Genomic DNA, 72,089 nt, shown 5'->3' on the forward strand with positions numbered 1-72,089 from the left:
GGTGGTATTCCCCCAATTATGGAGGAAGGTTTACTCTCTCTCTCTCTCTCTCTCTCTCTCTCTCTCTCTCTCTCTCTCTCTCTCTCCCTCTCTCTCTCTCTTTGTGTTTGTTTCTTGGATTATGTCACTGATTTGATAGCAACAGCGGAACTAGCTATCATCGCTTGGACATAGTACGTGAATCACCCCCGGCCCAGCCGGAGCAGTAGATATTGGTCAGATATATTTAAGTTTTGTGAGGTCATCGGGCGATAAGGATTAGCTTTTGCTAGAAGATATAGGCAGTGGGCCTTTTAGTATAATTATCGATGAGTCTAACGACATCAGTGTTACTAAAATCTTGGGGATAGCAATTCTGTATTTTGGTGTTAAGACTGGAGGACTGACATCCAGATTTCTATCTTTTTCCGAACTACACGGCTGCGATTCTGAACCTATCACCGCTTGTGTGCTGAAAACATTGAGAGATTAACTGTTAAACATAGGCAATTTAAAAGGGATTGGTGTCGATAATGCCTCCGTCATGACCGGCGTCAATAACGGGGTTTATGCCAAATTGCACAAGGAATGTTCAGGGCTTGTAATGATACGTTGCGTATGCTATTCACTGCATTCACTGCATTCGTCGCATTGGGAAGTGTTGCAAAAACTACCAGTTTCCCCCGGAGGTGTTACGTATAGTAGGGACAGCAGTTGCTTATAGGGGTGATCCAGGTGGCACTAAACCTAGTGCTGGTACTTCACAGCAAAGTTCTGCAGAAGCAAGTGAGGAAGATGCTGATTTGGTCCTTCTGTTTCCCGAAAATTCAGACAGTGATCCTGAAGATCCCCTAGAACTTCACTTATAAATCAGGTAATTGTAATACAAATAATTTCGTTAAAATATAACTGAACTTGTGTTATTCCTAGTCTTCAGTGTAGAATTACCAGATTGTAGGTCCTCCCCATATTTTTAGGTCTTTGACCTTAAAATACATCTTGCATTATTTATGATCCCATCTACGTTTTCTAGGAGGAATTAATATCTCGATTTACGGCATTCCAAATTATACAGTACACTGACTTATCAGCAAGTTCTTTAATTTATTGCAAATATTACCTTTAGTTTCCATCACAGAAATGTACTCATTTATAAACATATTCTTTTTAACTTTCCAATATTAAGAATTCCGTTGCTTGGCAAAATGCAATTAATGAATTGAAAATTAGAGGTTCAATAAACGTTAATGCTATACAGTAACTTAAATGGTACTTTGTATTTACATATTCTTAGTCAGACTAGTGATAAACCTTTCACGCAATCGTTGGGTCTGTACTCTGCAAAAAATTGTATAGACTGTCTTCCCCATCTTTTCGTGGAGAGAAGAATAAAAGGAAGATATTTATCTTCCGTTTTTGTTGTTGTTGTTGTCTAAAACCAGTCTGCCAAGACTAGCTCAGTGTACACAATCAAAAGTGCATTATTTACAGTTATAGTAATTTGCTAGTTGAACAGAACAAAGAACAATTTAATTCCCTATCCGGTAACCAGTGCTACAGAAGTTTGACTTATTTTTTAACTTTTTCTAGTTATGATTTAGCTTTTTCTAGCTTATATTGGATGATGGTCTAGCTTATAAAACGAGAATTGTGGTGGCAACACTGGTCCGTGTTGGTATGTTCGACCCCACCTCAAAGAGGTGAAATAGGCCAGGCTCCTGCCTGTAGATATACCGGCGTGTAAAGGAAATCCTCTGGGATAAAATTCTGATACTTTGACTACTCCTGTAACCACAATAATAATAATAATAATAATAATAATAATAATAATAATAATAATAATAATAATAATAATAATAATAATAATAATAATAATAATGTGTCCTTTGCTGAGGAGCCCTAGCGTTTACAGTGCACTATGTCTTCTGGAATGGGCTACAGTATTTTTTTTACATTCATTGATGTGTGTCTATCTTATCCTTGGCTTTGACAATATGAAAGTGACTAAGGCATGAGCGATACTAGTAATGCCATTCTTTATGCAACCAGTCTCTGCTACGAATGATGTGAAACGTTTGCTCATAGTGTTCATGGGCAGAGTGGTATATACAAGTTACTTCTGGCTCAGTGATGAAAGCAACGGGAAACTATATCACTCCTAATTTTCCTACTAGGCCTCTTCAGTGATGCCTAGGTCATCTATGGCCGCTAATGGTGGAGTTGTTGAGCATTCAACCAGCTTTCGTACTGAGGACTGAACATATAAATGTACCTTCAGCCACCGGGAACGAGATTTTTCCAGTTTGACGCCGTCTGGCTGTTTACTCGTCAATGTTAACGTTCCTTTCTATTCTAGGCATGCTAAATCGCAGAATAAACCGAATCTCTTTTGGGAGTTTAATGAATTTATCGGGTAAACACCAAATGTGTCACCAGAGATCTTTTAAATGCCGATATGGAGTGTCGAATAGACTTTATTTCGCCCTTCAAAAATCCGACTACCTCTGCCGGGTTTGAAGCCGCTATTTTGGGAAGCCGACACTCCACCACTTCAGCGTTGCGGTCATGTGGAACAATTGGAATTGGGCGGGTTACCAAGGAGAATACTAGACTTGCACATGAATAGTAAGAAAAGTACACAGATACTATGTCGGGGGTGGTTTAACTCGGTTTTTTTGAATGATTTAAAGGTAAGACTGGCGTTGCGATAGTGCTGATTGCAAACACAAGACATTGAAGGTACTTGTAGAGTGAATGCTGACATGTGTAACAAGCAATATTAATGAACATATATGTACGTATAAACATATGACAATTATTGTAATGATGATAATGCGTACGCAGTGAATTGCAGTAGACAGATGATCGGTTCCAACCTCACCATTGGCAGCTCTGACCAAAGTTTTCCGTGATTTCCTATTTTCATATTCGGGAAATGCTGGGGTAGAAGTTAATAAAATCATGATCATTTCCTTCTCATTCCCAGGCCTTATTATCCCTTCTTCACCACAAGACCTGTCCGAGTGCATGAAACATAAAACATGATGAGATGGTGCCATATGAGGAGTTGATGTTGTACCGGTCGTTTCTAGGAAAAGTTAAATCATCGCTCTGAATTATTGAGGCATTTAGTTCAGGAGTTGAACCAAATAGCAATTTTCGAGTAATGAATCCATCACTTATAGTTTCCCCACAAACAGCCTATGATTTTCGTAACGTCACCTTTCCGAATGCAGGGCTGCGGAATGAATCGTTGACACGTTCTCATAATAATAATAATAATAATAATAATAATAATAATAATAATAATAATAATAATAATAATAATTGTTACGGACTTTTCCGTGGTAGGTAGAGGTGAAAGAAGGTGCGGGTGTGAATGGGTTTCAATCTACGAAATTATAGGGCAATGTAAAATTAATTTAAAATTTAACAAGGTTATATTTTCTTTTCGAAAACAAAGAAATAACAATCATGGCAGGTACAAAGTAGCAATTCAAAAGGGGTTAGTTACAATATTTACAGAATTTGGGCTTCGCGCCCTGACTTCACAATGCTTGGGCAATCAACTCAGTTTTACCCCAAACACAAGTTTTAACAGAGGGGGAGAAAACCCCATTCATACCTAGGAGCCCTTGCTCCAAATTACACTGAAAAACCTCCATGAGGCATACAACCCAGAATTTTCAAAAGAGCCACACGCTCTCAAAATTTAAGCCTCTCCCAGGCCACACCAAACTCCACCTTCAAGTTGTCCTCAACGGACATAAACACAGGGGTAAAATACCCAATCTACTGAGGTCTATTAAAAGAAAAGCAGGTTAATTAAATGACCTCTAAAATAACAATTTGAGAGGAGGCGAACTTGCACTCCTAATACACTTTGATTAAGACCTACTTGGCACTAGGCCGTTAATACAAGGGCTAATCCCATGCTAAAGAGGTGACTTAAGAAAGAACAATTTGTTTTACATTAACGAAAAATAGGTTGAGAAAATAAGTTCACCTCAAGACAATGTGAGTGGGAGCTCGAGAGGGTTAGCACTCTCTATCCCAATATGTCGTTTTAAAAGAGAAAATATGAAAGGAGTAGTTACATTTTAGGAAAAGGTCACATGGCTGAACGCTTAGAACCCGCCCCGAAAGTTAAACTGCTGAGCTAGCAAAGAAAGAAGTTATTAATCGGCCATTACCTTGTGTTGAACGGCTGGAGAAGAAAGAGGCGCTTCCCGCCCCCTGCTATGTACTTAACACACTGAAAGATGGAACAGAAGTGGCCTAGAGACCCAAAAATCAGCAGTTTAAATACTCTCGCGGAAGTTTCTAGGCGTTAGAGGAAAGAAAACACCCTCCCTCAAACTCTTTATTGGATAGGACCCCGCAACAGATTCAAGTTGGGGGAAGATACATCTGATTGGATAGAAATTAATTTAAGAAATTCGGGATTGGTTAGGTTCAACACAAGGGGAAGAAAGGGGTAAATATTGCCAACTTAAACAATGATAGAAAGAAATTTAACAAAGAACAAACTCTTGAAATTAAATTTTCTCCAAAAAAAATAGTTCTTTGACTCCGCACTAGGTTGCACTATTGTAGATCTTCAGTAGTGTCCTCTAGAAGAGAAAGTTCACACTTCTTACTTCAAGCGAAACAAAAACACATCAAAAATGACACAGTTCAAAAACTCAAAATTTTCCACGTGGTGACATCTTCTGAGAAGGTAGAAAATTAATACTGTCAATAAAGTTCAGACTTCCTCCAGCAGAGGAGTTTCAACAGGCGCACATTTTAAATTAGCGGAGTGGAGGTGTACCGCCCGGTACAGACCTCCCCCCCCCCCAAAAGTTCCTCCCGTGGTGACACATGAAATTGTTTGAAAACAAGGTCCCAGTTTTGATGTTGATATTAAAATAAATTGCAGAAGTATTTGAGAAATTCCAAAATTTAGTTGTTGCAGGTGAGGCAAAGTCTTTCTGTTTGTAGTAGTCGAATTCTGAAGATAAACTTTTAATACTTAAAAGTGAAGAAAAATTTCAAAGTCCACCAAATATTGCAGTTGAATTCCCAAGTGTAGTCATTACTTATGGTATCTGTTCATGTAGTAGATGGTGATGAAGTGGGATTGCCAGACCGGCCGTTGCGGCTTGCGTCCAAAGGAGGCTGCTCGGACCCCTCAAGTACCCTGAGATACCGCTCGCCCGCACTTTGAGGGGAGCAGAGGTGTTGAAGTACGCCGCGCCCGCGGTGAACATATACAGGCTGCGGGCAAGTAGCAGGTCGTGCGCCGCACATCAGCCTTGGCCGGGAGGAGAGCTCCGGCTCGCCGTGCACACGTCGTCCTCGCTGGGGCCGAGGGGGCCCGTCCTCAGCTCCAGTTGCTGCACGGCGCCGCGCGGCTGCGGGGGCACTGAAACATTAAAGCTTGGCGGCAGAATTGTGTTGGACCATCATCTTTTTTGAGGGTACAGGCTTGTGGAGAGGTTGAGGGGCCAGCGGCGTGCAAATATCCATAGCATAAGTCAAGCCACTGTGTGTATTGACGCAGGAGACGGGAGCGTGCTAATGGCCGAGGTAAGGACAGGAAGGCAGTTTAACAATCGGGGAGGTTTACAAGAAATGCTTACATATAAAATAAAATAGAAGGAGCAGAATGCCTTAAGGGTGGAACTAAAAAAAAAAAAATATAACCTTCATATTCCTATCAAATTATATGAAGCAAGTTGACACAAAATTTACACTGGTTTCACCTGTGACAGGTGAACCCTAAATATCCTCTCGGTGGCTGGATTGCTTACTAACAAGGTAACCGGCGTAAGAAAATCGAGAATGATGCATGGCCCATGAAATCTGGGGGCAAGCTTGCCCGCGGGAACAAAATTCTTGACCATAACCTGGTCACCTACCTTCAAAGGGGTGGGTCTCTGTCCACGATCATACCTTTCCCTAACCTATTCATGAGACACTTTAAGATTGGCTTTAGCCTTCTTCCAAAGATCTTTAATGTTATCCGGATCTATTGTCTCGGGTAGAATGTCATTCAGAGACCAGAGGTTAGAGAGCGGCGAGTTGGGAACAAACTTGAACATCAAAGAAGCTGGAGTAAACTTGTGAGATTCATGAACCGCCGAATTCAAAGCAAAAGCTATCCAATGCAGGGACGTGTCCCACCTGGAATGATCTTCATGATGATAGGCAATAAGTGCGGACCTGAGATTACATTTAACCCGTTCAGCCAAAGATGGTTGAGGGTAATAAGCAGAAGTAGTTACATGAGAGATTGATAAGTCAAAACAGAATTTACGAAATAAATTAGATGTAAAAGCCTTAGCATTATCAGATACAATATATTGACACGGACCAAAAGAAGCAAAAATAGAATTTAAGCAGGTAATGGTAGACTGAGCGGTAGCCAGCTTAGTCGGAAATAACCAAGAAAATCTGGTAAAACCATCTACGCACACAAAGATGAACTTGTTAGCATTACCCTTTGACTGGGGGAAGGGTCCTACATAATCGATATACAGACGTTCCATGGGGCGCGACGCTTGATGCGAAGACAAAAGGCCTACCTTGGTGGACATGGTGGGTTTACTGAGCAAACAAGATTTACAAGCTTTTACAAGTTCACGGATTTCACCGTCCATACCTTTCCAGATGAACATTTCACGAATCTTTTCACGAGTTTTAAAGATACCCAGATGCCCTCCTAGTGGGGTCTCATGATAATACTTGAAGATCATAGGTACCAGAACAGCTGGAACGACAACTTTCATCATCTTATCATGCCTCGATGGGCAACATAGAACACCATTCCTCAGAACATAAGGGACAACATGTTCCCCAGAAGAAAGGGTTTCCATTATCGGAGCCAGCGTCGGATCTTCACGTTGGTATTTCTCAATATCCCTAAAAAGCATGGGAGCATCTGTTAAGATGGCATTAACACCAGATAGTATGGACTCGGGAGGTGATGAACTGTCGACCGGTTCGTGGGTCTCGACGTCGTTATGAAACATACGGCTGAGTCCATCAGCAACAACATTTTCGGTACCTCTAATATGCCTGACATCAAACTGGAAGGCGGAAATACGAATAGCCCAGCGGGCTATACGACCAGTACGACGCGGCCTACCTAAGACCCAGCTTAATGCTTGATTATCTGTCTCCAGGTCGAATTTGACGTGTTCCAAATAGAGACGGAACTTTTCTAAGGCGAATAAGACTGCCAAACCTTCGAGCTCATAGATGGAATACTTGGCTTCTTGAGCCGACAAGGTCCTAGAGGCATAGGCGATGGGTCGCCTCCCTAGTTCAGTCTCTTGAAGAAGGACTGCAGCTACCGCTGACGACGACGCGTCGGTTTGGACGATGAATTTCTTCGAGAAATCAGGCATAGCAAGTACAGGGGCATTACAGAGAGCTAATTTCAGATCTTCAAAAGCGGCTTGTTGAGAAGGTCCCCACTCGAATTTGATGCCTTTCCTACGAAGAAGGTTTAAGGGCGCCGCTCTATTAGCAAAGTTAGGAATGAACTTCCTGAAGAAATTCACCATACCAATGAACCTGGCGATACCTTTGATGTCCTTGGGAGGTTTAAAATCACGGATGGCCTGTGTTCTAGAATGATCGACTGCTACACCATCGGGTGACACAATATGCCCTAGGAATGACATAGAGGGCTTAGCAAAGGCAACCTTGGACAACTTAACAGTTAACCCAGCCTTACGAAGGCGATCGAGAACTTCTCGCAGATGATCTAGATGCTCTTCAAAAGTCTCCGAAAATACGACGACATCATCTAAATAGTGATATAAGTACTCGAATTTGATGTCGGAGAAGACACTATCTAGTAGCCTAGTGAGCACAGCTGCCCCCGTGGGCAGCCCGAAAGGCACGCGGTTGTATTCATATAAATTCCAGTCCGTGGCAAACGCTGTAAGGTGTTTAGACTCTTCGGCAAGGGGAATTTGACTATAGGCCTGATTCAAGTCCAAGATAGTGAAGAACTTGGCCTTACGAAACCATGAAAAACAAGAATGAAGGTCAGGAAGGGGCACATATTGCAACACCACCTTCCGATTGAGAGCCCTGTAATCAATGACAGGCCTGAAGCCTCCTTGGGGTTTCGGGACTAGAAAAATAGGCGATGAATACGCCGACTTAGAGGGCCTAATAATACCATCCTTCAACATCTGATCGATAATTTCTTTCAGAGCCTTCATTTTAGGTGGAGATAGCCTATAAGGTGGAAAACGGACAGGAATCGAATCCGTGACCTCGATTTTGTATTCAATAAGGTCAGTAACACCAAGAGTATCAGAGAACACCTCTGGAAATGACTGACATAATTTACGAATACTATCAGCCTGCTCCTCAGGTAGATGTCTAAGGTCTAACAACATCTCATCCTGGGTAGGCGAAATAGATGAACATGACACAGAATTACACTTTAATAGTGGTATTTTACAACTAGAAGCAAATTTGAATGTGCACGACCTAGACTGGAGATCGAGCACAAGACCAGTGTGAGAAATAAAGTCAGCTCCCAATATGATGGGGCAAGACCGGTGCTTAGCCACAAACAATTTAATTTTCCAAGTAAACTTAACAATACGAATTTTGACCAGTACGGAACCTAGAATTTCTAATGGAGATGAATTAGCCGAAACATATTGAATAGAAGATGAGACGTAGTCAGGTAGTTTACAAACAGCTTTCAATTTAGAATACCATTCAGCCGAAATAATCGAACAAACACTGCCTGAATCTAAGAGAGCTGTTATAGGCTCGTTATTTAACTCAATCTTAAGAAAAGGAACAGGTGCGGGGGTATCCGCCGCGATCCTAAGGCACTCTTTGGGGCATTCAAAAGATGTATTCGAAGACTTATCGTTCCCTGAATTCTCGACCTTTTTGCCAGGGGCTGAGCCTTGGGAAGCAGAATTAGTTGACTCAGCCGCAGCCACTAGTCACTTTTGATTGTTGTTGGAAGTTACACCAGAAGTTGAGCAGGAGGGGGTGCTATTCGAATTGGGAAAATTCTTTGCGATATGTGAGAAAGCCCCACATTTAAAACAGCCTTGTGATGAACCAGCTCCATTATTTGCCCTACTAGTTTTGATCAGAGGACACTTATTGCGCAGATGGTCAGGCGACCCGCAAGCATAACATTTACGGGGGGTGACTGATCGGCGAGGTGGAGGCCGAGTATTACTAATGGAAGGCGGGGGTTCTTTCGCGACACGCAAAGAATCGGCGTATCTAACTCCTTCCGCTGAGACGGCCAATGCTTCAAGTTCCGAGAAAGTTTGCGGGCACGCCGCGAAACACAAATATGACCTATAGGGAGGTGAAATTCCCTCTACAATAGCCTGTACAATCTGATCTTCAGGAAAATGAAGGGCAAACACCCTAGTATAAAACTTAATGTCCTGTATGAAATCAGCCAAGTTTTCATCCAAGCGCTGTACACGATAATAGTACTTCTGAATAAGGGAGGACCTGGCCCTAGCAGGGATGAAGTTAGCTAGCAAATGGGCATGGAAATCCTCAATAGATGATTGCTCGGCAATGGCTCTTACGATTTTATCAGAGAGAATACCAATAGCATACGGATAGATAATTTGCAAGATTTGACATTGAGAAAGAGAAAAAACAAGGGCATGATCCTGAAATTCCACTAGAAATCTTAAAAATGAAATTACGTCACTGGTGGTATTAACGGAAAACTTAGAGATACCTCTGAGCAACATTGCCAATGGATGAGGCAAGCTGCTAAACCCGGGTGACATAGTAGGTAAAGGTTTCAATGGTAAGGAAGTTAATTCAGAACGGATGTTACTCAATGATGCACGACGTTCGGATTCGTTGTCCAATGGGGCAGGGATAGTTTGAGCAGCAACGGTTATTCTATTAACTTCTCCCTTGGGAGGCGCTTCCTCACTACCTGCATTTACTATGGTGGGTTGATCAGATTTGGGAGGAACTTCCCCAGTTAACAATTGAGTGACCTTACTAGATAATTCGGAAATATTTTCCAGGAGCGTACTAGCTTCCTTCCTCTGAACATCATTCAGTTATAGAGACAACAGATCGTTAACCCTATTCGAAAAATGATATAGCCTGCCTTGCACACGCTTAATTTGATTAGGAGACGGATCATTTTCATCAAAAAAACTAACTACAGAAGCTAGCCCAGTAATATTCTCCGTGATCGCGGAAAGAGAGTCGTCAATTTCTTTCTCTCCCAAATTGGGGATGGAAATGGGCAAATCAAGGGACTCTCTAAGCTTGTTAGTGTCTATTGCAACCGTGCCTCCAGATTGCACATTTCTGATAGTTAATTCATAGATCAACTCCTCCTTGCGCAAATAGTTAAGAAGGAGAATATCGCGAGGGCCGGGCATGATGACAGACCAATTTAGAAAAGGTCAAAAAATTCCAGCAACTGAGAAAATGGTTAGAGTTCGGATCAAAACAATGTGTAGCCGTCAAAAGGGGCTAAATTGAGACCCATTCAACCACGCTCTGCTACCACTTGTTACGGACTTTTCCGTGGTAGGTAGAGGTGAAAGAAGGTGCGGGTGTGAATGGGTTTCAAGCTACGAAATTATAGGGCAATGTAAAATTAATTTAAAATTTAACAAGGTTATATTTTCTTTTCGAAAACAAAGAAATAACAATCATGGCAGGTACAAAGTAGCAATTCAAAAGGGGTTAGTTACAATATTTACAGAATTTGGGCTTCGCGCCCTGACTTCACAATGCTTGGGCAATCAACTCAGTTTTACCCCAAACACAAGTTTTAACAGAGGGGGAGAAAACCCCATTCATACCTAGGAGCCCTTGCTCCAAATTACACTGAAAAACCTCCATGAGGCATACAACCCAGAATTTTCAAAAGAGCCACACGCTCTCAAAATTTAAGCCTCTCCCAGGCCACACCAAACTCCACCTTCAAGTTGTCCTCAACGGACATAAACACAGGGGTAAAATACCCAATCTACTGAGGTCTATTAAAAGAAAAGCAGGTTAATTAAATGACCTCTAAAATAACAATTTGAGAGGAGGCGAACTTGCACTCCTAATACACTTTGATTAAGACCTACTTGGCACTAGGCCGTTAATACAAGGGCTAATCCCATGCTAAAGAGGTGACTTAAGAAAGAACAATTTGTTTTACATTAACGAAAAATAGGTTGAGAAAATAAGTTCACCTCAAGACAATGTGAGTGGGAGCTCGAGAGGGTTAGCACTCTCTATCCCAATATGTCGTTTTAAAAGAGAATATATGAAAGGAGTAGTTACATTTTAGGAAAAGGTCACATGGCTGAACGCTTAGAACCCGCCCCGAAAGTTAAACTGCTGAGCTAGCAAAGAAAGAAGTTATTAATCGGCCATTACCTTGTGTTGAACGGCTGGAGAAGAAAGAGGCGCTTCCCGCCCCCTGCTATGTACTTAACACACTGAAAGATGGAACAGAAGTGGCCTAGAGACCCAAAAATCAGCAGTTTAAATACTCTCGCGGAAGTTTCTAGGCGTTAGGGGAAAGAAAACACCCTCCCACAAACTCTTTATTGGATAGGACCCCGCAACAGATTCAAGTTGGGGGAAGATACATCTGATTGGATAGAAATTAATTTAAGAAATTCGGGATTGGTTAGGTTCAACACAAGGGGAAGAAAGGGGTAAATATTGCCAACTTAAACAATGATAGAAAGAAATTTAACAAAGAACAAACTCTTGAAATTAAATTTTCTCCAAAAAAATAGTTCTTTGACTCCGCACTAGGTTGCACTATTGTAGATCTTCAGTAGTGTCCTCTAGAAGAGAAAGTTCACACTTCTTACTTCAAGCGAAACAAAAACACATCAAAAATGACACAGTTCAAAAACTCAAAATTTTCCACGTGGTGACATCTTCTGAGAAGGTAGAAAATTAATACTGTCAATAAAGTTCAGACTTCCTCCAGCAGAGGAGTTTCAACAGGCGCACATTTTAAATTAGCGGAGTGGAGGTGTACCGCCCGGTACAATAATAATAATAATAATAATAATAATAATAATAATAATAATAATAATAATAATAATAATAATAATAATAATAACCGATTTTTCAAGAGCAAAGCGCAAAGAGGGATCCTCAATGGAGCTGTGATGCTTGGAACCGCGTTTGCTGCTAGAACCAAGATCCCTAAATCGGTTGCAAATTTCGAACCTGTGAATGACAGATTTTCTATACTCACAATTAAATGCGCGAACAAAACCTACGCCATAGTTAACGCAAATGCTCCTACAAACGATAAGAACAAGTCTGATCCAGACGAAGTTGATAATTTCTGGGACCTACTGGATGAAAAATTATACAAAATACCCAAACACCATGTCAAGCTTCTTTTGGGTGACTTCAACGCCCAACTAGGTCGTGAACAGAAGTACAATAGGAAATTACCCTGCACACAAAAGAACCAATCCCAACGGCAAAAGACTGGTGACCATTTGCGAAAATCACAACCTGCAGGTCATGTCGACCCACTTTCGCCATCTACCCAGAAAGCAAATGACTTGGCGTTCTCGCTTCCAAGCTCTCGGAGAGTTACAAATTGATCATGTTGCAATCTCCAGGAGAAACAGCCCTGAGATTGGGAATGTCAAGGTAAAGAAAGGCATCAATGTGGCCTCAGATCATTATATGTCTCTTATCAAATTCAAACCAATTCCCGCAAACACAAGGAAGACAACCAAACAGATCACACGCTTCGACAATGATAAACTTCGGCAAAGGGTCGAGGAGTTCCAGGAGAAGGCTAGACCAAATGACTGTGACTTTAACAACGCCAAAAGTCTCCTTGTTGAGGCCGCCAAAGACGTTGCAGAAATCAAGAGAAGCAAAAAGCATGCCTAGTGGAATAGTACCTGCGAATCAGTCCTCCAAGAAAGACTCAATGCGTGGAAACAGTACAACTCTACGAAATCAGAAAATGATTGGGAAACCTACAAAACCCAACGTGCCCAAGCAGCTAGGGTGTTCAGAACTGAGAAACGTAAATACGAAAAATCTCTCATTGAAAATATAGAACAAAACTTTAGGAAGAATGAAAGCAGAGAGTACTACAGAGCCTTCAAACGCAAACTCACTGGCTATAAGCCACCATCTCTATGCTTTGAGCGAAAGGACGGCACACTGGCGACGTCAAATGAAGAAAATTGCAGCATTCTGGCAGATTACTTAAAGAATTTACTTAATTGCTCTAAACCGCAAAGCGCCATTGAGACCAAGGAACCCTTACTCAGGTACCCAGATTCCAGACCACCCGACAGAGATGAGATCAAGCGCCATATTTCCCGTCTCAAAAATAACAAAGCGCCGGGGGAAGAATCAGTAGTAGCAGAAATATGGAAATATGCCCCAGAGGAATCACTTGATATCTTGCAAAAGCAAATAGAAGAAATTTGGAACAAGGAGACCCTACCCGAAGATTGGAAAATAGCTTTGTTCCATCCATTACACATAAAAGGCAGCATGAAGAACATCAACAACTACAGAGGAATATCTTTGCTACCCGTGACTTACAAAATTCTATCACTTGCCATCCTGGAGCGTTTGGAAGCACAAGTCGAACATCAAATAGGTGAATACCAAGGAGGGTTCAGAAAAGGCCACTCAACAGCTGAACAGATCCAAAATCTCAAAACGATCATCAGATATTGTACACTAAGGTCAAAGCGGTATGTGTCTGTCTTCGTGGACTTTAAGAAAGTGTACGACTCCATTGACCGGGAAGTCCTGCTAAACATCTTAAATGAATTTGGAGTTGATTTGAAACTGCTGGCATTAATTAAAGGGACCCTTACCGATACAAAATCCAAGGTGAAGTTCCACGGATGTCTCTCGCATTCCTTTGACATCAAAACAGGAGTCCGACAAGGTGATGGGCTATCCCCGATACTCTTCAACTGTGTTCTTGAAAAGATCATCAGAACCTGGCGTGTGAGATACAGGAAACCAACTACAGTCCATTGAGAATAGGAACAAAATCCAAGGGGATCGCAACAGACTGCTTAGCATTTGCCGATGATATTGCTGTTCTCTCAAACGACATAGAAACCGCTAGAGCTCAAGTTGAAATTGTAAGGGAAATTGCCGAACAAACTGGTTTGCAGATATCGTTTGAGAAAACAGAAATAATGACTAACATCAAAGAGGCTCCACCAAAAGTCCATACAAAATACGGGGACATCACCCGAGTAGACAAATTCAAATACCTGGGTGAGATCATCATGAAAAATGGACTGGACAAAGAAGCACTTCAGGAGCGAGTACGCAAACTGGAAATAGCCTACCAAACATCCCGCACAATCTACAACAAAAAATGCCTTTCCCAAAACACCAAGCTACGTCACTATGAAACAGTTCTGAAGCCAGTAGTTCTATATGCAGCCGAAACCCTGTCTCTAAATGCCAACAAAGGACTCCTTGAAGAACTGGAGAAAAGAGAACGCAAAATTGTGAGAGGAATCTTGGGATGAAAGTACAGAAATGGAATCCATCAAAAGTGATCCAACAAGGAAGTGTACAGCAAAATAGGGAAAATTACCGACACAATCATAAAAAGACGGGCACGATTTTACGGTCATCTGAAAAGAATGGATGGAAGAAAGTTAACTAAAGAAATCTTTCACTTTTTTGATTCAAACCCCAAAACTACAATTCCCTGCTTTAGAAATACCAAAGAAGACCTGAAAATGCTACATATCTCAGCTGAAGACGCCCTTAACAGAGATCTCTTCCGCAAGAAAATATTGACGAACGGGGTAAACAGAGACGAGCAACCGAAGAGAAGACACGGTGCCCCTTGGACAGAGGAGCGTAAGCAGGCCCACTCACAAAGAATGAGGGAAATTTGGGCTCTAAAGAAGGCCAAGTTCAGTGTCAAATGCAACAAGACTTAACGTGGTCCTTGATGGCCCCAGCGAATTATAAATAAATAATAATAATATCATGTGGTCATGTGGTCAGAACATACAAAAATTATCTATAACAGTACCGAAGAGGAGACTGCAATTTTTTGGACATATTTACAGAATGGGTGACAGTAGACCAACCAAAGAGATCCTCACGTATCTTCGGAGGAATGAGTCACAACCACCTGGATTCAAGAGATCAAAAAAGAGTTGGAAAGAAACCAACATCAGAGAAGAAGAGGTAGTGGAAAGAGAAATTTTCCAGAAGAAAGTTTCAAAGATGGAAGGATTCCAAGGGAGGGAGGCAAAGAAAACCGGCACAAAGTGGTCTGAAGAAAGAAAAAAGAAACAATGAAGGAATATTGGAAGAAAAGGAAGGAACAACAACAACAAAGGATAAGGAATTGAAAATGGAATGTTGTCCCTAGTAGGCTCTAACGCAATAATAATAATAATAATAATAATAATAATAATAATAATAATAATAATAATAATAATAATAATAATAAAATCATACTCGACTAAGCATGCCCATTCTGATGCATGGAAGAAAGCACACTCCGGAAGGATGAAAACCTGGTTATCCCGCAACAAGACAAACAGTTGATATCTCGTGGTCCTAGTGGCCTTTCGATAAATAATAATAATAATAATAATAATAATAATAATAATAATAATAATAATAATAATAATAATAATAATAATAATAATAATAATAATAATAATAATAATAAAATGTTATTATTATTTTATTATTTTTATTTTTATTATTATTTATTTATTATTTATTATTATTTTTTTATTATTATTATTTCAGCGACTTTTTGCTATTTGCTTTACGTCGCACCGACACAGATAGGTCTTATGGGGACGATGGGAGAGGAAAGGCCTAGGAATGGGAAGGTAGAGGATGTGGCCTTAATTAAAGTACAGCCCCAGCATTTGTCCGGTGTGAAAATGAGAAAGCACGCAAAACCACCTTCAGGGATGCCTACAGTAGGGTTCGAACCCACTATCTGCCGGATGCGAGCTCACAGCTGCGCGCTCCTAACCGCACAACCAACTCACCCAATCCAGTGAAAATTAACCTTAAAACTACATGTGGATATTCTGACATTGACCTCCAGAGTTTAAATTAAATCGGACAGATTACGATTTAAAGTCACAATAAAGAGCACGGGAAAACTATACTGCACAGCCGGTTCTTCAATTTAGAGAAGGAAGTAGAAACTGTTTGCAGAATACCATATTTACCTACGTAATGCACACACTGAAATGCAAATAATTTTCTCATTACTCAATATATTTCCAGGAAATGTAGTACCGATAACCCATATATAAATAAATATTACTATGTCCGCTCTCCTCTGTCACTGTGGACGGACTGTGCTGCAATAAGTCAATATTTAACTGAATTTCGTTCACATATTATTAAAGTATTTGCACTAAAGGTGAAATATGTAGAGGGGAATTATTTTAATTTTTAAAATTTTCGTTACGTTTCACCAACACAGATAGGTCTTATAGCAACGATGGGATAGGAATGGGCGAGGAGTGGGAAGGAAGCAACAGTCGCCTTAATTGAGATATAGCCCCAGTATTTTACTGCTGTGGAGATGGGAAACCACGGAAAACAATTTTCAGGGCTGCCAACAGCGGGGTTCGAATCCAATATCTCCAGAATGCAAGGTGATAGCTACGTGATCGAATCCGCTCCACCTTCAGGCTCCAGGTTGCGCGATGAAATCTTAGTACAGGCAGTAGGCATTTTAAAAGTTCTTAAATATCACAGATCTAGGTCAACAGTCGCTTCTTCAAATCTGGAGTAAAAGAAGGGATCTTCAGACTCGTAATAGTATTCCCGTAGTCTCAGCTATCGAGTTGTAGCATTTTTAATTGGCGCTATTTTGTACGTATGCGATCACGTGTAATTCTATCAGATGGCAGAGTTATCAGAGTACTATTGGACGAATTTTTAGTTAATTTTGCCCGATAAACACAAAATGTGTCACCAGAGATCATTCATATGCCAATATGGTAGGACCAGGATTTTTGAAATATAGATTTTATTCTGCCATTTAGAATCCAACTAATAATGCCGCGTTAAAATCCGCAAATTTTGGACTGAGATGTCGGCAGTCTATCGTCGATTCACAAACATAGCTGTAGTTCTCAATGAGAAGATTGACGATATTAAAATTAATCTGAATTTGCTTGTTTTTGTTTCAATTTATTTCATTATTCTTCACTTTCTTATAAAATTAACTTCCAGTATTTGACATCCAAGAATGCGATTGGATTATTATTATTATTATTATTATTATTATTATTATTATTATTATTATTATTATTATTATTATTAAATACACTTCAATTGGCAGGTCTGTCTGTGAAAATGCCTACTCACAGCTATATTGCTGACATTATACAATATATAACTATCCTCCCGTGTGAACCATATGACCTTGCCGCGGTGTGGAGGCTTGCGTGTCCCACCAATGAAGCAGACAGCCGAGCCGCAGGTAGGGCCTACAACCATATCGGATGGTATCTGTCGAGAGACCAGACTAACGAATTGTTAAGCAAGGGGGGGAGGGGGTAGCAGCCTTTCGGATGTTGCATGGGTGGCAGTCTGGATGAGTGATAATGATCAACATGGCTTTGCTGTGTTGATTCTGCTACACGGCTGAAAGGAACGGGAAACTACAGCCGTAACTAACTCGAGAGGACATGCAGCTCTCTCTCTATGAATGTTGTACTGATGATGCCTTCCTTCCGGGTAAAATATTCTGGAGGTAAAATAGTATCCCATTCAGATCTCCGGGTGAGGACTACAAGAGAGGGACAATAATCAGGAAAATGGACATTAACTTTCTGCGAGCTGGACAGTGAAATGTAAGAAGTTTGAATCGTTGTGGTTAGATAATCTGAAAATGGAGATGAATAGACTAAGGTTAAATGTAGTTGCTATGCAGGAGGAGCAGGATGTTTGGTCAGATGACTACAGAATTATCAACAAAATCAAACAGGGGAAAAGCAGGAGTTAGTTTAACAATGAAGATAACTCGCAAATCGCTGCATGTACTTTATTGTGTATTCAAAAGTGAATCTCGTAGCTGTGCAACTTTTGAGTTTAAGGAGCACAACCATGACTTATTAAAATGACAATCAAATATCTCTTTCGTAAGATAAATTGCTCTCAGATTAATATGTGTGGGAGACTTAATATGATTTACAAATATGGGAGCAGTGTTACGAAGTAATGTGATATAGGTAAAGATGACTAGCCGAAGAGTACAGATGTACATGTCAAGTTTTACAAGTTGTAAGGATTCGCTGTAGTTTGCTTACTAGATAAATAGAACGTAATAATCACACTGAATACGAACCTCGGTAGCTCAGGAAGCACCGCTCCGGCCTATCACCTATGGATTCCGTAGTTCATATCCCGGTCACTCCACGTGAAATTTGTGCTGGACAAAGTGGAGGCGGGACATATTTTTCTCCACGTACTCTGGATTCCCGTGTCGTCATTCATTCCAGAAATACTCCCCAATATCACTTCATTTAATCTGTCAGTCATTAATCATTACCCTAGAGGAGTCCGACAGGCTTCGGCAGCCGGCACAATCCCTATCCTCGCCACTAGTAGATGCTTCATTCATTCCATTCCTGACCCGGTCGAATGACTGGAAACAGGCTGTGAATTATCCTTTTCAATCACATTGAATATCATTACTTGACCACCTCTATACTGTACTAGGGGTCAGCATTACATATAGATTAAGCCTTTTTTCACTACAGGATGCCTTTCCTCATGCTAACCCTATGTGGAGGACTGTATTAAATTAGGTATTTCTACGGTGGTTGGGAGTATGGTGCGGTGTCCGTAGAAGAAGATTTGTTTATTAAAACGGATGAAAACAGTCCCCGTGGTAAAGGTATTAACAGGACGCGGCTAAAATCTTTGGATATTTAGGGAATCGAACACAGCTTCCTCTGAACCGAAGATTACACGATGATCATTCAGATAAGGAACTGGGAGACATTTCGATATTTAAGGAAAAGCTCCTGCTGTTCCAAGTGTTGAGAGCCCTTACATTACAGGTCCCGCACAGGCTTTAAGAATGTCGACTTCACATATCCCGGCACACAACAATTCTCTAGAAGGTTATGGAGCACTTTGGATCATACAGCTCAAACAGATGGGTGTATACTACCGCAGATCCTAGATCGGAGGTGGACTAACGTTTGGTGACGTCCCGATTGCGGACACAAAATATTTCGGAAGAGTCCCAGCTCCAGGGTTTTCCCCATTCGGTTCCTTCTTTATTGCAGACAGTCACAATTGCGGACACCCCAAAATAGTCTGGATGGGTCTCGATTGCAGATAGCCTTCGTGAAATAAATAATCTGTATTATACATTTTCTACTAGTGAAAGTGCGTAAATATTCGCTGCTAGCACCAACCGGACTTGGTGTCCTTTTTGTCTTTAGTAAATAATTCTCCTTTGCACTTCTTCGTTCTCTCCTTGAAACAAATTCGTTTGATAACACCATTGTCTCTAAGTATTACCATGCAATAAAGTACATAAGTTACCTTTCTCCGTTTCTATGAAGTCCATAATAATAATTAAAATGGCGTGTAGCATCCGGAGAGGCCTGGTGCAGGTCTTTTGATTTGACGCCCGTAGGTGAACTGCGCGTCGTGATGAGGATGAAATGATGATGAAGACGGCACATACACGCAGTTCCCGTACCAGGGGAATTAACCAATTATGATTAAAATTTCCGGCTCTGCCAGGAGTCTAACCCGGGCCCCCTGCGACGAAAGGCCAGCACACTAACCATTTAGCCTTGTAGCGGACTCTAGAAAGTCCATAATAGCCCCAAAACGATTAATGAACATAAATATACGAGTTTAAAACTCAACACTGTGGTAGAGCTGACGTTCTGTGCGACAACTTGAGCAGAACTGGATTGGTAAGACGGGTGGAAGAGGGGAGGAAAGGAAAACCCTGGAACGAGCTAGCATTTTCCCCAGATATTCTGTGTCCGCAATCGAGATTATTAACCTGGCACTGGGCACGAGGTTACTAGGAACGGAAGTGGGCGCGTGGTGAGATTTTCCCTGACCCATGAAAAATGGAGAAAATAATCTTCTGTAAGCACAGTTTTAAATTGAATTGGTTAATTCACATTCTGTATTGATTTTCATAAGAATTATTTTAGCTTTACAATATTTTATTTACACATGTAGGGTATTCCACCTTGTTTATTCAGTATTACAAACATATGTTTGACGTGTAATTCTTTTACGCATTTCTGTCAGTTTGCGTTTCGTATAATTCACAATTCCATTCATAGTGTCTTAGGGAAATATAAATGCCAAACTTCCATTGCCGAATTTACATCTCGTGCTTGTTCTCAGGCACCTGGTAGATGTCTCACGAGATTCCTATGCCTAATTTAATGTGTCGTGTTTCCGTGTACATCCTCCTGGTTACTCAATGTTTCCCTGTGTATACGAGTCTATTTCTTACCACTTGGTCAGACTTTGCCAACAGGTTCCCTCTCAGATCTCGAAAACTCAATTTTTCTATTTTGTTCCATTCTTTAAACATCATCGCTGTAACCGTCAATTAAATAATCCGAATCTTCACCTGTTTCTTCCTTCCATCCTGTTTATCTCATTTCACCTTTATCATCATTATAACACTGTCTGTGTCTCTCATCAGCCATAGTTCAATATATTCACATACAGTCAATATATTTACAGTATTTAAAAATGCCACAAATACTAATATAACAAGGCGCAAGGTGAGGGACTACAGCAATGCACCGCAGACGAAAACAACGAACCTTCACCAACACGCAACAGTTGTACAAAAACTAAAACCAAATCCATTGGGGTAACAGAACCGAAGGACCATGGCCTACCAAGCGACCGCTGCTCAGCCCGAAGGCCTAAGATTACGAGGTGTCGTGTGGTCAGCATGACTGACCTCGGCCGTAATTATTGGCTTTCTAGACCGGGGGCGCTATTTCACCGTTAGACAACTCCTCAATTCTAATAACGTAGGCTAAGTGGACCTCGAATCAGCCCTCAGATACAGGTAAAAATCCCCGACCTGGCCGGTAATCGAACCCGGGTCCTCCGGGTAAGAGGGAGGCACGCTCCTGCTATACAGCGGGGCCCGCAATAATTGTACAGTGATGCAGAAAATGATGAATAGCTAGAAGGATAGACACGTGAGTAAAATCATTGCGCAATGGGATGTGACGAAATCAAGGATTGAGGGATTCTCTCACCACGCGCTCGGTGCCAAGTTAATAGGGTGTCTGCAATCTAATGTTTGAGACACGATCGCTCCACTCACACTTCTGCAGCTTTGAAGGAAATAATCCATGAGTCCTACCGACCAAGTGGCCGTACTGTACACACGCAGATCTCCTGTTGCCAGTAATAGTTGTTGGAAAAGGTACAGACGCAGCTGTGCTCACGCGGCACACACAGCGCTGGAAGCGGGCGGGCAGGCGATGAGCGTGCGCTCTTCAGCCACAGTGACGTTGTTGTTACGTCATAGGTCGCTAAGATTGAGCGAAGTTTCCCCAATCACTGCGGCGACACCAGAGTCTCGAATAGAGGCAGAAAATAATGAACGAAAGAAGGGAGAAACCGCGTCATTTTCAATTCACATTGTAAGAAATAAGTTATTTATGTTCATTGCATTTTATGTATTTCGACCGGACACGATAGAGAATTAGGCCTACAACCTCAAATATTTTTGTCATTACGCAATGAATTACAGTTTTCAATATTATAATGTGAGAGGTGTTTTAGAAAATTTTCTAATATAACACGGAGTTGAGGTGGGTAATCTATGGCTTGTGGCTGCTTGGGGTTACATTATCTGATAAACTCACCAACAATGCAATCATGTTTACCGGGAGCCCCGCGGTGTAGGGGTAGAGTGCCTGCCTCTTACCCGGAGGCCCCGGGTTCGATTCCCGGCCAGGTCAGAGACTTTTACCTGCATCTGAGGGCTGGTTCGAGTTCACTCGGCCTACGTGATTAGAATTGAGGAGCTATCTGACGGTGACATAGCGCCCCTGGTCTAGAAAGCCAAGAATAACGGCCAAGATGGTCCGTCGTGCTAATCACACGACACCTCCTAATCTGTAGGCATTCGGGCTGAGCAGTGGTCGCTTGGTAGGCCATAGTCCTTCGGGGCTGTTGCGCCATGGGGAATCAATATTGTGTATATATATGGTAGATACATTTATATTGTTGTTGTACTTTAATTTGGATATCCTCACTTGTGATGGAACTCCCTCGCAATTTACAGGCAAGCTATTATCATCGCACGCCTGAAAAGTTTTAAATACTATTTTCGGAAATTCAGTGAACAGGGAAAGTCACATAACACTACAACACTGTGGAAAATCAAGTGTATTAAGTTTTGACGAATGAATAACAGGAATTTAATTTCATTTATGGAAATATAATCATTCCCATCCAAGGAATTGTAAATCGTTGCCTGTACGCTTAAACCCTGTATTTTTGTAAATTATAACATGTCAGTTTTCTCTGAATGCAAAATATATAAGAAAATAAGATTCACTGTTTAGGCTATATGAAGCGCAGTACAAATCAAACCGGAATATGTTGAAAAGGTCGGTTTTCTTGCGATCATAGCGTTTTTATTGTTTCTCTTATACTGTACCCTAATCAACAATTCGCTGGGTAGTAGAGAAAAGTTCCATTGTCACAATCGAACAACACTGCTTCACTTCTCTGCCAAGTGTGTTCGCTCTCTCGTTTTACTGCGACGCACGCTTGCTACGTAAGCTGCCCCCATTTATGTCAGGCCATCCCAGCCGCATTGGGCTAGCCTCAACGGTCGCCCAGCTGAGCACCTCTGGACTAGCACAAGCTGTATACAGCTGGCACTTGATCATAGCTGGGCTGTGGTATGTTCCCCCACGGGGTGACTAACACAATTCAATTAGTGGCCATTGCTAATTGCCTCCCTCCATCACTGCGTACCTCATTAACTCATTCATTCACTTTCCGTAATAATTACAATAACTAACACTCATACATTCAATTGCATATGTCTGTTTATCAAACTGGTCGGCGATACGTTGTCGGCTTGACCACTACTGCATTGTAGAAAGTGGAGGGTGTATAGCCTCTCTTTGTAAGGAAGAATGTGCTTGGTTGGCCAGGAAGGCGATAGATCCACGTTTGGAAAACGAAACATAATTTCTAAAAGGACACATGACCCTTAAATGAGAATTAGGGTAGCTGCAGCGTGCAGAGACTTCCGGATACTAAGAACATGGGTTCAGACACTGCAGAGGTATGAAGGGCGGAATGAAGTCCATCCGGCGTTCTGTGTAATACAATGTTAGCATGTAAAACCGCTCATGCCAGGGAACAATAATAGAAGTTCTCAGGGGAATAACTTTTTTGTTTTTAAATAATACGAAATCACTGATTTACAAAATGTTACATGAAACACCTTTTCAATAATGGTTTCGTTTGAGTTTGTTTAATTCAAAAACAAATGAAGTATCCGCCTTGAATCGTAAATAAAACTGACTTTCCTATATTGACCGGGCTTTATTTTCTTACGTGGACCAGTCAAAACCGAAGTGGTGTAAGTCACTTTTGTGTATTGATATTAAGATTTAACAGCTGTTTCCTTTAACAAAGTCGGCTGTGTAAACTCAGTTTCAATAATTCATTTACAAGACAATGATGCCCACGTCCACAATACGAACAGAAAATATACTACAATTTTTATTAATATTCAGAATATTAACAAGACAACTCAACTTATCTGAATTTCTGCCGAGCCTGTTTTGTATTCTTGAGTAATCTGATAGTATAATTTGGCCATTTCTTCACTATTATGACGAAATTACTTACCTTGTTAGTGTCAAAGGATGGAGAACATTGACTTTAATAGCTTACTGAAAAAATTAAAAAAAGAAGAAAAGACTTATCTGGATTTTCCCCGGGATCAGTGAATTATATCTTGAGATACATATTATGCTCACGCGACAAAATCAATTACAACTCATACATGCATCGTGCAACAAGAATCTACTTCCCTGGCATCTGGTAAAGCAAAACGGAACATAGATATTGGCATGTATACAGCTTAGATGGAGTCAGATCAGAATACATTCACAATGAGACCATAAAATTACCATTAACATCATTCATTTATTCAGGTTTCAGAGGTAACCACGTTATCTGAATTTCTATCAATGTTATAAATTGAAGGCATGTTAGGATGTCAGCCTCATCTACGTTCCCGAATTCTTGAACAGTAGTGCCCTCAGTATTCAACTATACTACTGGCACCACAACCATCCACTTCGTGTTGGCTGCTTGCGTACTTGAACATGTACTGCTGCATGAGATACTGTGGTGAACTATGAAAACATATACTTTCTGTACATGAGGAGGGAAGACTCCGTGGCTCAGGCGACAGCGCTTTGGCCTCTCACCGCTGAGTTTCGTGGTTCAAATCCCGGTATCTCCATGTGAGATTTGTGCTGGACAAAGCGGAGGAGGGACAGGTTTTTCTCCGGCTCCTCTCACCTTTCATTCCAGCAACACTCTCCAATATCATTTCATCAGTCAGTCATTAATCATTGCCCCAGAGGAGTGCGGCAGGCCTCGGCAGCCGGCACAATTCTTATTTTCGCCGCAAGGTGGGGGATTCATTCATCCCTTGCCTGACCCGGCCAATGACTGGAAAACAGGTTGTAGGTTTTCACTTTCATATGGGCAGCTCTAGAGCAGTGGGAAGTATAAGTTTCCACTCTCCATAACCTAACATCAGGATTAATCGCGATAGAGTGGCTAACTCTATGCCTGGTCACTTTTCCCCCTAAGAAATCACTAGGTACTCATTTTTGGTGTGAACTGAGTGAACTGCCTAGGCTAGCAGTAAAACCTTAGATCAGAAGTTGACGTTTGGCTGATTATGTTTTCCTGTTTGGTATACATTTTTGTAGTTTGAATTTTAAAAGACTTCATATATCAGTATTTGCATTAAAATGAATTCTCTCTCCTCATTTCCCCATCATATGTTTTTGGGAGTAAGAAGGATATTCTATCAGCTTGCATTCGGAAGATAGTGGGGTCGAATTCCACTGTCGGCAGCCCTGAAGATGGTTTTCCGTGGTTTCCCATTTTCATACCAGTAAAATTGTGGGACTGTACCTTGATGAAGGCCACGGCCGCTTCCTACCCGCTCCTAGTCATTTCCTATGCCATTGTCGCCATCAAAGCTATATGTGTCGATGTGACGTAAAGCAAATTGTAAAAAAATTTTAGAAGGAAAAGAAAAGTATTCCAGTCTTCCAGTCGCACTACATTGCTTAGCATACTGCGGCGATGGATGTTAGTGGACAACCACTCTATGTTCCAATGACATCGTGCTCCCAATTTGCCTCGAGCGTGAAACACACTAAACAGGTTAAGGAGAGTTCTTTTTTCTTCCCGCTCAGATGTGGGTAGCAGAATGGTTTGTGTACAATAGAGACGGACTCAGCTAAACTGCGGCGGTGGTCATAAATGCTGACATAAAAAGCCCACTAGCCAGTGGTCACAATCACTTTGATCGCCGAGCTGACTGCCTTGTCGTTTACATTGGTCTTTGTCTTGGGCACAGTGGTCTGCAGGAATGTCGCCCTTAATGTGATTTATTCGGCAATCTCTTTTCTATTGAGCGAGTGTGAAGTATCTTCAACACCACGGCTCCCTTACACAGGAGTCATTTCCATTTGTACGCTGGCCTCGAACAATTGCGTGCCAACTTCAAAGCTATTCGCATCTAATTCCAAGGAGAATTACAACGCATTAAAGAACATATTTCTTTCTCACGGAGGGTGAGATTTCTAATTTAAGCCATATGATTCCTCCTCTGGTTTAACGCAAACAGAACAAAAAAGTTCGGCAAACTAATCAAATTCTGTCCGAATGTTCTTTGTAGACGTACAAATGACATTCTTACTTGATGTGGAATATAAAATCAAAGTTTTTTTTTCAGTTACCAACATATGTTCATTCTCATTTAAAAAATCAAGTAAGCCCTAATTCCTACAGTAAAAAGGTCAAGATAAATTAAAAAGTAGTGTTCAATGTTTAAATGAATGTTAAACGTGATGATAGGATAAACTATTCCCCTGATGTAACACAACATACACAATAGGATCCAATTTCGGAAAGACGTTAGAATGATAATAATTGCTATAAAGTCTGGAAACCTGCTAGGAACCGTCGTCTGTGTTTCTCGCATACTACCATTCTATTTATCAAGCGATAGTATTTCAAATAATAATAATAATAATAAGAAGAAGAAGAGCGAGAAGATCTTGGCTGAATTCCGTGGCGTTTGAAGTAGCTCAAATACATCAGCCTCGTGTCGGTAGAATTATTTCCACGTTAAATAATTCCTGGAGGACTAAATTCCGGCACCTCGGCGTCTGCGAAAACCGTAAGTTTAGTTAGTGGGACGTAAAGCCAACAATATTATTATTATTATTATTATTATTATTATTATTATTATTATTATTATTATTATTATTATTATTATTATTATTATTATTCAGAAAAACGAGAAGATGGGATTTTCTTAGACGAAAAACTCCAGAACGCGATCCGGTGAACTTTCAGGACTTGAACGGTCCCTAAGCACACGTGCGTGTTTTATCAACTCATACCTGCTACCCGAAATGCAGGCATCCAGCACAGACATGAAGTGTAAGGAGGGAACAGATGAAAATATGATGAAAGCAATTGTGAAAATTGAGACGATCTCATACCTTTCCATTAGTATTTAACTTCCACTTCATGCATTTAATATTCATTTATCAAAAGTAAAACGAGATCTACAAAGGGCTGCTATACATATCAGTATTCTTGTATTATGAAATGAGAAAGCTCGCGCCCAGATAAATAATATTTAGGAAACAAGAAAGACATTCATATGAAATAGAAATAGGGTATATAAACCGCAGTTAATTTATTTGAGGACTATAAAGATCTACAATTATTTTGGTATGATGCCCTGATTTATTTTCCTGTCTGCAATGAACTACTTTGTCTATTAATTTAAGGCTAGGATTCCAAATGTATCAACATGATGTTTTCATGGAATTTCACTTAGTACTATGAAAAAAAGCGCAATGGTAACGTCACTTACACAACAGATACCCCGGTCACCGTAAGAACGGTACGTAGCAACGGTCTCTACCTCTACAGCCTGCAGATATGGGAGTAGGCAATCTGTTATTAGGGCAGATGCTAAAAGGGTGCTCACTGAACTCCAGTTGAATACTGATAAATATTGCAGTCGTTAAGTAATTGGAATTATTATTGAAGCTTCCTAGAATCCATTCCAAATTAATTGCCATTCATGAATTCATGCCTCATACCGACTGTAATTGTGACAGACTCATCAGAGTCTTCGAGGTGAACACATGTGCGCAGGCATTATGTCGTTGGAATACGGTATCATCCCACAAGAGTACGGAATTTTATATACATTGTTCATGTTCTATGTACAATCATGTTTGAATTCCCTCAATAGGACTTGAAACCGTTGGTCTCCCGAGTCGCAGTCTCTGTCGCTTACGCCCGCGTCAAACGAGAGAAGTGCCACTCGGATCTCGTGACATTTTTGACTGGCACCATCCGCCAACTAACGCGCGTGGTCGACAATTTGCGTCTTACAGGTGGTGTCACTGTGCCAACTTGTTGTCCTTCTTTCATTCGCTCACACGACACTGCGATTAGTACCCACCTGACCATGGACCCTGAAAATAAAGCCTTAATCTATGAGCTTCAATAGTATTTAAAACCCCATGACACTACAGCCCTTGAAGGACCTTGGCCTACCAAGCAACTGCTGCTCAGCCCGAAGTACTGCAGATTACGAGGTGTCGTGTGGTCACCACGACGTATCCCCTCGGCCGTTATTCTTGGCTTTCTAGAAAGGGGCCGCCATCTCACCGTCAAATAGCTCCTCAATTCTAATCACGAAGGCTGAGTGGACGTCGAACCAGCCCTCAGGTCCAGGTAAAAATCCGTGACCTGTCCGGGAATCGAACCCGGGACCTCCGGGTAAGAGGCAAGCATCATCACTGAAACATGATGTATCCGAAGGTTAAACAGGGAGAGAAGGTAAACGAATCGGAACACATGAACGGATCATTAAAAATAATAAAGGGAATGTAAGCCTATTTGGCACAATAAGATTCATATCGGAGATGAGCTTAACAGAATTACGTTATTCGCAAAGGAGGTGGTCATGGAGATGGTTCACTGTGAGTGGCTAACATGGTTTTGACAGATGAAGGGTCAGGACGACAGGTATGCAGCCAAAATGTCCTTGACCTTCAGGTACCCCGAGAACGAAGAAGAAGTCTTAGACACCACTGATTTTGACACTGTGTTTAATCCATTCCATTCCTTGTTGTTTGGTGCAATATACGAGGGCCATTCAAAAATTAGCCGGAGTCCCTAAAATGAGAACCACTGAAGGGATCGTAATGCAATTGCCTGCGGAATAAGGCGCGGTCCCTAGAAGCGCTGAGGCCCTAAACTCGCCGCTAGAGGGACACAGGTGCCGACAATAGAGTGAGCATGCACGCCCGTTGATCGTCTATTGGGTCCACTCATGCTGACAACAGTGAAAGGGAGACTTTGAAAGTAGAGAAAAGGGATGCAGAACGGAGTGAGGGGAACGAAAATTCATCGAAGAATGGCAAAAAATGTACGGAGAACTCTGCATGTTCCTTGCAAGGGTCAAACGATTCAGGATATGACGCATGATGCACGGCCTGGAACGCCGCGCCGCATTACCGATCCGATTGTCCAGCAGGTGGATGCCCTCATTACGTAAGACGGGTAAGTTACGGTAGCAGCCGTTGCCTCAGAGCACGGACACGCCATCATTAAAGACATTGAAATTTCGCTAAAAGTGCACCCAGTGGGTACCTCACACTATTCAACCAGCAGGAAGCATGTCGATCTTGAGTGGTCGCTGGGGACGAGATATGACGTCATCACTTACAACCCAGTTCAAAACGACGAAGTCTGTATTGGAAGCTTGCAAGGTCGTCGCCACCCAAAAAATCCAGTGTGAGTTAAAGAACGCTCTGAGAGGCAAACTCTTTACTTCGAACACCGCCGTCATGCAGTACGTTCGGAATTGGTTGACAACGCAACCGCAGGAATTTTACGAGACAGCCATTCACCGCCTTGTGTCTCAATAGTCCTCATTTTCTGAATTTCTACTTCAAATGGAAATTATTCCACTCATCCAACCTATCCACTTCAATCTCCAGTAACAATATGCCCTATGATTAATTCTCATCGAGACTACTGTCCGGCTCCATGGCTAAATGGTTAGCCTGCTGGCCTTTGGTCACGAGGGTCCCGGGTTCGATTCCCGGCAGGGTCGGGAATTTTAACCTTAATTGTTTAATTTCGCTGGCACTGGAGCCGGGTGTATGTGTCGTCTTCATCATAATTTCATCCTCATCACGACGCGCAGGTCGCCTACGGGAGTCAAATCAAAATACCTGCACGTGGCGAGCCGAACTTGTCCTCGGACACTCCCGGCACTAAAAGCCATACGCCATTTCATTTTTTTCATCGAAACTACTGACAACTTTTACTTTTTTAATTTTAAGTGACTCTCATATCTAACATGGTTTCTGGCTCTGCTGGTGCATAAAAGAACGAATCAATTATGAAGGCCTCTAAAAACCTGGTGGCATTAGGGAAAAATAAATGAACAACGGTTGATTAAAGATACACACCGACAACAAGTACCAGCGCAGCTTAATTTGACAAAAAGACTGCAAATGGTTAGGTTTTCACTATAGGCATGATGAAAGGTTTTCTTCAGACCACGTAAATAAACTTTTACCAGACCGTGTTGGTATAATAGAGGGAGCATGCATTTTGTGACAAGCTAGTCCAACCCATAAGACGTGATTTACTTCTACAGTGAATCCTGTGTCTCAGAGCCGACAAGACGTTTCCCTCATGATCTCTAAATGCTAATGAAGTAGCAAGGAGAAGTGTCCCACCTCAAACTGATGGTGTTGAGTCGTCTAACACAAGGCAGGTGGTGAAGGCAGGGAACTTCATAAAGACGTACATTGAACTACTTCTCTCGTTCATATTACCAGGTGTATACATAAGTCTTTTCCGGTTTCTCTAAGAGATGGCACTAGCGAACAGTACGAAGCACATACGTCAGTTTGTTGGTCTGACATTAACCTACAAACAGACACAAGCTGAGTCCGCCAAACACTAGCGCCTGTGCTGTATGTCCACGTTTGTGCCTGAAAAGGAAAATTTGTGAAACGCATTGCTTTTCTCATTTAATCAAATGAAATATGCTGTGGAAAGTCATCGTTTCCTAGTAGAGACACGCTCCATAGACTAGAACATATGAGACTTTTTTTCGACAATTTAAACATGTGGATACAGCGCGTGCTCTGGCAGACCAGAAGACGAGCAAACCCGGCGAGTCCATTAATGCATAACGCTATCACCAACAACTGATTAATTTAAATCACGCATTGATCGAATGAGGCCGGAATGGGCCACAAGATACGGAAAAGTGATTTTGTTCCACGACAATGCGCGCTCTCACACAGCAAAACCAGTGAAAGACACCTTGAAATCGCTTGGATGGGACATCATCCCGCACCCGCCGTACTGCCCCGACATAGAGGTATCTACCTCCCATTCGCATCATTGGGACACGCCCTCGCAGAACAGCACTTTAGCAAATTCGAGGAAGTTGGAAAATGGCTCGATTAATGGTTTGTCGCAAAAGACAAGCAGTTTTCTGGCATGGTATTCAAAACTTACCTAAAAGATGTGCGAAGTGTGTAGAAGCCGATAGCCAATATTTTGAATAAAGAAAATAATGAATTTCCCTTGATAATTAGGTATTTTCTTTACCACAAAACTCGGCAAAAACGTATAAATACACCTCATATTATGCAAATCATCGAAAACATATTGCTTAAGGGCAGCCGATTAAGAAAGCACAGTAAAAATAATGCTGGAACTGCCGTAACATTACTCAGTGTATTTGCCATAATATTAATATTATTAAGAAACTTTCAAATTTACGGTGTGAAGCCAAAGCCTTCATAATAATAGTTATTATTTCTCGCGGCTATTGCTAGACTGGTGCAGCCCTTGTAAGGTAGACCCTCCGATGAGGGTGGGCAGTGTCGGTCGTGTGTAGGTCACTGCAAGTAATTGTGGTGAGGAATAGTGTAATGTGTAGTGGGTGAGTTGCAGGAATGTTGGAGACACAAACATCCAGTCCCCGAAGCAAGGGAATTAACTAATTAAGGTTAATATCTCTGACCCAGCCGCAATGGAACCCAGGGCCCTCAGGAGCGAAAGCAACTACGCTGACATTCAATTTTTATAATTTGTTTTACTTCCCGCCGACACCGATAGGTCTTAAGGCGACGGTGGGACAGGAAAGGGCTAGGATTAGGAAGGAAGCAGCCATGGCCTAAATTAAAGTACAGTCCCAGTATTTGCCTGGTATGAAAAAGGGAAACCACCAAAAACCATCTTCAGGGCTGCCGACAGTGGGGTTCGAACCCACTATCTCCCGAATTCTGCATACTGGCCGCACTTAAGCGACTGGAGCTATCGAGCTCGGTACAGATAGGTCTTATGGCGACGATAGGGTAGGAAAGGGCTAGGATTAGGACGGAAGCAGCCATGGCCTAAATTAAGGTACAGTCCCAGCATTTGCCTGGTGTGAAAATGAGAAACCTAACGGGCGAGTTGGCCGTGTAGTTAGGAGCGCGCAACTGTGGGCTTGCATCCGGGAAATGGTGGGTTCGAATCCCACTGTCGGCAGCCCTGAAGATGGTTTTCCGTGGTTACCTATTTTTTGCACGGCCAGCTCGCCTGCTTTACAATTCATTACAGTTCATTAAATTTACACTTCCCTTTCGCTCCAAGCACTTATGTAAACTGTGTCATTCCTTACAGTCTTGTTGAAACACGTCACTTCTTAGGTACTGAATTATTTTTACCACAGCCTCCAAATTTTTGCTACGTGCTAAAATATTCATACCTATACGAAAATCCGGGTTGAGCGGCCCAGTCGGTAGAGCGCTGGCCTTCTGAGCTCAAGTGTGCAGCTTCGATCCTGGCTCAGTCCGGTGGTAGCCTGAAGGTGCTCAAATACTTCAGCTGTGCGTCAGTAGATTTATCGGCACATAAAAATAACTCCTGTGTGTCAAAGTTCCGGAACTTACAACTCTACGACTAAAGGAATTTCATGCTTGGAGTAAGTACCCTCACAAAGGGAGAGGAGTTCCATTATTCGGAAAAGTGTACCATCTGCCATCCTCGGAATGGAGAGACATGCTGAAAATGACGGCAATGGTCACTCCGCTGCGCCGTCTACCTGGATACTCTACGACCACAGGCCACTGCAATGAGTATGAAACCCTACCCCAAGTGCTCGGGAGCTGCCCTCAGGGAGAGTTACTTCGCATTAGGCTTCATAATACACTGAAATCTTTTTTGCGAGCAGTCTCAAAGAAAAAAAAAAGCCTTGATGTTCATAAAGAAGTCATCAACCGGAGACAAAACAAAGCAGAAATAATTGACCCTACGTAATTTTTGAAGACTCTCTTTCCCAGCCAGACGACGTAAATAAAGAAAACCAGGATATGTATGCACCAACAATACCATATTTCTAGAGGGCCTACAGCGTCAGATAATACGAGAAATAGAACTACTTATGTGTGCTAGAGGGACCATCCCAAGATATTTTTTGAATGGCGGCAATCGTGCAGCCTGGACAGAAGTATTCAAGACAGAAGTTGTTACCACGATTATACAATTCTCAGTGGCAATAATGCAGAGCCATTTTCATGGAGAACGTAATATTTAATTTATACACAGCAGTATAAAAATGTTAATATATTTGAGTACATTGATATTTCTTTTACGAAACTAACAATTCAATTACATTTTCAAAAACAACTTGTGAGATATTCTGTATTTTGGCAAACACCTATTGGTGTCAGAATGGATTAAAACTTTTATTATTATTATTATTATCATTATTAATATTTTTTTTTGATTCGTTGTGCCCAGCTGTGGAGCGCGTTTGAACTTATTTTGCACAATGTTTCTTCTTCTTTTCTTCCCAATATCTCTTCATTTTTTCACTGTGTTCCTTTCTGCGTGTTTCTGTCCAGCCTGTATTTTTTCTTGTTGGTTTCTCTGCAAATTTATGTTTGTTTACTAAGCTTCTAAATTTCATTCTATCTTGAATGGTTTCGTCCTCGATACCCATTTCTTGTAGATCTTCATGTATTTCTGCTAACCAATTGTTGCGGATTTTCAGGGTTATTATTATTATTATTATTATTATTATTATTATTATTATTATTATTATTATTATTATTATTATATGACGTAATGTGTTATGTAAGTTGCAACCTATAGAGACAGCTTAGATTGTTGTTCTATCACATATGTTGACCTGGGTCTATTTCTTGTTTTACGGCCGGATGCCCTTGATGACGCCAATCTTATATAAAGAAATGCGTTGGATTTACTACTGCGTATTTCTATGGTTGTTGGTAGTGCCGTGTGTTGTTCGCCATCGAGCCAGAGTAATTAACCGTACGCAGTTCAAATTCCCTCCCCCAGTCCATCAGGAATCGAACCCGGGATCCTGCCAAACGAATACCAACATGTTGGTCACTCAGTGAAGTAGCAGGACTCTTCACGAACATTCAATACAGGGTATAAAAGTGTCACATTATTTTCTGGGCTTTCTCCCAGTTAATATGGAAACGGGGTCTTTTAGAAGAGGTCATGGAATGTGTTGGTGTGTTTTCCAAACCATATTACAGCTGTGTGAGGGAGAGGTGGTAATGCTCAAATGACTGGAAACATTATCTGACGAAAGAGCTACGGGTGAAATCTCTAGCTGACATAGTCCATAGCGTCGGTACTGCTTCTGAAAGGAACTAGCGAGGCAGGCGCTCGTTTGAGCGAGTTCAGTGAGTGGAAGAGAAATCAGCCCTTCGTCGTTTTGGCTACGATTGATGATTAGAGAGGACATTACGAGAAGCAGTCTGATGCTCTCCAAACTAGCGGGACGAAAATGAAGTTCTTGGCCCTCCAAAGGGGGAGTTTGCGGTGACGGGCAGATAGAAGACGAAGCAGAGTGTTACATATTCTGTCAACCCTTGATATTCTGGGTAGGCGTGGGTAACAACACATCTCAAAAGATGGTGGCGTTCTCTGTCAGAGTCCAAGTCTCAGCACCATGAAATAAAAATACATAACACCGAATAAATGGAGACGCAGATTGATCTTAAAATCCCTATTGCAGATAAGTTTGCTCATTCTCTTGAATGCAGTCCTCTCCTGTTCAATCCGGGACCTAATTTCAACAGCATTGTTCCAGCTGAGATTAAATACGCTGCCGAGATACTTAAAGCGCTGGACTTGCTCCACTGATGTGCCAGATACAGTCAAGTTAACAAGTTGAATGGCATGTTTGTTTATGACCTTTTACTTTGCCCTGTTTCGTGTTTAAACGCAGACCTGCTACAGCACTGTGTTAAACCCTAGAGTCTTAAAAAGCAGAAATTGACAATTTAACCCGGCTTAAATTTGTCATCAAAACATATGGTTTTATTAAAGTGAACACACAAAAATTTAACGGACAAAGACAGTATAGAAAAAATAATTTTCACCAGAAGATGATACAATAAAAAATTGAATGGTTTTTATGTTTGTATAATACTTTACGTAATGCGCTAAATTAATGCAAGCAGAACATCATAAAAGAAACAATATAAAAACTAGTAAGGGATAAACTTTCCCTTTCTTGAAGTCAACTATTTTATCTTCTCAATGCAATTTACACACACTGTGCTTATACCTTTCTTACATTGACAACACAAGTAAATTATCTTTCGTCTTTTATTACTTTGGAAGTGAAAACATGAAAAAATTTCTTCTTAGGTCTATCTAAGCTGTCTTGATTGGAATCTTCTTGGGGTAAAACTACTTTTTTGATCGTTGTTATGGATTCATGTATTAGCAGCTAAATAGGGCCACACTTCGGTAACTAACTAAGGGTTAAATTCGAAAACAGGTCAAGTAGTTTTCGTTGCATGTCATGTCATAAACTGGAAGGTAAACGCCCCCTCTATAATCTTTTTTCTTTCTATTGGCTTTACGTCGCACCGACACAAATAGGTATTACGGCGACGATGGGACAGGAAAGGGCTAGGACTGGGAAGGAAGCGGCCGTGGCCTTAATTAAGATACAGCCCCAGTATTTGCCTGGTGTGAAAATGGAAAACCACGGTAAACCATCTTCAGGGCTGCCCGCAGTGGGGTTCGAACCCACTATCTCCCGAATACTAGATACTGGCCTCCCTTAAGCGACTGCAGTTATCGAGCTCGGTCCTCTATAATCTCGGGTCTATGTACGACAGACTCACCATCTGTATGCCCGGCCACATTTGCCCTCTGGAATTAAACTAGTACTTATTTATGTCGTAGGCTGAGTAAATTCCAGGCTTAGATGTCTTGCCAGAAGTGCCAGTCGTCTTCCTAACTTCTCAACTTCCTGACAAGAAATAGACTCCACGTCCGTCCGAAAGAATGAACCGTGTCTTTACCATGACGACTAGACAGTTCCTTAGTTAAACACTCACCGTCGCTTAATTCAATACTTCAGGCCAGATATGCCACCATCATATTCTTTATATTTTCATTTATATACTATTTATTTATTTAAGTTATGTATTTATTTGTTTGTTTATTTATTTGTCGGTTGTCGAATTGAGCAGTGTGTAATGTTTCTACCTATAACAGAAATACAAACTCATCATCACTATTTAAAAGTATATCCACAGTCCGGATCCATGGCTAAATGGTTAGCGTGATGGCCTTTGGTCACACGAGTCCCGGGTTCTATTCCCGGCAGGGTCGAAATTTTAACCGTAATTGATTAATTTAGCTGGCACGGAGGCTGGGTGGATGTGTCGTATTCATATGCATTTCATCTTATTCAGGACGCGCCTTCGGGCATCAAATCAAAGACCTACATCTGGCGAGCCAAACTTGTCCTCGGTCACTCCCGGCACTAAAATGCTTACGACATTTCATTTCACAAATCTAGAAAGTGTCACATTTATATCCAACAACAGAGTTTGCTTCGCATGGTTTGGCCTCATTAAGCTTGCAAGTTACTCTTAATGTAGGTGGTGCCTGTGTATTTCAAGAGTTCCCTTAAAAGCTGCAAGAGCTATGTTCTTCATGATACTCTTATGGTTATGTAATCCTTGAATGGTGCTCTTAAAGTAGCACAAACCATGAATTCGCTATAATAATCATAATGGCGTATTGCGTCCGGAGTGGCCTGGTGCGGGTCTTTTCCTCGTAGACGGCCTATTAAGCGACCTGCATGTGTGTGAAATATGAGAGTCCTACGTAGGATGATGTCTAATGCTGAATACGCCACACACACCCAGCCCCCCAAGCGATTGGAAAATAACCAATTGACGTCAAAATCCCCGACCCAGCCGGGAATGGAGCGCGGGACCCTCTGAACCAGCACGATAACCATTTAGCCATGGAGCCGGACATGAATTCGGTAATTTCGATCCTATTGAATTTGTATTTTCTAGGTAACAAGGGGCGGTGGATTGTAACGCTATTTTTATCTTTGTTCACTTTCATAGGTTGGTTGGCGTGAGATTCTGAACTGATTATGTGGACAGTAATGAATGTAGATCAGTTAACGTCTATCTGCGCAATGATGTGTCTACTCCGCTTACTTCATTCGCCAGACAGACTTCCTCGTGACAGGTATAGCCATTGTCCTTTCGCCCTGCCGCTATTAATGGACGGATTCGGTGACGTCTACTATTCCGCAGTCTCACCTCAATGTTTACAAAGGAGGAAACACCCAACAAAAAAGGAAAAATGTCCTACAAATATTGGCCACAAACCCAATAACGACGGAGTCATACTCCACTACATTTGCTATAAATGATCACGATATTCCAATAATTTACGGAGGGTCGTACGCAACAAAAGACGGAAATATATCCCTACCTTAACACTGGTCGTTAACTTACTAGCGTGTTTTCCATGAGCGACGGACTGGTCGGGGAAGGCCAGTACCTCCTTGGCCTGCCCGTTTGCGTGATCTTAACCCTTTAGACTGTTTGCTTTGAGGACATGTAAAGATCATAGTGCTTGCGATCCCCATACATGTTGTGGTGCATACACTACGAGAACGCGTTTTAAGTGATTGTGATGCAATTAGGCAACAGTGTTCCAACCAATGTGTGATTCCATGCGACGTACTGTGGAAGGCTGCATTGTAATGGATGGCTGTCATTATGGTCGTCATTATTCATGTCGAGGTAGAAGAAACAATGAACGTATTCAAGACAATCAGGGAGTGTAAGAAGAGTCACTATGATTGGAAGCTGCATACCCCCTAAAAAGAAGAGGAATTTCCATTTTAAAACGATGCAATATAATACCAAGGGACAATGTTGCATCGAACAAACTCTTGTGTTTAATTATAAAGTAGCACGGTAGTTGAGTTATTGGCTACTAAAGGCCTTGTCTACTGTATATAGGCCAAGAAGACCCTTGGAGGGGTGGTTAGTAAAGACTTACGTCATCCGTAACCTGTGCACTAGTTGGAATAGTGTGGTCATATCAATGCCCGACCGACATTGCCCCAGGAATTCTGTTACTTACTTTTAGAGTAGTCTAGTCGCTCAACATGGTGTCGCCATTTCAATAACATCTGTAGGAAGTATCTGAGAATCGTAACAGATCGTTTAAGGGTGGGGCCGATGACCTACAAGGTTAGGCTCCTTTAAACAACAAGCATCATCATCATCATCATCGTTCTTTAAGGGCTACAATTGCTGCATTCTTCATAATATTGTGACGAATATGCAACCTTTGCATGGTGCTTTTAAAGTAACAAACTATAGTTCCTCTTGCTCAACCCAGGATTCCGATAATCTCGGGGTCATGGCCTCTTCCGACACGGAAATCTCGTTCCTAAATTTTCGATTTCCTGTCGGAGATTCGAAACCAAGACCTTATGAGTGAACCAAGAACGTCTTGATGGCTTCGGCCTTGTTGACAATAAATCATGTTAACAAAAGAAATCTCCACGTAGGAGATATGGATTCTCAGAATAATGAAAATGGTAATCAGCTGTATATTTGAGATGTAGGTCTAGTGGTGACACATACTGCAAAAAGTATCACGGCGCGGTAGAGTACTGATTGAAGTGGTGCTTCCTAAAGTTCAAGGGAAATATAGTCTCACTGACCCTATCGACACGATACTACATTTGGTAGGCCACACTACCAAAAAGTCATGTTCCTTGCAAAATATCAATAGTAAATCCAGGAAAAACAATTCGAGACAACACAAAATCAAGTAATTGGATTAGGGACTTGAAGGATTACTACTGGCGTGCTTAAAGACTTGGGTAATGTTCACGTTACGTTTGTCGTAAGCCAAACATGAATGAAATATAATCAAGTGTGAATATTTTGAAGTTCTGAAAAATAGCATCTTGGGAGTAAAACTAAAGAAGGTCAGAGTGGACAACGACACAAAGGACACACTAGGTATGTACTACCCTTATGTCAGAGAGAAGGAGTGATGTTTGACCAGTAGAGATCAGCAAGGCATGTCTATGTGCCCGTCGTAGGAATACAGAAGTAATGGCTGGTCAATCATGAGACTAAATGGCTTAACAAGCAACGAGAAAAGCATGAAAACATTATTTAATTGAGGCTAATAGTAAATATTTGTGGAATGACCTACACATGGTAATAATTACATTACAAAACACATGATACTTGTGGTGGATGAAAGCGCTAAAACATGCAAACACCGTACAAAGTGGGAACAGGTAGGTTCAAATTACATGACCAAGATTAAATACTCCAGACTCGACATAAACTTGACACTATTATTATTTTTTTTTTTTTTTGCTAGGGGCTTTACGTCGCACCGACACAGATAGATCTTATGGCGACGATGGGATGGGAAAGGCCTAGGAGTTGGAAGGAAGCGGCCGTGGCCTTAATTAAGGTACAGCCCCAGCATTTGCCTGGTGTGAAAATGGGAAACCACGGAAAACCATTTTCAGGGCTGCCGATAGTGGGATTCGAACCTACTATCTCCCGGATGCAAGCTCACAGCCGCGCGCCTCTACGCGCACGGCCAACTCGCCCGGTACTATTATTATTATTAATATTATTATTATTAATATATAATATATTATAATATTAAATATTAATAATTAATGTTTTAATAATAATAATCATTTGGGGTATAGTAATGCACTGTTATAATAATTTAGTGTGGCTATTTCTAGCCGGGTGCAGACCTTGTAAGGCAGACCGTCCGATAAGGGTGTGCGGCCATGTGTAGGTAACTGCGTGCTATTGTGGTGGAGGATAGTGTTTTGTGTGGTGTGTGAGTTACAGGGATATTGGAGACAGCACAAATACCCAGTTCCAGAGCCAAGAGAATTAACCATTTAAGGTTAAAATCTACGACACGGCCGGGAATCGAACCCGGAGCCCTCTGAACCGAAGAGCACAAAACGTAAACTCTTGTCCTTATCCCGAGGTGGTGCAGCTCTTTTCAGACACACTCCCAATGGAGGTGAGCTGCATGTACCATTTCAATCACATAACAGCCCTCCTGCCCTTCTTAAATTTCTGGCAGTACCAGTAATCGAACCCGAGCCCCCTAGACTAGAGGCTAGTACACTAACCATTTAGCCATGGAGCTGGACAATGCACTGTTATCACCTCATATAACAATTCCACGTTAGTCTCATTCCGTGGCAGCCTTCAGGAAGTTTCGTACACTTGCACTTAGTAACGCACTGCTCATAGCAATATTCAGACAGAACTCGAGTCCATCACAGGTCGATTCTGTCACTAAAGCCTTACCTGAACATTAGCGGGAGAGGCAAACTTGGCGAGAAGTCCGAAAGTTCTCAATAACGACGGGCATTTGCATACCAAGGTAGTTAATACAGTTTCAAATTGTCTTCTCGTAGTTCTCTTGTTGGCGTTCTGGTATGTAACACCTTTCAGCTGGAAGGATGTTAAACTATGCCAGAAATGTTGGAGACGACGAAACGCTCCGGATATTGACTTGGCGAGGATTCGACTCCACCGTTTAGCATAAAACATAGTGGAAATGTCTATCTGAGAGGCTTGTTTCTGGTGGGAGAAAAGAACACTAAGAAGTTCTGCACGTAAAGTTTGACTTTCTTGGAATTGTCGCTTCTCTTGTTGCAACAGTTTTGAAGAACAGTTTCTCGTTCTAATGTACAGTCAGGTCAGAATCGACCCGTCTGAAATAGTAGTGGTAGGAGACAATTAAGTACTGAGGAATGGCACAAGAAGGGATGATGAACTATTTATTAAGTCTGAGATGTTCTGTGCAGTAGTAATATAATGAGAGATCTAGAATTTATCTGTAGAGAATCTTTAGTTGGAATTGAATTTATTTTCATTACTTAGCGAATTACTACAAAATTAAATGAAATAGAAATCCAATTTATGGGGCATTTCTAACCTATGCATAGAACGAAATTTCCAACAGGGAAACATACTATCAGGGCAGATCGAATGAAAGCGGTACAGGGGCCACAGATTGAAATCAACAAGGTTTATTCCGAAAGTAATCTCCAGAGATACACAAGCTGTTTCACCAAGCATTCTAAGAACTCCTTGTATTTAAGGCTCTCGCATACGCACACTCTTGGGTGTGGTCCTGGAGTGTGCAGTCTTGAGTGTTGGGGGTGTGTACGCCTCTTGAGCACAGTGCACTCTAAAGCGAGGGAAATGCTGGTGGTTTAAGCGCAGACGTGCACAAAATCATTCAAAAGTACGCATATTTTTGTACGGAAATTCCTAACTCATTATGTTGGGAATCTTGTCCCGGAAGGGTTTGGTAAAATTAAGTACCTAAGTGCACTTGAATATTTAAATTCCTAACACATGCTTGTCAAGTGCTACGTCCTCTTTTTAGTGAACTGCAATTTTTCATCTTCACTGAACTCTTTACGTCTGTTTAGTCAGTCAGTTGACGCTATCACGCATTGAAGAATGCTGTGAAGTGTCATTTCCGGTTGGTCGAGCATAGCGGTCACCGCGGAAACTTTGTTTTGATTTGATAGGTAGAGTGGGAGGTTGCGTGACTCAATTGTCATTTATTGGAATTCCTCTTTCCATGAGACATGTACATTTTTCTCTGGAGCTACCAAATATTGTATGCCAATCTCAAACTGTATCACATTTTCCTACAGTTGAATTACAAAATATACAATTTTCTGTGCTTCAGAATTTCATATCATGTGTATTTTTGTGAAATTTTCAAACTGAATGACAAGCAACTTATACGCCATGTGTGTCATTTCTAACAGCCAAATATAATATTGCTCACGGTGACTGGGTTGTCAGACACCTGCTGTTGGGATCCATATGTACCCGGCCGATGAACACAGCCACTAACCTACGAAATTTAAAAATTCCTTTTAACGACTTAGAGAAAATCTTAATACAGATCATAAGAGATTCTCTGAAAATTATACAGTTGAATTTATGTCTGAAATCATAATTTCCTTACGATGAATTTTCCAGAAAAGTTATATATTCCAGTCATTTACAGTGACCCTCACTGGATGAAGGATGATTCATGTTTCAATAAATCTTACTACTAACAATGTAGATGAAAACGCCTGCAGATATTAAATCAACAAGGTCTTAGAAATCATGAAAAATTACAAGACCCAGGACCTCAGCGTTGCTAAGGAGAAGGTGCATCAGTATGACCAAAATTCTAATTTGAAAAATTATGATTTCCAGTATATGTTATCCAAATTAACTATATAATTTTATCGGTAAGAACAACGTACATTAAACTAGTGCGCATGTTTTCATGATTCTAGCTCAAATAGTGCCCGATAGTTTAGGAAACCAATGAATTTCCGTGCTCGTCTCCCCTTAACGCGTCCTAACATCTAGGCCTTCATTTTCATGAATTTTTAATTAATTGACTAATTAGATGTATTTATTATTATTTGTATTATTATTATTCATCGTTATGGCCACTGAGGATCGTGAGAACTGAACTGATTTCCTTCTCGCGGGTCCACGGGATTTTCATTCTTTCGACAAGTTATCGAAAGCGACTTTCAACCTATTAGGTCGTGTTACGTACATTTAGTACGTGATGAAGAGATTGTGGGAGGTTGTGGGTCCGGATCCCACTGGTGTCTGGTTGGCCATTTTTGTTCTGTACTTAACATCTCTTCATCACGTACTAAATGTACGTAACACGACCTAATAGGTTGAAAGTCGCTTTCGATTACAATGTGGTCGTGAAAATTCAATATTCATTTTCGACAAGTTCTTTCTTTCTGCACAAGAATGAACATGTTTCAGTCGAGTTAAGACTTCTTCTTGATGAAACTGTTTGAATGGTGCTCGGATTCGAATGTCTGTTCCTGTGATTCCATATATTGAAATATACTTATCGATCTCCACTGACCAAGGAGGAAACGTTTTCAGACTTCTGAAGTATCATAATAAATAATAATAATCGTATGCTCTCAGCTACCGCGTGCAGACATTTCAATTTGACGCCATCTGGCTGTCTGCTCGTCAATTTCTACGTTCCGTTTTACTCTAGGCCCCCACTAGATGGCAGACGAGTAAACCTAAACTCTCTTGGGCGTATATGGCTGATATTTAATGAATTTTGTAGGGTAAACACCAAATGTGTCACCAGAGATCTTTTACTTGCCGACATCGTACGACATGGAGTGTCGAATGGACTTTTTTCCGCCCTTCAAAAATCCGACTACCTTTGCCGGGTTTGAACCCGCTATCTTGGGATCCGGAGGCCGACACTCTACCGCTGATCCACAGTGGCAGCTTGAAGTATCATAAGAAATGTTTACGGATTCTTTCAGCTGGCAATTTGATGAGGAGAGCATAAAAAGTTAATCTTCTTGTCCGTATTACGCATTATATGCCTATGTTTTCGGGGTCGGATTATGTGTCTAAGTTGCTCTGAAGTCTGTAAACACTATCTTGTAGGCTGGGACCAATAACTTTTCAAACAGGCTATGCGTTCGAATTGTTAAACATTCTGCTGTATATAATGCGTCAGAATTAATTACAGTTCGATAATGTCTAATTTTTGCATTTCGGTATACGTAATTTCTGTTATGTATATTTTAAGAGAGGCGGAAGGCTGTCCCAAACTTGTGGACACGTGTGAATGTGGCAAAGTTCTCAGATTTGTTGGACACAACCCATTCACCAATGTATTTGAATCTTTCTTATTTCAAGATTCTTACGTGGGTAGTCAGAAGATGTGCCATGTATGATGTTAGAAATGAGGTGAGTTATGGTGTAGGAGATTTTGAGGCCAATCCTAACTGCGCATTCATTTGTAGAGTAGCTACTTCAGGAGAGCGAGGTCATCTGAAAAAGGAAGGCAGTCAATGTTGATACCATTGCGAGTTCAACCTATTTGAACTCTATTAGGAATTCCTTTACATTGGAGTACACGACTCATGTCTCCTTTCCCGGATAACACTCTCGGGGGCTCAGTTGAAAAACAGAGGTGATAATCCATCTCCACTGATAGCATTCCTTATCATCTCTCCACTGACAGCCCGGAACATACCTCTCAGTCGAGCAACTCGTCTCCTTCCTCCCGAATCTTCCCATACCAAACTTCGCAACATTTTCGTAACGCTACCCTATGTCGGAAAGCGCCCAGAACAAATCGAGCACTTTTCGTCGGATTTTTACTGTTTTCTAATTGGGGTCTTACCAGTGGCTTATATGCCATCTCCTTTACATCATTAACACAACGCCTACGTACCCTCATAACCATGCACAGAGAACTGTCCCCTTTATTTACTATCCCATTTATGTGATAACCAAAAGTATCTTTCCTTATATATTAACACCTATGTAAGGAACTTTCACCCCATCAGCGCAGTAATTAAAACTTAGAGGACTTTTGCTATTAGTGAAACTCCCAATCTGACCTGCTGTCCATCTCACAACGTTGTCAAGATATTCTTGCTGTGGCTCACAATCTGGTAACTTAATCTGTTTACCCTCCAGGGTTGGCTTTTCCCTCGGACTCAGCGAGGGATCCCACCTCTACCGCCTCAAGGGTAGTGTCCTGGAGCTTCAGACTTTGGGTCGGGGGATACAACTGGGGAGAATGACCAGTACCTCACCCAGGCGGCCTCACCTGCTATGCTGAACAGGGGCCTTGTAGAGGGATGGGGAGATTGGATGGGACAGGCAAGGAAGAGGGAAGGAAGCGGCCGTGGCCTTAAGTGAGGTACCATCCCGGCATTTGCCTGAAGGAGAAGTGGGAAACCACGGAAAACCACTTCCAGGATGGCTGAGGTGGGAATCGAACCCACCTCTACTCAGTTGACCTCCCGAGGCTGAGTGGACCCCGTTCCAGCCCTCGTACCACTTTTCAAATTTCGTGGCAGAGCCGGGAATCGAACCCGGACCTCCGGGGGTGGCATCTAATCATGCTAACCACTACACCACAGAGGCGACACAATCTAGTAACTTATTTATTATTCTATACAGTACATTCATCCGCATCATTCACTTTCATACAGTGGCGCGCTCCTGACGAAATTCTTCAAAAATATCTTTCGAATTCCTACATCTATGCTAGAATTCATTGTATTTTCATTAACAAAAATCTTTGTTGTGCTTGTCTACGTTTTAGGTCCTCCTTACTTTTGCCATCATTAGTTCAATAGTAACATTTAAAAATGTAAAAATAAAATTAAGGCACAGTAATTAAATAAAAACTAAATAAGTTACTATGGACAGATACACAATACTATTGGCACAAGATATGTTGAACTGAAATGAAATGCTTAATACTTCACGTGAGCCTCCGTGGCTCAGACGGAAGCACGTCGGCCTCTCACCGCTGGATACTGTGGTTCAAATCCCGGTCACTCCATGTGAGATGTGTGCTGGACAAAGCGGAGGCGGGACAGGTTTTTCTCCGGGTACTTCGGTTTTCTCTGTCATCTTTCATTCCAGCAACACTCTCCATGCTCATTTCATGGCATCTATCAGTCATTATTAAAATCACTTTGGGAGTGTAGACTCCACCGTACTAATAGCCTATATAGGATTCATTCAACTCGTTCCTGACCAGGTCAGTGACTGGAAAACAGGTTGTAGGTTTTCATTTTCAATACCTCACGTATAATATCATAGTATATCTCAAACAGATACTATGTACAGAACCGAAATCGCTAACCAAGCGCCAGTGGGATTCGAAACGAAAAAGTACTGATTGCGCGTAGGAAGCTGTACTGATTGAGTGAAGTTGGCCTACATTAGGTCGTAATTTTTCTGCTGGAAATGACGTGAGGTACAGCTTTGGCAGTACGATCAGTGTAACTGCAGGATGCAAGCGTGTCACTCGCTGTGAGCCAATTCAATTCAGGTCCGCATTATACTTGAAATAAACTTCCATTTTATGAGGTCAAGTTGAGTGAGTATATTTCGTGAAAGGTTCCGTGTACAAGATCATCTTTAAATCTGAGTTTCTTGAACGCGATTCTAGCACGATCGCTCTGGTATTAGTCGATATTCAGACACCACCCCAGTATGAAAGGCATTCTGCACAAAATATATTACAAAATTGGAAAGAGGAGAGGTGAGATAAATAGGTAAGTTGATGGATAGTACAAAATAAATTTCAGCAGTGCCTTCTTTTATTTAGAGCTGTCAGTTGTGTATGATGGATGAAAAGGGTAGGCCTACGAGTTGAATAAGAAGCAGTGAATGCTCTACTGTAACGCGTTAAGTTGCTAAGGGAGTCGTCTAAAAGGCGAACACAATAGTTGATCTAATCATAATTTAATTCCTGAACGTAGACTGCCGTCACGGTCTCCGCATAACTGATCAACACACAAATGAATAATTATGATCCTCCATGTACTTCCTGCTTTCCTTTAAGCAATGTTGCTTTAGAAAAAATATCCATACTAGCCAGGTGGCATTGTCAACTAGACCAGTCATGGCAACCCCAGTCATGCAATACAGCACAAGCCTGGATGTTCCAGTACAGGCTCAGTGAAATGAGACTAAGCATGGTTATGCAGCAGGTACAAACTACATGGATATGCACCTCCATTCTCTTCTTAATGCGTTTTATTCGGTAAATACAACCGGTACAATATTTTACTTTTTTAATACAATGATGAAACAGCCCTAATGACCTTGGCCTACCAAGCGACCGCTGCTCAGTCCGAAGGCCAGAAAATTACGAGACTCGCGGGGTCAGCGTAACGAATGTCCGACTCGTTGGCTGAGTGGTCAGCGTACTGGCCTTCGGTTCAGAGGGTCTGGGGTTCGATTCCCAGCCGGGTCGGGGACTTTAACGTTCATTGGTTAATTCCAGTGGTCCGAGGGCTGGGTGTTTGTGCTGTCCCCAACATCCCTGCAACTGACACACCATATATAACACTATCCTCCACCACAATAACACGCAGTTGCCTACACATGGCGGATGCCGCCCACCCTCATCGGAGGGTCTGCCTTACAAGGGCTGCACTCGGCTAGAAATAGCCACACGAAATTATTATTATAGCGTAAAGAATCCCCTCGGCCATTATTCTTGGGTTTATAGACCGGAGCCGCTATCTCACCGTCAAATAGCTTCTCAGTTGTACTCACGTAGGCTGAGTGGATCTCGAACCAATCCTAAGAACGAGGTAAAGATCGCTGACCTGCTGGCAATCGAACCTGGAGCCTCCGGGAAAGAGGCAGGCTCGCTACCTCTACACCATGGGACTGGCATTTAAGCATGTGCTGTATTTTAATAACAATAATAACTTAATAATAATCGAGAGAGTTGGCCGTGCGGTTAAGGCCCTGCAGCTGTAAGCTTGAATTCGGGAGATAGTGGGTTTGAACTCCACTGTCGGCAGCTCTGAAAATGATTATCCATGGTTTCCAATTTCCACACCAGGCAAATGCTGGGGCTGTACCATAATTAAGGCCACGGCCACTTCCTTCCCACTCCTAGCCCTTTCCTGTCCCATTGTCGCCGTAACACTTGTCTGTGTCGGTGTGACGTATATCAAACTGTAAAATAATAAGAATAAGAATAAGAATAGTGACAATAATTTTTAAAATGCAGATATTTAAGAACAAAAACGTAATGTTCTTAAAAAAGTATTCGGCCTCACACAATACAATGTAATTTGGATCAAAAGGCGAATTGTAGTCACATGGATCGTATATTTTGTTTGTTATTTGCTTTACGTCGCACCGGCATAGATAGGTCTTATGGCGACGATGAGGGAGGAAGTGGCTAGGAGTGGGAAAGGAGCCGCCGTAGCCTTAATTAAGGTACAGCCCCAGCATTTGCCTGGTGTGAAAATGGGAAACCACTGAAACCCTTCTTCAAGGCTGCCGACAGTGGTGTTCAAACCTAGGATCTCCTTAATACTGGATACTGGCCGCACTTAAGCGAGTGCAGCTGTTCAGCTCGGTTAATGGATCGTTTCATTAATACTAGACGGAAGAGACGTTTGACATTTTTGGACACTTATTTAGGTTAGATAACAATAGACTCACAAGAAGATCATTCAATGTTATAAATTCCCAAAATGGGAGAATAAATTACTTGGAGGAAACAAGAGGTGATGTGAATGAATTGAACATTAGGGAAGACATCATGAGGAACTGCGAAGTCTTCAGGGCCTCAGTAAATAAGCACGCTAGCGGCAGGACTGGTACAAAGAGGTCGGAAGAACGGCAGAGGCAACACACTGAGTTTATGAATGGAAGAATAGGAAGGCGAAAGTCATCAAACCAATGAACACGTTCCAACGTGCTCTATGGATTGGCAATAACAACAATATTATTTCTTAGTCCGTTGACCGTCCGGCGTTGATTTTTTCCCTCGGACTCAGCGAGAGCTCCCATCTCTACCGCCTCAAGGGAAATGTACGGGAGCGTGAGACTTTATGTCGGGGGATACAACAGGGGAGGAGGACCAGGAGCTCGCGCAGCCGGCCTCACCTGCTAAGTTGCACAGGGTCCTTGTAGGGGATGGGAAGATTGGAGAGGATAGTCAAAGAAGAGGGAAGGAAGTGACCGTCACCTTAAGTTCGGTATCATCGCAACATTTGCCTGGAGAAGTGGGGAAACAAAGGAAAACCACTTCGAAGATGGCTGAGGTGGGACCTCCCTTATACTCAGTTAACGTCAAGATGATAATAATAATAATAATAATAATAATAATAATAATAATAATAATAATAATAAAGCAAACAAACAAGGGAAAAGGAAACTGTTCACTTGTATTTCATCATCATCATCATCTGTTTACCCGCTAGGTTCGGCTTTTCCCTCGGACTCAGCGAGGGATCCCACCTCTACCGCCTCAAGGGCAGTGTCCTTGAGCTTCAGACCCTTGGTCGGGGATACAACTGGGGAGAGTGACCAGTACCTGCTATGCTGAACAGGGGCCTTGTGGAGGGATGGGAAGATTGGAAGGGATAGGCAAGGAAGAGGGGAGGAAGCGGCCGTGGCCTTAAGTTAGGTACCATCCCGGCATTCGCCTGGAGGAGAAGTGGGAAACCACGGAAAACCACTTCCAGGATGGCTGAGGTGGGAATCGAACCCACCTCTACTCATTTGACCTCCCGAGGCTGAGTGGACCCCGTTCCAGCCCTCGTACCACTTTTCAAATTTCGTGGCAGAGCCGGGAATCGAACCCGGACCTCCGGGGGTGGCAGCTAATCACACTAACCACTACACCACAGAGGCGGCTCACTTGTATTTCCTAAGTTTAATTATAGCTAGACATTCCTTAGTTGTAATTTATTTAATTGCTCTCTGTGAAAAATCTTTTGTGCCATTTCACTGTTATGAAAAGTTACGACCGTAAGTAGAACAAAGATGGAACCCATGTATCTTGGAATAATTAACGCCGAAAGGTCTGATCATACCGCATGTGAAGGCGAAAGTACTCACATCAAGTGGGAGGGAAGAAGAATTAAGATCCAGAAGGCAGTGAAAAGGATCGAACGGGAATATTGTTACTAACAATTATGAAAAAAATAATAGAAAAACGAGATTGGATTGCTACCTAAAAAATATACGACTTGAAGACGAAAGTAACTGCACCAGAATTTTAAGGACGGTACAACAAGAAATCAGCTCAGCGGGATAAAGAATGAATTTTTAGAAGTTACATTGCGAACTGAGTGGGAGACTAATAATTTCATTCAGCGAACTCCAAGAGACGTGAAGAGAGGAAAATAACAGCAACAAGCTTACGTCACTGCAGTCCCTGCTGACGTACTTCACGATATTACCGAAGTGAAGAGTTACAGAAAGGGAATCCTACAATAACTCGAAATTGAGTGAAGAAAGAGAATTAATCATTTCAAATTATAAAATTACATCACCCTAAGGAGAATATTCGACAAGTAAATCAACTCTTTCAAAGGGAACAATCTTCGCATTAGACAGTTTCTCACAGTTATTCACAATGGAAATACTAATTAATCTTATATGCTATTCTATTCCAACTAGACCACAGATGAACAAGATGCTCTAAGGAGATGAAAAGCCAGACTGCCCAAATGGGTGCCGCAGGATGACGTTGCCGACCGAGATGACTGAGCCCAGAGGAGGAATATGCGAATATTTCCCGTCCACCCAGGGTAATAAGAAGCGACGTTTCAATATGTCCTCTCAGCTGGACATATGACGGCGACTGGAGCTGCTGAATTCAGATAAGACTTACTTTTAAATCAGTGTAATAATGTTTATATTCAACTGTAAGTGTAGTGTGATTTATTAATTTGTTCCGTGCGAAGTGATTAAGGATTTGTCATGCATATCTGAAGATTACCTATCCACCTTTATTCTAACTTATCACACCACTCTTGTCGCTTAGATAGGTAGTCACTCAGTGATGAAAGCCTACGTTCGAAATGTGATCTATGTAGTGTGAAATTCTGAGTTAGTCAAGGTGACAGTAAGTTGTATGATATGTAAAAGAGCGATATAGATACGTGTGTACATTGGTTATAGTCAATGAATGTCAAGTTAGGACCCAGCAGTAGGATATGCTTGCTAGATAGACAAATCTGTTTATGATAAATGGTGGTTATGACTGAATGAAGGTCATAGTATCTGGAAATGTGTCCATGAACCGTAATTGAAATAATAAGGGCCACGATTGTAAGAAGTGAACCCGTGTTAGTAAGGAGACAGATTATGGTTTTGAAAGTATAATCATAATATTTTAAGAGAAGTTGATACGTGATTGATGATTTAGAATAATGATAGTTATTGATTCTTCGCGAGGATGAGCACGGTGACGTGGCTATGCACGTAATGGTTTTCATGTAGAGTTTTGCTAATTAGGAAATGAACGTGTAGCAATTTCATGTACTGTTTATCTTACGAGCAAGCATAAAGAAATACAAATAAGATCGGAGTGACATCTGTTGGTTAGAACGCACACTTGGTAGTGTCAACAAAATCTCAATTAGGAGGACGAACTAAACACATGTGCTGTCACAAATGTTTTCTAATACCAATCTATTCTCAGACGAGAGGAACGTAGTAACTTCTTAGGCGACATCCTATCACTGATGACTGAATGGAAATTTAGGGATGATATTCAACGGTCAAGTCTTCACACCATGCACCACTCTAGATAGCATATTTCAGACGAGACTAGTAGAGTAGTCGTTAACAAGTATAATATCGCACCTATGTTTAGCTTAAAAATGACGAGAGGATTTGGATCTTTGAATGGTATATGTATCTTATTGGTTCTGATTGAACTTTTTATGAGAACTACATTGATTTGAAAGGGGGACTTATCGGACTTCACGCAGAATAAAATGACGTAAATAAAGAAGCATCAATATTCAACATTCAACATTCAATATTCAATATTCAATATTCAATGTTCATTATTCCATATCCAACATTGTGACTTAATTATGTATGGAAGCATTAGGGAACTATCCTCCCAGGTTAGTACCCATAGGTATTTATTAGTATGTTGAGAAGGATAGGATGATTCTATGGCAGTAAATGAATATGAGCTCCGAGGGAGAGCTAACAGTTAATTCAAACCTGATATGTAGTAGGGAAAAATTCCAATTCATGAGATATGGTTATAAGTCTCAAAATGCGTCCTGGATACCATGAAGAAGACACCCTCAGTCTATATTTTTGCTTATTGGAACTCAGGTTGTAAATATTTTTATTTTCCTTTGCTAGGGTGCACCCAAACAAATAATTTGTTTTTGTTACCCAGATAAGTTACTAACTATACAGATAAGTTTTTCTTTAGTTGTCCAAGTAAGTTTTCAATTACTTATACGAATTTTTAATTACCTATGTTAGGAAATATTTCACTAATTTAAGTATTCAAACATATTTGACTTCGTTTCAATCCATTAATTGAACGCTTTATTCCAATTTGATTATTGCTTTAAGGGCCTAAGAGGGAGAATTTGACATTTTCTTTTGGAATATGATTTTTTTAATTTGATAATTATGAGCTGGAGCATAATGGTATTCAACTTAATAATGGCTTATGCGGAATTTAATACCTTGCCATACACTGTATTCTGTCCCTGATTTTGTGGGCAAGCATGACCTGAGCACTTAATGTAGTGGATTCCAGTAGATCTATTACAGATGATGACGAAATCAAACAACTTTTACTTTAGAATGTATAGTGGGCGCCGTATGTGCCAAATACCGGTAGATTCTCCATAAACTTTGCTTACATATATTTTTGCACGATACCGCCCTTTCTTCGATTCTTCTTTCTACCCAGAAATGTGGAAGTGCTGAATGAAGGAATGATATAGAGCAATTAGAAGAGAAAAGGAAATGATTAATTAAATATTGAATGGAGAAATAGGTAGACTTATGAGGTTAAGTCCATGTTCCCTAGAAATAGGCCAAGTGAACAGTCGATCATACAGTTTCCTTTACCAGATTTTTCTTGTGGAGGATAGCTCAATATTCGAATTCTGGATTGAAACATTTGTATAATAAACAAATATGTAAAATGTTAAACAGTTCTTTCAATGTGTTCGTAGTATAGAGACCTAGATTTAAGTAAATGAGAGCGGTAACATCTTGATAGCACAAGAATTAGAATAAGCAACATATGAAAGTCGTTTCTATAGGTGATTTAAGTCTTATTTGGCTCCGTATGGTATATCCTTCTATGATTCGGAACTCACCACCCAAATTATAGAACTATTTCGTTGGAAAGGTCATAATTAAGCTAGCCTGGATATTATGCGTCCTCTCAGGGAGCTGGAAACGGCGCACTTTTTAATATTATAAATTTTATCATGTAGAAATAGTCTGTTAAAATTTTATCTTGATTTTATATGGTGTTCGAAACTTTTAAACTTGTTTTCTTGGAAACCTTCATATTTTATTTGTGTCACTATTCTTGTGGAGGTAGAATATGACTTTGTACATAGTCCTGCATTACGATTATATTAGTTCCACATCGCATATTTATATGTCCTCCACTCAGAACACTGCGGGGTCCACAAGTGCAGCCACTGCGTCAATAATGAACTCTGCCACTGGGTACAAACACTGTTTTCATACCACTTGATAATAGGATAAATTGCATGTGTAATATACTCCCAGCCATTGTTACTGATGTTATCATTAAAGCATATTATACAGTAACAGCATGTCCACATAAAACAAGGTTACTTTTTATTTGCTGTAATGCTGCAAGCATTTGAAATTGCAGAAGTTGTGCTGACAGTATTACATGATACCAATAGATACAAAACGTGAAATGTTGAACCTAGGCGTATTGAACAATGTTTCACACCACAGTAACCCCAATTCATTACACGTAGCCTTTCTTTACCAAGATACCCACCAATGTGTAAGATGATTCGAGGAAGCAGTTCTGTAAGCAGTGTGTGATTAGCTGCTACCCCCGGAGGTCCAAGTTCGATTCCCGGCTCTGCCACGAAATTTGAAAAGTGGTACGAGGGCCGGAACACTAACCACGGGATCCACTCAGCCTCGGAGGTCAACTGAGTAGCGGTGGGTTCGATTTCTACCTCATCCATCCTGGAAGTGGTTTTCCGTGGTTTCCCTTTTCTCCTCGCTTCCTTCCCTCTTCCCTGTCTATCCCTTCCAATCTTCCCATCCCCCCGCAAGGACCCTATTCAGCATAACTGGTGAGGCCGCCCGGCAAGGTACTGGTCATCATCCTCAGTTGTATCTCCGACCCCGATTCTGAAGCTCCAGGACACTGCCCTTGAGGCGGTAGAGGTGGGTGGGAATCCTAGCTAAGTCCGAAGGAAAAACCGACCCTGGAGGGTAAACAGATAAAAAGATTATTATTATTATTATTATTATTATTATTATTATTATTATTATTATTATTATTATTATTATTCCTTTCGGGTGAGCCGCCTATGGACTACGGAAATCAATCGGGGTGTGCAGCTTATCCCCCCTTGTCACAGCTAAACCTCGTATCTCCCATTGATCATCCTATCCATTATTCTCGTTAAGTCTGGTCACGCCTCCCAGCCACATACGGATATGCAGTCTCTCAGAACAACGTTTTTGTCTTCATTTTCCTTTACACATTGGTTTCTGAAAATAAACCCAAAGAAAACTGTACTGATGGACTGCATATCAATATGTGGCTGGGAGGCGTGACCAGACTTAAGGAGAATAATTGTTGTGACATACAAGGTTTAGTTCGAGCACCGACGTTATGTTCTAGAGGCCGCTTATGTACGTGAGTGCTCTCTTCATCGGCAAAATCTCTGTTAATTTTGTTGTCGTTGTTGTTCCCTTCTTAAAGTATATTGCCGGTTTTCTTGGATCAGTTTTCGGAAAGCTTTTCTAGCATATATTGATGTTTCAGAGATGTTGGAAGTTTCAATATTTTGTTTGCCCTATGTGTACTGAAGCGATTACTAACGTAAATTTTATTCTGATATATCTTAATAATTTCATAGTGTTTTAAGTGTTCATAAGAACTTTGGCAACTTCTGGTAAGGATTATTATTATTATTATTATTATTATTATTATTATTATTATTATTATTATTATTATTATGACAGTGGAAATATATATTCGTAGGAAATATGACATGGAACATGACTGAATAGCAAAAGGAATGCCGGCATTATACATGACTTAATGGGCCTGTGTACGATGCAAAAACACAAACCATGTACAATGTGAACCACAGCACGGACAATGGGCAGTATAATGTGTGGTGAAATACAAGTCGTAACTTCTCCTAGATAGTACACTTAAAACCAACACGGGACTCGCTTTAGCGCTAGATGAGATACGTACGACGTACGCATGTGTTTTATCAGACACAACGCACAAATATGCCTTGTGGAAAAGCATTGTAGGGTTTGACTGGAAGAATGTATGTTGTCCATAACACTCTTTGAATTAACTCAGAAGTAATGTAAAGTTCCTGCGGCTTCATTTTAGGGGATAAGCTTGGATAACAAACATTGGTGGCAGCGTGTCGAATAAATTAACTCCTACTCAACACATTGAAATTATTCATTGAAGACAGAGTAAAATGTAATAAATCATTATAAAACTGAGTCTTATGGTTCACATTTGTAGTATATTTTGACTAGAAATCGCATTTTTAGGCAGTATTAGGATATAATACAAACTTACTGAAGCGAGTAACAAGTATACACAACTGCCTGCACAAGGGTTATGCTGAAAGCTTTGCATAAACATTAGGGGTACGACCCGTCAGAACCCCTTGAATTTATGTTACTCTCAATCCACCGCGGACGAACGGGCTAGAAGACACTTCTTAATAGCCAAATTTGTTTGCATTCTAACCGATTATATCATAAGAATACGGTGTTTAGTAATGCCAATTTTACTTTAAAAGGTCAAAGAATTGATGACAATGACTAACGGCATTAAATTCCATCAGTATGTGTATTATACATGTCTTCACTTAGGAAAGGAGACCTCGTATGTAACAGAAGACCGATTTTACAGGAGTGTAAAATAACTGTTATACTGTGAACTGCAATAAATACATCAGCTTTGTTAATTTAATGTATGAATATGTGATACTTACATGAGGCAAGCATATCACAGTTTCACTCACACTGTGACTACTGTTAGATAAGAGTTCATGCCAGAACGAGGGAAACGTTGTCAAATACGAGATAGCGTTTCTGGTTCATTTTAAGGTAATTCTATTGGTCATTTTGTTTAGTGGTCTCACACAAAACAAAACAGAGGTATATCCTCAACAAGGAATAAACAATAATTCGGAAAAATTGTAGATACGAGGTTTCCATTCTTAAGCGATGATATAAGGTAGCATCTACATTGTATCAGTTAATTTAGTGATGTTGAGTAGTCTGGTACATGGCAAAGTTGCAGATACTTTACGCACCAATAATAATTACTTAGGTATTTTAAATTATTTTACTAATTTGTTAGGAATGATTACAATATGAACTCAGAATGCAATAACAATTGAACTGCCATGCTTTATCTGTCACGCAATTCTTGTCTTCTAAGGCCTCAAGAAATCCTTGAGTTCCCTTTACTCTGTGAACTCCAGCAGCCATCTAAGCTATCATTTATATATTTTAATTTGACATTAGGAAATATTACCTACAAGTCTTGGATGCTAATCTAACCACAATTTTTCAAACCCCTTCTAATATATAGGTGTCAGTTAGTAGTCCTCTAGTTATTCTCAGTTTCGTGTCGCCTAACTGTATTTCGCTTATAAACTTATTTATCCGATTTTTACCTCTACTTAAAAGATGTTAATGATATTCACTTTGTTACAGGATAATTAATTCCTAATTTTATACTAGATTCAAGCCATTTTGACTTGAGCATTGGCTTGGGAAATCAAATGGTTCACAAAATATTTCACTTTCGTGTTGCATTTCGGTTCCACTTCCGCACTGCATCACGTCGCTGTGAGCAACAATAAAGGACAAAATCAGGAAATACTGAGTAAGATGTAAATAAAACCCCATATCATGCCATTCATGTCTATCAATCATTACCTCTCTGCTTCCAATATTCCGTAAAGTATTGCCTCGACAAATATTAATGGACTTTTGCGTAACCCTGTATGTAGGCCTGTAGTAGTCTAGTTAAATGTAAGATAAGAATGGCCTTAATTTTCAGAGAATAAATAAATCATCAATGCTAATTCAAAAACACACAAATCTGCCATAAATATTTGAAACATTAAACTGAAATATCTTTTTTGTAGCAAATTAGAAACAAGGTCTTGTTTTCTTTGTCGTGCAAGTAAATCGACCTTACACTAAAGAAGTAGTGAACTCGCTGTAAAAGTGTAACGGCGTCCATTTATTATTGAGAGCCAAATTCTGCAGCAAGTTAAAAAATAAATCCGGAGTCTAGCGAATAGCCCCGACGGTCGGCTGTTGCTTGTATTGCAGAAAGAGGAGAGGACTCGAGTATATTGGGAACCCCAGCCTCAGGAGGCCTCTACGCTGATGAAATATGGGCTTAATGCTCTGCCCGGGTTGCCCTTTCATTGGCCTCACAGGAAATGTTCAAAGAGCGACTGAATGGTCCTCAAGGAGAGCGCCGAGACAAGCAAACTAAGCTCCTTGCTCAAAATAAAAGAGCAGAGACATCAGTGAAGCCCGCCATAATTCTTGAAAGAGGATTACAAGCTGTCTTGTACTAGAACTATTATGAATGGCCACAAGGAGAACGAACATATTCATTTGTTTACTTGCTTGCGTAACCAAAAATGTCTAAACGGAATAAAGAATTATTATATAAAATTAAGCTAATTTTAATTTCCGCTGAACCATGCTCTCTTACTTTAAAACATGAAAGAAGCAACAAGGGAGAACAGTAAAAAGCTGCAAGATAAACTTTGCTACTCCAGATGGGAATCGTAATTAGGTGATCTGTTGTGAGAGGTGTTTACCAACATCATACAGGCGTATGAAGCATCATAATTGCTTCGGGTGTAAATGGTCTGTCGTACAAGTTGTTTATATTGAAGCTTTTTGAAGTTAAGTAACTATATGAGTTGAAATATGACATTTTTGCCAACATCTATTCACCTTAGTGTCTACCTCAACTGCACCTCCGTACCTAGCATACAGGTTTACCTAACTCTCAGAGACTCCGCTCCCACAACAGGAATATCTCGTCCATCCCCTCATTCAGCACCAAACGGTACTTCCACTCCTTCACAGTAGGTGGTACGTGGGTCTGGAACTCTATATCAGTTGCGTTACGGAGCCTGACGTCAGGCTAGTCATTCACAAATCAGTATAAGACATATTTACTCTCCATTTAAGCTATGACTGGTATTATGACTATATTTATTAATATTATTATTATTTTATCATTATTGTTATTAAATTCGTGCTACAGTTAACTTTAAGTTAAATGTCAATTCTTAAAATTATATTCTAGTTACTTTAATTACATAAGGTTGATGTAATCGTTAATCTTGGTTTAATGTAAGAGAAGGATTTATAGCCTTAAATACGTCAATCAAAACAAGGTATGTGTAAATAAATGTATTATGGCAAAGGTTATTTCACTTCTTGTTTAATGCCAAATAAATGATTCAATTGTACAATGATTCAAAAGGTAAATAAATAAAATAAATAAACACATTCCACACCTTGTCTACTACTCTTCGATGTGCTGTTTGAGAAATCAGCCAGCCTCTGGGCTGATAAATTGGTAGACTTACTTTTGGTTAAGACTTTTATTTCGTACTGACATGGAATTTGACTTTGTAACTCCGGGTAAATTTCAGCTCCGAACACCTTGATGCAGGGAAAATACTGTAACTTAACATTTGTTATCATATAAAGAATTTTATTGCTATCTTCACACAACCTGAAAGAAAATCATCCGCACACCTTCTCGATTCCTCTGATATTATTGGTAATCAACCTAATCCTCAGGAGAAAACCAAATGACATAATATTGATTGATTTGGAGAATTAGTTCAAAATAAGCTAGCTATGATTCACTGTACGATAAGAGCTACGTTGGGAGACTTAAGTAAGCGACGTTACAAATTGAAAGAATTATCTTTAAATTGATTATACTTGACAAGCAGTACATCGCCTAGAACAACCGCTATATGATAATATTTCAACTCAGAACTCTGAGCAGAAAGGTTCTGCATCTAAGGTTCAGTATTGCATGAACTATATCAACGAATTTTCATTCTAAGTGATACGTGTGCTGCGGGTAAGTATTTCTCCCCTCAACATTGCCACATAACCATAAAGGTTTTTCGAGGCCCAAGGACGATACGCTGTGGTAACTATACCAATGTACAGTATATGTCTTTAGCAATAAAAAATGAAACTTCTGATATCAATATGAGATAAAAGGACAAAAGGTGGAGTATTTTACTTCTACTTTCAATGGCTAATAAAGTGTATATGTAACTGTCAAAATTTGAATTTAATTTCTGCAATCGAACGATGAATCTTTCAATTATTGCTGCTACAGTAAATTAAAAAATCATTTCACTTTCTTAGTTTTCATTGTTTGGAATACGTGTAAAACTTGATTTTACGGAAACTTATCCTTGAATTTACAAATCACTGATATCAAGGCCATTACCTGGGCATTCAAAGCGGGAATTATAGGTGAGGTTAAGGAATTCGACTTCAGACGTTGTCTTACATGATACATATACCACATGTATATGCTATCTTACACATTGATACTTACCATCAAGATTTCATGAGGAAGTGTTTGTTTATATTCTTCTGTCGGCTATTTTGGTTAAGTTTGTTTTTACGTTACGATAAGTTAAAACGTATTGAACCCGAGTGACTTAGGCCCAAAGTCAATCATGATTTGATTGATAAAATAATATATGGTACATTTATTGAAATACAGAAGTGTAGTTGAAAATATTTCATCTGTGTCGAAATAGGAGCGAAGGAAGGACGACAGACTGGAGCCTGACGGATTAGCTTGACACACCAACATTTAGCTACTTCACAGCAGGGGATCTCATTAGTTGGCGAACAAGGAAATACAAGTCTACAAATAAGTCTTGGTCAGAAAGAGAAAGGAGATAGGTGATACAAAGGAAGCTCGCTACGTGAGTAATGCACTGGGATATTTTTGGCAGGACGGAAATTCCGTGACGTCATGGAAAGCTACAGCGGCTGCGAGTACATTCGCTAGCCTAGGTTCGGGCAGGTGGAGATTTAAATCACGTGACCGCTTGCCGGCCAATCGTAAAAATTTGATGTAAGACTCAGGGATACCATCTTAAGGAATGATGGATGAGATATTCTCGTAACTCCAAAATTAATCAGTAATAAATTATTGTGAGTACACGGATCGATGTAATGAATTTATTAGATGTCACGCATGGAAAAATAATCAATAATTATTGGCAAATTAAATAAATTGAAGGCTGGATTTCTTGGAAACTAGACAGCTTGAATCTCATTGGCTGGACAAAGACCACGTTGTAAGGGACGCTTCCGAAGGCGCGAAATGTGAGGAGCTAAATCCACCCGTATCTCCTAAATCTGTGATCACCAGGAGTTCATATTTAATCCGGCAGATATGCTAGCGGAGTGGATTAACTTGATGTAAATGTTAACGTCCAATTCGGAGTGCAAGTACCGATATTAAAAATCTACCCCCTCCCTCAGGGGTATGACGTCAATGAATCCGCGGGAGAAAGCTTCATCGATATATACGGGACAAGGGATCATCGCCAACACACACTTGAAATGAATCTCTGGAGGTGAACCGTCGGTCGCAGCTAACTTCGAATTTTACGGGCATACAGTAACTCAACATTTAATGGCGCGAGCATCCGCCAGTGTTTGTAAAATGTGATCGCGCTCAAGCAACATGAACTGGAAATAGTTAACGTAGGACAGTGTTTGTCAGTTATAAATATCAGTGAAGTAAATTAATTGCACTGTAAGAGAGTAATATAAACTGTACCACAATAAGTACGTACATAACCTACTGTGTGACGAACAGCACTTTAAGGGAATAGTAGCCTGTACTTTGCAATATCGAACCGCTATCATGAACACTTCAAGAGTGCCGTATGAAACGGGCGTATCGCGTCGGACGACATAAATCGCGACGGGCGTAAAATTTGACACCTCGTCGTACGTTTCCAGGTCCATTGTGCGGTAATTGGACGAAGATTAAAATAGTGTAAATATTAAATTTTTGGGTCTAGGATATTAATTTGTTGTATAAAAGCTAAAGTATTCAGTGTTAACGTTGTCAATGGTGAAGTATCGTAATAATTAAGGTATTAGTGTAAAATGGTAATGTGCCAGGAAATCTTTTGTTGAACTACGCCATCAAGAATGGAGGAGTAAAATGCAGAGAGGGGCCGAAAGGAGCCTCTCATCTGCAAAGCTGTAATGGAATACCGATAACTAAGATGAGTACTAAACTGTAAATAATATTTGGGAAATGTTATCGTGATTGGGAAAAATGGGAATAATTTGATTAGACTTGGTTACCTTCTGTAACAAGATGAGTCGCTTAACGACCCCATCCTAAATTTGTAGCACGGACAGTAGTAAATAATAACAATGTAAATAATCGGGTCTTTGATGTATTCAGTTTGTTGGAGATGTAAATTTGTATATATAGTGTAGTACGTTAAGTCATGCATGCATTCATATTTCTTTGTAGTCAATAATTTTCTTTATATTTGATTTTGGTTATTATAGTTAAATAAGACCCGATATGTGTTTTTCTGTTTTGTCATTTTAACGAGCTATGTAATGACTCTGAAGGAAAATCCAGCTTCGCCATACCAGTTGTGTTTTGTTGTGATTAGTATGTTCATATTTTCAAAGTGAAGTTGTTCAAATTTGTGAGAAGCGATTATAATAATACTTTTCCAAGTAAATCATATCTGGAGTTGATTAGTGCCAGAATAAATCGAATTTGTAAAAGGGGTTATGCGTTAAACATATTAAGAGTGGACTACCGTGTAACAGGCGAAATTTTTTTTAATTAATAATAATAATAATAAATAAAAATGAAACTACTTTTTTTAGAAGAACTTTTTTAAAAATTTAATTTGGATATAATAATAATTCATGAGATATTGGAATTTTTAGTGATCAGTGCGTAATAATAAAATTTAAGTGATCAGGTGTTGTGTTTGTCGGAAATCATTTAAATGACGGGATGTCGTTTTTAATTCGGAATTAAAGTGTGTGGTAATTTAATTTGATCAATTAATAATATTGAAATGTAGATCGATGCTAATAATCCGTACATGTTAATGAACATGTGGTTTAAATTACGGTCCAATATTTTTTTACGAATAAATGTCGTGTCTTAAATTTGCAATTCATTAGCCGGAACACGTAGGACTAATATTACGAAACCATGATTGTCAAATTTTGGTAAATATAATTTCAAGATGTTACGATTATCTGTGGAGAATGAAATAAGGCGTAGATCAAAATGAGATAGAAATGTTAAAGAATCTGCAGTCAGAGAATAAAAGGTCGTACGATGTCAAAAGTGGAATGAATAAGTCAGTTGATAATTCTGTGAAAAATAAATGAATCAAGGAATAGTGAGATAGAAAAGGAAATAAATTCCGTACGAGAGACACTTAGGATATTGAAATGAGTGTAAAATGTACGGGCAGTGTCACAGAGAAATACTAAGTTACGTAGCGGGTAGAATTCGAACCCGTGACAGCATGTACGAAATAAATAGACTGCACCGCTATTCGTCGAGATACTACGGATCTAAGGATAGTGAGAGTTCAGAGTCCACATAAATGATCGTATATAATAACCTCTTGAGTGACGTGAATAATAATAATAAAATTTGGAGTCACCTCTTCAATTATAATAATAATAATAACCACAAGAGGGATATAATAATAATAACCTCTTGAGTGACGTGAATAATAATAATAATAATATCTGGAGTCACCTGTTCATTAATAATAATAATAACAGTAATAACCATTTGTGTTTGCATCCCGCATAATAATGACGATATTAATCAAACGTGACAGTGCCAGGAACCGTTGAGTATAATAATAATAATAATAATAATAATAATAATAATAATAATAATAATAATAATAATTTCGAGGATGATAATTTCAGGGATGAACGAATATTTCTGACGATAGTTAATTAATTAATTGGTGACAACATCCCTCGATTCGTATGTTGAATAATAAGAGTGATAAATATTAATCATTTTGTTGCCTCGTTATCGTACGGTTTCCGTACGGGACGATGTTACAGTAATACCTGGTGTGTTTGTTTACTTTGCCCGCGATGCGAGGGGAGGTCATTGCCACGGTATTTCCCATCGCTTCTCGTTATCTCATCTGTGGCAGTAGTCTACTGAGGCTACTTTGTAACATTTCAGATCATGTGTAAATAAAATGTAAATGCTAATTCATTGGTATGGCATCAGCTGGACATCGTAAGATAGGAACTGTCCGTGTAATCCATTTTTCGTAATTCACGAGAAACATTACCCAGTCCGAGTACCGGCCTCGGAAAAATGTATATAGCCGGAGTACATCATCTTAGTTAAATCGAGAAGCCGACCGTAACATGGGTTATGCTCGGGCTCCCGATAAAAGGAAGCTATATCCTTGAACAACGGTTCGATTCAAATGGAATCGATCCGTAAATTATACCTCAAAATGTCATTGTATTTCAGAAGTAACCCAGCACGATATTGATACCACTTGCGGTATAGCAAGTGATTTGTTTATGTAAGATGTGTGGAAAATTTAAATATCGTTGCCAAATGTATCAAAGTTTCGTACGTCGGATGGCGTAATAAACTGCTTTTTCTGGCAAATTATTTCAAAGGAAACCATTCTCATAATCTTTTTATTGTAGTTAGTTGATGCCCTTTTTAAAGTTAACAGTCACTTCTTAGTCCTATCATGGAGTCCTTAAATTCAAGTTTACAGTCGAGCCTTCCCCATTTTTTAAATTTTAAATTGCTCCGTTCATTCCCGTGTTCATTTATGCCGCTATAGTTATATTTGATGACTTAAATAATGAACCGACACCCCTGAGATAAATGCTAGTCTGGGACTCGGGAGGTGGACGGGTGCAGTATCAAGATTAATTATTTCATGTGGAGATTTAGCGTGGTGTTTTTGAGTATTCTATACATTTTATGTTTCTTTTCCAAAACTGAAGAAGGCCCAATAGGGCCTAACATGTACCTTTAGTGTGTTTTTACATAACATTTATTGTATTGACCAACGTGGACTAAATACATATTTTTTTGGTGTAACCTCAATACGGAACAGATATGAGATTATTAAATTTCAGTTTCAGGAATATTATCATACCAAATAGCTTAAATTTACCCGGAAGTGCTGAAAACGTATGTTACGTCTAAGGAAACAATTCTTTAAATTGAGGTATGAACACACAATTCCCTTGTTATATTGTTGAAAAATTATCAGAATTTTCTGAATAGAGGAAAAAATAATTTTTGTGACATTTCCAAAGCTATAATAAGTAATGTATATCAATGTAACTCATGTAAGAAAATTCTGTAGGCCCTGTTCTCCTCTCTTTATTTTGCATTCGGCAAGAAACCATAAACCATGTAAATACATCATGTACAAATACATGAAACATATAATTTACAAAATATTGCACTATACATAATATAAATGCAATACATGAAATATCACAATACAAAAGGGTCATAAAAACTAGTTTTAGTCCTTCGCAACTCACGCAAAAGAACCGCCGTCAGAAAATGTGTTAAGTACATCTTTATATCAGTACTCTGTAAAAATTGGGCAAGTACGAGATAAATGTTTTCACGTTTTCTTAATAAACATATAATACTTGCAGGAAAGAGTAAGGGCCAGTTCCCTATAATATTATTATTGTACTTTAGCACCTTCAAATACCACCAGATTGAGCCACGATTGAATCTGTCAAGTTGGGGTCAGAAGGCCAGCGCCTCAACCGTCTGAGCCACTCACCCAGGCAGGATTAATATTCAGCACTAACAACAGAACTAAAGCACAGTTCATTGAAATGTTCTCCAGCACCTTCAAGACCAAAGGAGGAGTGAGGCAGGGATGTATTTTGTCGCCTATATTACACAAAATATACTCCGAACACCTCAGAATTAAAGTCCGGCCTTTTAGGCAGTAATATGTTAGATTGAAAATTTCCGGAAGCAAGAAACAAGTATACGCTAACCTGCATAACGGTTATGATATGAGGTTTGCATAAACGTTACATGTACAGGCTATCAGAACCCCTAGAACTTATGCAACTAATGAAAGAGCGGGTTGCATGAAACTTCATCCCAAAAAAATAAGTTTGCATTCTAAACCTATTAATGCCTAAAAATCCGAACTTTATTCATGAGGGAGGTCCTAGATGTAATTAAATGTGCTTTCTGAGTAGGAGGCAAAATTTGAGATACGCAGATGGCATAAGAACGAGCAGGGAGTATGGCCTTAAGATCAAGAAGAGCAGGACGAATGACATGATCGTGAACTGGTCGAACAACAACCAGGGTAGCTGGGTTTGAGGTATTAGGGAGATTCATCTACCTCGGAATTCTAATCTCGAACAACGGATGAGATAAGGAGACCCCTCGCCACGGCCCATGGCAACTGCCAAACTCAGCAGGATAATGAGGGATAGGTCTGAAACTGAAGCTGTTAAATGTACTGATATTTTTTATCGCCGCGTACATCGCCGAGACGTGAACCGTTATGATAGCTGACAGGAAGCAGATGCAGTTGAATCACTGTAAATGTGGGTATATCGTCGAGTTCTACGAATATCATGGAATTAACATCGGACCAACGCTTTAGTCTTTGAGGAGGCGGAGACAACGACAGGCTCAAGTAGAAGATTAACCGAGCATTCTTCAAATACTTTGGCCATATTTCAAGAAGGAAGAAAGCCATGGAGATGATGGTCTTATAATGGAAGACTTTAAGGACGAGCACCTACGTGATGGGTCTATTGGATCAGGAAACTTGTTGGAAAGTCCTTATTCGAGGCTTCGAAGCTGGCATGTCAGCACGCCCTGTCAAGTGTAAAGAAGGTGTAAAAATCCATAAGAAATTCCAGCACCATTAGAGCAGGTCTTTCAGCAAAAACTGAAACTAAATTTAGATACCTGTAGCAACTACAGATGAAATATTTCACAGACGTATGGCTTCTGGAGCAGCCTGGTGCTGGTCTTTCCAGTTTGTGTTCCTACGTGACCTGCTCGCCTCTGAGGATAGGAATCAATCAATCAATCAATCAATCAATCAATCAATCAATCAATCAATCAATCAATCAATCAATCAATCAATCAATCAATCAATCAATCAATCAATCAATCAATCAATCAATCAATCAATCAATCAATCAATCAATCAATCAATCAATCAATGATCTGCATTTAATCGCCTCGGTGGCAGATGCCCTATCTGTAGTTTTATTGGTCCTTTCTTATTTAATTTCAAATAATTTGGAAATATATTGAACGTATCCTTTGGTAAATTATTCCAGTCCCTAAATCCTCTTCCTATAAACGAAAATTTGCCGTACTATTTCCTCTTCAAATTCCAACTATCTTTTCTACGTTTAAAACACCACTCAAACTTATTCGTCTACTAATGTCATTCGACGCCACCTCTCCACTGACAGCTCGAAACGTACCACTTAGTCGAGCAGCTCTTCTCCTTACTTCCAGGTCTTCTAAGCCCAAACTCTCATCGGAAATCAACCAGAAGGAATTGAGCTGCTTTTCTTTGGATTTCTTCCAGTTCTCGTATCCACTAATCCTGGTGAGTGTCTTGTATACCAGAGCCATACTCTGGTTGGGGTCTTGCCAGAAACTTACAAGGCCTCTCCTTCACATCCTAACTAAGATCCGTAAAAACTCTCCTATTCATGTGAAGAAATATTTACCTTTATTTACAATCCGGTCTATGTGATTACCCCAATGAAGATCACCTAGGTACTTACACTGATGCCCAAAACGAACCTTCGCCCTATCAGTGCAGTAGTTAAAACTGCGTGGTCTGCTGCTAAGTGAATGAATAATGAATTCCAGTGTTGAAGTGGACACAAGCACCCAGCTCGGGAACCAGAAGAATGAAAATATAACGGATGGAATCGAACCCGGTAACCCTTGGTCCAAGCCACTTAGCCGTGTAGCTGGACGGAGACCTGATGGAAACAATAACAAGGAGATATACTATCACTTCTTCGAAAAAATTTCTAAACCTTGTTGAAGGAATGATCGTGGAAATCGAAGACTGATACGAAATGTTAACCATAGGAAGGGAGACACAGATCGTAGGATAAAAAAGCTGCAAAGAAATGAAGGCGAATTCAGGGTGAAGATACCAATCGTTGGAGCGGCGAGGTAAATCCATCAGAAAATGTTGATGTTTTGATAGTAATTATGAGTTGAGACCGGATGTTTAGTCTGTAATAGGTTAGAATGCAGTCAGACTAAAGCAACAGTTCTGGGTCCCTGTCTATTAGAAGCCCTAATAGTTATGTTACTCTCGCTACATTACGGAAGAGCGGGTGGGCGACAGTTTCTAACAGGTAAACTGGTTTGCATTTTAACCAATTACCGCCTAAACATACGGGTTTTAATTATGAGGTTCGAGAAATCTAGTGAAAACGTACACTCAGGATGGCTGCCATGGATGCAGTGGCGTGTACTAAAAGCTCTTGGCTATGACTTCTCAGTCGTCGGCTGATATTCTGCCCGAATGGCGACAAAGTTCAGTTGGCGTTAATATAGGAACTAGTGGTAAATATATCAAATGATATGAAACAGTATAGGAAATTGCGTGTGTTCTATACAATTGGCTACAAAGCATGGAGAGAGGTGGTGTTCTATCAGTGATGCGGGATGTGGATATCCATTTACTGCCGCCGTGGGGCTGCTGTCGCGAGCCTTCCTTCCGTTTGGCACACTCGAATATCTCTCTGCTCACTCACCCCCCATTCCAACTCACTCATTAGCATCTCTCAACCAGCAGGCATAGCACGCCAACTGACGGACGGAGTCCGACCCATTGGTCATCCCGTGCTGTACCACCTACGCCATTTGCATTGCAAATCATTTCTCTCTTCTCGTCCGACCCCCAGTAACATTTCTCTCTTTTCGCACCCCCTCCCTCTGTCCATTTTTATTTTCTTTCATTTGTTTCCGCAGCTTACACTAGAAACAATTAGGTACTGTTCAGTATCTTTAAAAATCATAAAAAGTCATTAACGAATAAACTCCCCCAGAAGCAAGACAAGAATGAGTTGAGATTAAATCTGGGGTGATGAGAGTGAATGTATCGATTCGAAGTACGTGTGAAGTCTCCTGGAATATAATGTTGTGTGTGTAGTCTGTCTACTCTCAGTTTTACTAAGCAATTGATGGTTCTTCTGAATGTTGAAGCACGTAATGGAGTAAAACACGTACGAAAGTCAGCCGATGTTGATTATGCCTCGCTCACTAAGCAATATGGTTGTTATAGTTAAATATTATTTGAACTTTTTTCTTAGCCATGCGCTAAATAAATAAATAAATAAATAAATAAATAAATAAATAAATAAATAAATGCTAGTTATTGACAAATGCCGGGGTGTTGGAATTTTGTCCGCACTGGCTCTAACGTGGCGGAAACTGAAGATGCCGTGATCGACATTTTGGACAACACCTGTAAAAGAACAGTTCTGCATTTATTACATACTGTACTGTATAGTACACAGACAGAACGTATGGAACACACTGTGAATATAATGTACGTGTTTCGTCTGAGGGATGTTGCATTACTCTGTTTCCTGTTGTACATTTCGGTTATTGGATATTACATACTTTTTCACTGATGTGGAGGCATTTTCACAGAAAGAAGGATGATTGGGATAAAAACAGAAAATAACCGTAATCTAATTACATAATAATAATAATAATAATAATAATAATAATAATAATAATAATAATAATAATAATAATAATAAGAAGAAGAAGAAGAAGAAGAAAGGAGAAGTTTCGTATCAAATCGCATAAAAGGTAAAGTTAGACCTGTGGAGCTGGTCAATGTGGAAATGAAACCGAGATACATGTACTGGACTCTGTAATGTTGTACGATATTGGATCTTCACATATCATCGCTAGTGGTCCTACCTACAGCCCTCCTTTGGAGTGAGTGTATCGGACGGAACTCCGCATAAAACTTGTAGTTTCAGAGCTTCCATCACCGTAACTAAGTTCATACTGCGGCATTTTTAACACGTTTATTTCATCAAGGTACTACCGGTTCTCCCAAGGGATGAGGGATGTAATGTGGTTCAAATTCCAGTCCTTTCTCTTCCGGTCGCCCTAAGAGAGAATTCTCCTCATTTCCGTGTTTCCCTCCAGGGAATTACGAGACTGACACGTACATAATTCACGCACTGCCACACTCTGTGCGTCAGGTAAAAAGCAGAACTTTCGCAGTATACAAAGCGAAAGGAAAAATTGTCACTTCGAAATATTACAATATTTTGCACAAAGCTGAAATAACTTGTATCCCCTGAACTTTTCACTTAATATTACACCGGAGGAACTATTTCGAATCTCAGCCACAATGCAGAGTGCATCAGTTGCGTGGGTTTCGTTTGTCAAAGCGGTAATATTTATGTTACTCTTATTATGAATGAAAGACAGGAAAAGCTGTAATGTAAAACTCATTCATACGAAACTTGCTATACGCTCGGAGAGTTTCTGTGCTGTGCGCTAGCATTGGGGATACACTGGTTTCGTACGCCACTGTCGGAAGCCCTGACGATGGCTTTCCGTGTTTACCCATGTTTATATCAGGCAAGTGTACCTTGATTAAGGGCACGCCTACTTCTTTCCCATGCATGAACCTTTCGCATCCCGTCGTCACCATAAGACCTGTCTGTGTCGGTGCGACGTAAAGCAAATTGTAAAAGAAATGTATCTACACAAAGTGTTTTGTGTATAATTTAATAACGCAATATTCATGTTTAACCCACGATGTCTTTTAGACCGCGCGCATACATTTTTTATTCTTTCGAAATAGTTTCTTGGACTCGTGCACTACACGTGCTTACGTTCTCTGTTCCCCACTTTCATCACCTGTCAGTCAGTGGAAAGCTTCTTCTGTAAGCCTGGTCGTTTCCAGCGTGCCAGACTCCTGATATTCGCCGTCCGCGGTCTTTGTTCTCGGAATAGGAGTGTTTTGTAAGTTTCATGGATATATTTCTCTTCAGTAATACAAATTTTTTGCTACAAAACTGGTATTTAGTGTCATTGCTATATTTCTCTTCAGTAATGCAATGTGTTTTGCTAAAAAAAACTGGTATTTAGCTTCAATGATGTATTTCTCTTCAGTAATACAATTTTTTGCTACAAAAACTGGTATTTAGCTTCAATGATAAATTTATCTTCAGTAATACACTTTGTTTGCTACAAAATTGGTATTTAGTTTCAATGATATATTTCTCTTCAGTAATACAATGTGTTCTGCTACAAAGACCGGTATTTTGTTTCACAGACATGTTTTCTTTAACAATATAACGTGTTTAATTGCGTATTTTGTTTCATGGATATATTGTTATTTAACAATACTGTACCGGGGGTACACCTAATCCGCCAGTTAAATAGCGCACCTTCTATAAGGCCATCCATTCAATCAAACTTGAAGTTATGTTATGCAAGACACTTGGGTTTTCAACTGTTAGATGTTTTTACCATCGGTTTAAATGCTCCCCTCTGGCGGGATCAACGATAATTATTTCTTAAGGGAATGTTGACTTCTACTATTGGCTAACCTTAATTTTTGATGATCGTTTTGTTGATGTATCAAAGTTGTCAACACTTTCGCTGCTTCATTCTCCAAGAGTTATCAACCAATCAGAAATTGAAAATATTTTCGCTAGCCAATTAAAATTGGGGGTGTGTACTGGAATCCAGATTATCCGTAAAGAATTCAGAAAATTTCCCTGGAAATGCTATAAAAGCTGGGCGCTTTATAGCCGTACTGTCATCTTCATCGCTACAGTTTAGTGAGTAGGCGTGTTCTCCGGGGGCAGGGGCCGCGGTCGGCGTTCGGAAGGCCCAGCACCTCAAGGTAATGGCAGAATTTTCATAACATGTAATAGCTCCGGCAGATAGCTTGAGAGGAAGGTTTCAAACCTCTTTTATTTTATGTAAATTTTTAAGCCTAGTGATTTAAATGTAGAATTTTCTACCGGTCTGAAGACTCTGTTCTAATCTCTCCTGGGAAATGTCTAATGTAAGTGAACAGAGAGCGATTGATTGACCTCTGTTGATTCCCATTCAAGCTGGTATCAGGTGATTAAAATTTCTAATCATCTAAAATTCTTAACACTCTTTTGGAATTTAATGATTTTCACTTAGTCACCACGGCATAGAATAGGCTTAGCCTAAGTATCATTGGGCCATAAGCCCACTTAGGGGTTTAAAAACTTGTAGAAGGGGTGCAAGTGTACCGCCTCCTATCCGTTTGTTCATGGCCAGTCATGTTCAGCCTTTTTCCTTTTTACATTAAGGCCATTTAGTATGGGCACTTATTGACCCTGTTTATGTTTCTGGAATACAAAGTGAAAAATTGTTGAACAGAAGATAACTCCAAAACATGGCTGCGTGATTGAAATACAATATTTGAACATTGTCACGTATAGCCTTGTGCGCTGTAAGAAAATTATGCCTCTGAGAGGATGGGTTGTATTAACTTTGAGAGCACACACACCTAGGCTATACAAATTAGTGGAGCAAACATTCCCTTATGAAACAGTGTACCTGTTCAGAGCTATAATGCTCATCTCCTTATATATTATCATGTTAATAATTCTCTATATTTTTGTACCGGATGTTGTGGACTTAAGTCATTGTTGTTGGAGCTGATGAGGTCATAATAAGTTGTTATTGTTCATTCATATCTTCTATTCATCAATTTTTGAATTTGAAAAATGAGGGAAAACATTCTAATTTGGTCGTGTTAACTTATGCTTCAGTTAATTCCTTGTCCGTCCATTCACCCCTGCAGCTTCTTACTCCTCTGTGATCCACGAAATTCCCGTAACGAATGCAATGCCTTTGGAAGAAAATTGGTATTTTGTTTCATAGATATATGATTTTCATTAATAATACAATGTGTTTTGATATTGAAACTGGTATTTGTTTTATGGACATGCTTTCCTTTAATAATAGAGATTGTTTTGCTATGAAAGCTAGTATTTGTTCATGTATATAATTTTATTACACAATGCAATGTTATTTACAAGAACAATTGGCACATAGGTTCATGACCATGCTTTTCCCTAAAATTGCGATGCGTTTTGCTACAAAAACTGGTATTTTATACTCCCCGGCCAAATCGACTGAGCGCGACCCATCACGTAACTCTTTTGACGCGAGCCCTCGCGGGTTAAATTTATTTCAAACTCCAAACTATAGTGACCAATCACTTCAAATTTGATCATTAATACTAGTGATCCTTCTGATATAAGTGCGGTTAAACGTTTTAAATTATTATTGTTCCAAACAAGCTAGAAGAAAAGATATCATAGAAAACTTCAGTATAGTACTATTTTTAAAAAATAAAAATTATTCTCAGGAGAACTTTTTGAGGACGCATCAACAAATACAAAGGTGAATTATACTGTCTGCTTTAAGATATATTTTCCTTCATTTCAAAGGTAAAGTTTTGTAGTGTTCAAGCTGCAGAAAACTGTGAGAATTATAGAAGGACTGTGTCACAGACTTTTTATCACCAAACAGGGTTACGAATTGAGGTGAGAGGATGTTACATGTAATTTAGTAAAACACTATGTCTCTTTTCCTTCTGTGGTCTCAATCCAACACAA

This window comes from Anabrus simplex, chromosome 6 (assembly GCF_040414725.1).
Source record: "Anabrus simplex isolate iqAnaSimp1 chromosome 6, ASM4041472v1, whole genome shotgun sequence".
Classification (NCBI taxonomy): domain Eukaryota; kingdom Metazoa; phylum Arthropoda; class Insecta; order Orthoptera; family Tettigoniidae; genus Anabrus; species Anabrus simplex.